This window comes from Euleptes europaea, chromosome 9 (genome assembly GCF_029931775.1).
Source record: "Euleptes europaea isolate rEulEur1 chromosome 9, rEulEur1.hap1, whole genome shotgun sequence".
In the NCBI taxonomy this organism is placed as follows: domain Eukaryota; kingdom Metazoa; phylum Chordata; class Lepidosauria; order Squamata; family Sphaerodactylidae; genus Euleptes; species Euleptes europaea.
In genome coordinates this window covers 49,897,494-49,969,582 of record NC_079320.1, presented here as the reverse complement: position 1 = coordinate 49,969,582, position 72,089 = coordinate 49,897,494, and the positions used below count along the sequence as shown (strand labels likewise).

Genomic DNA, 72,089 nt, shown 5'->3' with positions numbered 1-72,089 from the left:
ACCTATTTTCCTGTTCTTACAGCTATTCATGCTAAAGCTGCTTCTTTCTAGATGAATTTGCAGGCATCTGTCTTGCTTGCTCTTTTTTTCTCTGAAGATAAAAGTTTTTTTTTTTAAAGCTATTAAATTAGGATCCTGCAACCTGCCCTTTCATTCCAGTTACATTTATCATGTCTGTGCTGGGATTTATGAAATCGTCTGGGAGTTGTCACTATATTCATTAGTCCTGTTAATGTGATAGTGTTGCATACAATGTCATTTTCTGAATGGTGAAGAACGCTTCCCACTTGAGAGCTTATATAAGAATAACAGAATAACCGTGTAACTTGTCAAAGTGACCTACTGGGAACTCTTAACATTTCAGAATGCAGATTCTATTTCCTGCTGATACCAACATACTCACAACTTGCATACATGAAAAAAATAAGGCTACTGTCTTTCAAATGTAGTTTTTGAAGTTTTTCTTGAGGCTGCTTCAAATAAGCTCTCTTAGGGTTTAGGGTCATAACCAATTTCCCCAAAGGTATAAAATATGGAAACACCATTTTGTTAGCTGTGCCCCTTAACAATCTATGTAAAAGGACTGGTTATTTTGCAGCATCCAGTCACCCTCCTCTGGCAATCCTTTAATAAGCAAATGTCTGAAGGCATCATTAAACAGTATTGGGAAGACTTAGACCCAATTTAAAGTGAATAGGAGAAAATGAGACACTGGATGTCCCAAGGCAGTGAAGGATGTGTTTCAATTACCCCTGTGAGATGAAAACCCTCATTTAACAGTACAATAACTCCTTTTGTGTTGATTCAGCAATTAAAAAGAAAATTTTAACCATTGAGTATCTTATCTTCATATCACCAGAACATTTATTTGAAAGTAAAGTGCATTAGTAATGAATTGGGGATCTATGACACTGAATAAAAATTAACAATGGAATCATAACAGACCCCAGATGCCAACTATATTCAACTGCACCTCTGTAAAGTAAATAAAATCCTCCTTCCAGTTTCATATTTTTACAGCAAATTAGAACCGTTATCATTGTTTTTAGTAATTAGTAAAGCAAGTTTTAGTAAAGATCAGTAAAGCAAATTTTATGAGAGGGAGTCTGTAGCTTTTCAAGGTAGATAATTATACCTTTAACAACTGCAGTAAGATCTTGTTGGTGATGGGGTAGGTGATTATAATGTGTTGATACTCCCCGCACTCTATTTCATTCCAGTGGGGATGTATATCTCCAAATGACACAACTTGTTCCCCACAGTGCAATACTTTCCCTCAGACATGTGGTTATACAAGAAATATGTGCACATTAGTTCATGTAAAATAAAATATGAATGTTTAAATAGAATTATGGAGAACAAGGCTCAAGCAAGCGCTCAGAGAGGAGAAAAACCCCTAAGAAAAGCATCAAAGCTATTAAGTTTTGTGCTTTGCTCCATTTTGGTTGCTTTCGCATGAAAGTCCTACATGGAAGCAAAACTATTGCTGTGGATGGGTACCACACAGTGCATATACCACACACCTGAATCCTCAAGATACCTCATGACAATAAGACGCTAAATGGCTTTATTCTCAGTTAGGCAATGGGCCCGAACAGTTTCTTAGGCTCTCTGCCTTTCCCCTCTCCAGTACATTCTTTTGTACGCCAAAGTCAGAAAGTATTCTCAAAGCATCCTGGCGTTTACACATGTTTTGCAGCAGCCTTTTGCACTGACAGCTTTGCTAGAACAAGGTTGCCTCTTCAGCATGCACCTGTGTGCATCCAACCATAGACAGACAGACAGACAGACAGACAGGCAGATAGATAGATAGATAGATAGATATCTGTTCTTAAGAAATACAGACACAGCTCACCAGGCTGAAGTGAAAGGAACAAGGCTGTCAGAGTTCAACATGGAAAATTTTTAAGGCCTAGAGAGGCTAGGAAAGCAAGGTGGCCACACAACTAACTAAAAATATTCCCTCCCCGTGCTCTGAGAGAGGGGCACACACCCATTTGCACTCTGCCTGCCTCTGTATCCCGCCTGTCATCGGTGGGGCATGCCCTGGTCTCCATGCTGTGCATTCCAGCATCTGTGGCTTTCAGCAGCCAGCCAGGGCAAACATTAGAGTGCTGCTCCTCCCTGTATTTAGTTGAGGGTCTCCCAGGCTCCTAGCAGGAGCTGTCAGTGCAGCATACCTGCCTTGCTAATCCACCTTAAGTAGGGTTGCCAACTGCCAGGTAGTAGCTGGAGATCTGCGATTACCACTGATCTCCAGCCGACAGAGATCAGTTCAACTGGAGAAAATGGCCGCTTTGGCAATTGGACTTTTTGGCATTGAAGTCCCTCCCTTCCCCAAACCCCACCCTTTTCAGGCTCCGCCCCCCAAATCTCCCGCTGGTGGCGAAGAGGGACCTGGCAACCCTAACCTTAAGCCCCATCAGATGGCAACCAAGCCCAACACTGAACTTTCCTCCCTCTTTCTCACAGGCAGCCTCCCTTACACTTACAAGATAAAATGTCCTAAAATGTTATGAATTCATGCTCCCCTTCCCCCACTTTGTCAATGCAATCAACCCTTTGTTTACTCATTTCCAGATCTCATTTACTCTTTGTGATTATTCTTTTGGCCTTCTGTTTTTTAGTTGATCTGTCAACTTCACTGTTTTACTGTTCTTCACCAGTACAACTAACTGCAATGACTTCAAGGTTTCCTGGATAAAACCAACTGTTTAGACCCTTTTCAGTCTTTTTTTAGGTCTGGTTATGGGACTGAAACAGCTTTGGTCATCCTAGTGAATGACCTATGCTGGCCGATGGCCAGAAGGAGTGAGACCCTGTTGATTCCCCTGCACCTCTCAGTGGCTTTCAATACTATTAATCATTATATCCTTCTGGACTACTTTTCTGAGCTGGGATGGACAGACACCATTTTGCAGTGGTTGCTGCTCAGCCCCTTGGGATATGGCCTTTTGGGTCCTGCAAGTTTCTATCGTCCCCTATGCTCTTTAACACCTACATGAAACCCGCTGGGTGAGATCATCTAGATATTCGGGCTGGGTTGTCAGCCATATGCAGATGACACTCAGCTCGATCTCACGCGTCTGGCTGATCCCAGAGAGGCCGTAGAAACCCTGAAGTGATGCTTTAAGGCAATTCTGGAGTGGATGAGGGCTAATAAACTGAAGCTTAATCCTGAGAAGAGGGAAGTGCTACTGGTGAGCAGAAGGTCTGACATGGGATTTACGATGTCACCTGTCCTGGATAGGGTTGCACTCCCCTAGAAAGATCAGGTATGTAGACCTAGGCCTATTGCTGGATAGGGAGGTGCCAGCTGTATCCAGGAGTGCCTTTTATCAACTTTGACTTGATAGCCAGCTGCAAACTTTCCTGGGCAGAAAAGATCCGGTCGCTGTGGTATATGCCCTGGTTACATCTAGACTACATTACTGCAACGTGCTCTACATGGGCTTGCCTTTGAAAAGGGTGCAGAAACTTCAATTAGCATAGCATGTTTCAGCCAGGATGTTGACTGGAGTGGGTCTCAGGGACCCTATCATGCCAGTCTTCACCCTTCTACACAGACTCCCAATCTGTTTCCAGGCATGATTCAAGGTGCTGGTGTTGACCTTAAATGCCCTATATGGTTTGGGACCAACATACCTGAAGGACCACCTACTCCCTTATGAACATACTTGACCATTACGGTCATCTTCCAAGGCCCTGCTTCAGGTGGCCCCACTTCGTGAGATTAGGCAGGTAACCTGGGAGAGGGAGAGGCTTTTGGGTCATGGCACCAAAGCTCTGGAAGAACTCTCTCCCTAGGCTTTCCTGTCCCCCTTCTTTTGCCATCCTCTGCTAGCTGGTGAAGAATTCTTTGTTTCATCCAGCGTTCCCTTAGTGATCCCTCCTTCCTGCCCAATATTTTAATTGTTGTTGTTATTTTTTTTAGCTTTTAATGTAATTTAGTTTTGTTTTAAAGGTATTTTTTGTTGTTGATTTTAATGATTTTAAAGATGTGATTTGTTTGCCATCTTGGTGGCTCTTAAGAGGACAGAAAGGCACGGTATAAATTTTGTAAAATAAATACTACTACTAATAATAATGGCAAACATAACTATTATTATTCTACACTAGTCAGCAAATCAAAAAAAGAAACAAACCACCCACTCCACTTGCCAGATGTATTGTACTGGGCAGGCTTGAGGCTTGTGCTGCAGTTCTGTTCAAGGTTCTCAAATATCACCATAAGCCAGTTCTGAAAAAATGGCATGAGAACAAGAATATTTTGTACTGCAAATGGTTTTGCAATGGCATTATCCAGATTCTCAAAATAACCTTATGAACAATTAGAGACAAGCAGCTAGAATGGAAGCAACCTTACCTGTCTTACGTCCCCTCTGACAAACACTGTTTTCTGACTGAATTGATCAGTGAAAGATTAAACTTTCATCTGAGATTCCGACACAGAGACTTCAGATTTTGGATATACTGCCTTGTGCTAAAATCTATTGAGACTTCCTACTCTTTTCATAGTCTGATTAGCTATTAAAATAAAATTAGAACATGCTCATATAATTGACTGCAGAGAACTCTTCCAGTCAGCTGGCTAATTTATGCAAATGTTAATGAGGAATGTAATTTCCTTAAGCTATAATCATTATGCTTCTGACGGCCTCCAAGACTGCTGCGTATTGACTGTCAATCAACATAACCTGGACACAGAGTGACCTTTCATTAAGTTGAGAAATTGCTTGCATGTTAGCTCCTGCCATCTCCTCCTAGTTTGCAAGGATATCAGCATTTCTGTAGATGTGATCAGCAGCCATTAAGTCAACAAATGAGCAGACTGGTATTATAATTTCCTTCCCCTCTGTTTCCAAGAGTTCCCTTGGTTCCTCTCTGGGAATAGTTCATTAAAGATAAAGTGGTAACTGCAGTACTGCAAGGCTCTTTAAATGGTAGGGGCATCCATTCTCATAGTTATCAATGGGTAAAGTAAATAGATTGCCTCTGAAAATATTTAAGAAATAGGTGCCCTGAACTTCCGGGCGGAGACAGAGCCAGCCAGACGCGAGTTCTCTCGCGGTTCCCAACTGCTTCTGAGGAGACCCCCCCCCAGGCTTGGGGGGAGCGGGCTAAACAGGAGAGATTATCCATGAAACCCCCCCGGACAATCTCCGGGGCTCCAACTGCCAGCAAAACGCTTGAGCGTCTGGTGAAGAAGGCAGCAGCTGGGGGTGAGTCTACCGAGACTATGGCGGCCATCCGCTCTACTTTTCCTTCCCCCCCCCCACTTCCGCTTTTTAATTAACTTTCTTTAAACAACAAAAAACAAAACTAATGAACTAAACCATCTTAGAATTCATCCTAATAATGAATCAAGTTTGATTACCTGCGGAGGGGTCGCGTTTTGAGCGAAGACACCAGACGGGAGAAGTGAGGAGGGGGGGGAAACTTCCCGCGGCTGATATTAGTTGGAGGTTGGAGGCGGCCGATACTTCTTTTCAACGCGACCGTTCCTGAAACCACTGCAGGTCTCTGCGCGGCTGCCCTGAATCTGTCGGCCCACCCGGGTGCGGGTGGACGGACGGAGCCAGGGCGGGCCGTAGGAGACCGGCCAGAGAGGCGGCGGTGACGACGTGGCGGCGCAGCAGCAGCTCCAGCCGAACTTCCAGACTTCCCTGCCCATCTTCGACCCCCCCCTCAGAACAACTCGTTCCAATTGGATCTAGCTCCGCGCCCCATCACCATCCCTTGTTTTCTTCAATTATCTTTTCACTTCTATATTTTTTAAACTGACTAGAAGCGATCCGGAGGATTAAAAAAAAAAAAAATGGCGTCTGACTGGCAAAATTAACTTTCGTTTCTCTTACTGTGAAATCAAAGAACGCTTTGCTGCCCTCCTGTGGATGCTGAACTAACTACAGCCAACCTTTTTTACCCATCCCCACTTAATACAAGGCAAAGACACTGGTTTTTTTCATCTATTTGACACATATATATTAATTTCTAAAACAATCTATTCTGACGACAACCACACCTGGTTTTATGGGGAGACAATTAATGAACTTTTACTGATATTCCTACAAACAATTTATATACCTTCTTCCCCAGAATATTCTCAAATTCTACTATTGATATGTAATATATGAATTAACATTGTGATTTGATTCTATATATTAATGTGTTAAACCAATGAACTGTTAAACTTAATCATATTAATTATATTAGATTTCTAGATTCTGTGGGGGTGGAAGTGGTCAGAAATCATAATTTTCTAGTGTGTGCAACTTGAACTGATAATTTCCAGGTTTTTTTCTAACTACTATGAGGAAGAGATTTACAAGTTTCGCACACCGACAATCACAGAAGTTGAAAGGTAAACAACAACAAAAATTCTTAGAAGAATTTGCAGTCTCTGAAGAAGAAGAACAAGAGGTTGACGTCGCAAAATTTAAACCCACATCAGAGACTATACAAGATAAAAAAAACAAAAGTGTGGTCATGGCAAAAGAAAATCAAGATTTTTTCCTACGTACACAGGAGATGATACTGGATTTGAAAACTTCTTTACAGAAGTCAATACAAGATTCAGAACAAAAGGTTCTTCAAAGTATTTCCAAGGTCGAAGAGAAACTTGAAATCAACTCCCAAGAAATTGTCAAAATCAAACAGAAGCAAGACGAAATTGAGACATCAGTAACACATCACACCACAGAACTTCTGGAACAATCAAAAATAATTCAAGATCTTTCTACCAAAACTGATGCCCATGAAGTGAAGCTTCGAGATAAGAACATCAAATTTCGCGGGATTCCTGAACATTTCGGGAAAGAAAGTCTAGAATCAGATATCAGGACACTTCTCCACGATAATTACGAATTTGAAGAAGACGACACTCTCCTGGAATTCTGCTACAGAATAAACTCATTCTACGCCACCAAATACAAAAAACCAAGAGATATATTGGTGAGATTTGTCCATAAAAGGACTAGAGACCTGTTGTTAAAGACACAAAGAGACGACCCATTAATCTGGGAGGGGAATTCAATACAGATTTTAACCGATCTTCCGAGAAGTGTCCTAACAAAAAGGAAAGAGTATAACGATCTGAAGCAAGAATTGGACAAGCGACAAATTAGGTTTCGTTGGCTTATTCCATATTCACTAGAGATCTCTTTGCCACAAGGGAAAAGGTTAATTCATAACCAACTCCAAGCAAAAGATTTACTTAAAGAATTAAAAACTCAAGGAGAAACAGATTTAAAAGACTCTGAAGATTCCCCAGGAGAAGGCCCTAGCAAACCTCAACTGACTCAGAAGGGGAAAAAACAACAGCTCGAGAAACGAGAACTTAGAAAAAACAAGAAGACTACTGAAGGTGACAAACTAAGCCAAGCAGCTGCCTTATAGAATTGTAGAATTGAATCTTAATCTTACCATGAATCATTTGCAGATAACATCATTAAATATCAATGGTTTTAACTCCCCTAATAAAAGAAAAAGAGTTTTTCACAGCTTAAAAAAGCAAAAGAAAGATATCATCTGTCTCCAAGAAACCCACATAAAAAAAAATCATGAAAAAATTCTACACATAAATCATCTTGGAACCCTTTACTTGGCATCGTCGAAGGTGAAGAAGAGAGGTCTCGCAACTTATATCAACGAGAAAGATTTGACGGTAAAAACCCATATAGCAGACTCGGACGGACGTTATCAGATTTTAATCCTTTTTGGATCAGATGGAATTTGTTTTACAATAGCACATATTTACGCTCCGAATGCTGCCAAAGAAACTTTCTATGAAACACTGTTCAAGAATCTCACAGAATACCATCAAGGAGAAATTATAATTATAGGAGATTTCAATGCAGTTGTGAATCCCATGATTGATAAGACTCATAGTAGCACATCTGGGAAGTTGCCGAAGAGTGTCTTTAAATTAATGAAAGAATTTGACTTAATTGATATATGGAGAACGAAAAATCCAAAAACAAAAGATTATACTTTCTATTCAAACCGTCATAAATCACACTCAAGAATTGATATGTGTTGGACTTCCAGATCAATGACAACAAATGTGGAAAAGATATCCATAGCACCCAGGATTTTGTCAGATCACAATCCAATCGAATTGACTTTAATAAGAGGCAAAACAGGGATTAGAAGATGGCGGATGAATGATCAATTATTTCGGAACAAGCAAATACTTGAACAATGTAAACATGATTTGAAATAATTTTTTATTTTAAACAAAACAGAAGATATGTCCGATCTGGTCATATGGGATGCCAGTAAAGCTTTTGTAAGAGGGGAAATGATTGCATTGAATTCCAAAACAAAAAAAGAGAGACAGAAGAAACTTAAAGAATTACAAGATCAACTAAGAAAATTGGAAAAGAAAGTCCAGATCAAGTCAGATAAAATCATCTTACAGGACATTAAGATGACTAAGCACCAAATAGAGTTGATAGAAACAGAAGAAATCAGAAAAAAAGTCAAATATGCCAAGCAGAGGTTTTTTGAAAGAGCAAACAAGCCAGGTCGCTTTTTAGCCAATCAACTCCGACAGCAAGAGAAGAAAAGGAAGATAATCGGTGCCAAAGTTGATGGGATAATTTATAATAAACAAGAAGAAATCGAAAAAATATTTTTGAAATACCAAGCAACTCTATATGAAGGATGATTTGCGAGAACAAGGACTCTCAACTTACTTAGTTGACGCACAACTATCCAAACTTTCACCAGATGAACAAGAGATACTCAATCAGAAGATAACAACCCAAGAAATTGTAGATGCTATCAACAATTTAAAATCAGACAAGGCACCTGGACCGGACGGTCTAACACCTCAATACTACAAACTGCTAGAACATCAACTAATTCCGGTTTTACTCTCTCTTTACAATGACGTATTAGAACACGGTAAGATTCCTCTGTCATGGCAAGAAGCACATATTTCACTAATTCCAAAAGAAGCTGCAGACCAATGCCTTCCTCAAGCCTATAGGCCAATATCATTATTGAATATTGACTATAAGATTTTTGTCTCTATAATTACTAAAAGATTTCAAAAACACATCGGAAACTTGGTACACCCAGACCAAACAGGTTTCATTCCTAAAAGACTCATGAGAGATAATGTGAGACTGGTTCTTAGTGCTATAAAATATGCAAAGTCAAAATCATTAAAAACAGCAATGATATTTTTGGATGCAGAAAAAGCTTTTGATAATGTTTCCTGGCACTTTATTAGTAAAACACTACAACAAATGGACTGTGGAGAAACTTTACTTAAAGTTTTCAATACGATATATTCGGTACAAAGAGCTCGTCTTCTGATTAACGGTCAGTTGTCCACAGAAATGAACATCACAAAAGGTACCAGACAAGGCTGTCCTCTTTCTCCATTCTTATTCGACCTATCAATGGAGGTCCTTTCAAACTACATAAGAAATGACCCAAAAATCAAAGGTCTAACAATAGGAAACGAAGAACACAAAATCAAAAGTTATGCAGATGACGTCGTCTTAATTTGTCAAAACCCTGAGCAAACACTCCCATATGTTTACAATCATCTTATTGAATATGCGAAATACTCTGGATATAAACTTAACAAAACAAAGACGAAAATATTGACTTTTAATTTAACAGCAGATGAAGATAAGCTCATTGAAGATATCACAGGTTGCCGAATTGCCAAAGAATCAGTGAAATATCTGGGTGTCAACATATCTTCCCAAAACAATACACTTCTAAGGTCAAACTACCTGAAAACCTGGGGGGAAATAGAAAAAGATCTGAGCTTATGGTCAAAGATGAACATTTCATGGCTAGGAAGGATATCGACGATAAAAATGAACGTTCTTCCTCGACTAAATTTTTTATTTCAATTTTTGCCGATTGACATCCCCGAAAGGACATTAGATAATTGGCAAAAACAAATCAACCGATTTGTCTGGAACGGAAAAAAACCGAGAGTAAGATTTAAAGTCCTTCAAGATGAAAAGAAAAGAGGAGGGCTGGCAATGCCCAATATCAAACTATACTATCATGCAGCCTGCCTATCTTGGACAACCGAATGGATAAAACAACCTAAAAGTCGGCAAGTTATTTTAGAACGGGCGGATTTGGGACAGGGTTTTCATAAAGTTTTGTGGGACCCCAAATCAAAAGTTCCAAAAGATAAAGTACAAGAAGACTGTGATGTTAAAACAGCGTTATTGAAAGTCTGGAAAAGATATAAAAAGAGAATAAGTCCTTCTCCACCATCTATAATGTCACCAACTGAAGCTTATCATGATAATGTAAAATTAAAACCGGGTGTCCACTTTACCTACAATGATATGATAGAGCCTACAGGAGAAATTAAGGATATGACTAAACTTCAAGAAAAATTTCAAAAGTTGAACTGGCTAACTTTTTTACAACTGAGATCCAATTTACAAAAAGACTGCTTTTATCCACAACCATTTCGTGAACTAACCGAATTCGAGCAGTTAATATCTAAAAATGACTCACACATATTAGGAAAAATATATAAACTTCTCTTAAAATACGACACAGAAGAAGAACAAGTGAAAATAAACATGATAAAGTGGATGCAAAATTTCGGAGAAATGATCAATATGGACTCATGGGAAAAACTTTGCTCCTCCGAATTGAAATACACAGTTTCCCAAGAAGTGAAAGAAAATTGGTACAAGACTTTCTACAGATGGTACCTGACTCCCAATATGCTTTCCCAAATGACAACCCAGGGAAAAAAGGTGCATGTTGGAAATGTCAAGAATCAGACGGTTCTTATTTTCATGTTTGGTGGACGTGTCCAAAACTACAACTATACTGGAAAAGAGTTCATCGTGAACTACAATTGATGTTAGATATGAAGTTTACATTCGATCCAAAATTTTATCTACTCAGTATAGTACCGTCAAATTTACCTCAAAAATTGTATGACGTTTTTAAATATGCCACAACAGCTGCCAGAACAATTCTAGCAAGAACATGGAAACAAACCCACACACCTGAAATTGATGATTGGAAAGAAAAACTTCTGGAATATGCAGCAATGGCTAAAATGACTGATGAATTAAATCCCAAATTTAGTGACTCCACTGAGCAATTTCAGGAAAAGTGGGCATCTTTTTATACATATATGAAACGTAATTAACATAAACAATCCATGCTAAGATATTATAATATTTTGTTTACTTTTTATGTTAAATAACTGTCAGACAAGAATAAGAATTTTTAGAATATAAAAGATATAATGATGTAAGAACAACAAACCAAAGACATTTTGTAATTTTATTTTATTCAGAAATCATATTACAATACCGTATTGTTTTTATAATGTTAACATTTACCCCTTTCCCTTTTTCCTTTCCTGTACCCCTCAAAGATAAAAAGAAAGAAAGAAAAGAAATAGGTGCCCTGTTTAAATGGAGCTGTATAGAGTGATGGTAGGGGGAAGCCGTTTATAATCTGGGAAGAACAATTATTTGCAAATGTATATCAGGATGCAAGTTTGCAACTCTACAATCCAGAAAACAATCTATGTAATTATTCCACAAAGGACTATATAAACCTTTCCAACATTATTACTACATTAGCATATTGTGCCTTTGCTCATGTGTGTGTGTTAAGTGCCATCAAGTCGCTTCCGACTCATGGCGACCCTATGAATGAAAGTCGTCCAAAATGTCCTATCTTTGACAGCCTTGGTCAGATCTTGCAAATTGAGGGCTGTGGCTTCCTTTATTGAGTCAGTCCATCTCTTGTTGGGTCTTCCTCTTTTCCTGCTGCCCTCAACTTTTCCTAGCATGACTGCCTTTTCCAGTGACTCTTGTCTTCTCATAATGTGGCCAAAATACAATAGCCTCAGTTTAGTCATTTTAGCTTCTAGGATCAGTTCAGGCTTGATTTGACCTATAACTCACTGATATTTTTTTTTTTTGGCAGTCCACGGTATCCGTAACATTCTCCTCCAACACCACATTTCAAAGGAATCTATTTTCTTCCTATCAGCTTTCTTCACTGTCCAGCTTTCACACCCATACATAGTAATAGGAAATATGATGGCATGAATTAATCTAGTCTTTGGTGGCCAGTGACACATCCTTACACTTCAAAATCTTTTCTAGCTCCTTCATGGCTGCCCTTCCTAGTCTCAATTTCCTTCTGATTTCTTGGCTGCAGTCTCCCTTTTGGTTGATGGTGGAGCCAAGCAATAGAAAGTCTTCAACAATTTCAATTTCCTCATTGTCAACCTTAAAGTTGTGTAATTCTCCTGTAGTCATTACTTTTGTTTTCTTGCGCATAACCTCTCACAAAACCTAGGACTCATAATGCACTGAAAGCTAGCACTCTTGAATAAGCACCAGCGAGATTACCTTCCATTCACTTCTATGGTGCTTGGGGAAGAACATTTTGCTGGAATGTATTTGTGGTGAAGAAATTATTTTGGGGTGAGGAGGAAGATGTTGTACTCTTTCATGGACAGGGAATATACCTTCACATGGTTTAATGTGTCAGCCTAAGATGTAGCTTCCCCTCCCATCCATTCAATTTCTATCTAAAAAGGAGACATTCCTTGTATCCTGTGTTTTAAATGGATGAACACTTTAAAAACTAGAAGACGCTACTGTTACAAAAAATAGTTCACATCTTATTATGAAGTTGCAAAGTGCCTGCAATTATAGCAGGCAGGGTGTATGAGGAGAGAAGGCTTCCCTACTGAATAGACTCCAAAGGAAAGCAGCATATTTTTGTGAGTCCTCTATACAGAGACACACTGCATCCCCAATGGGGGCTGGCTATCCGGTGTCAAGGAAAGAAGGGAGTATTGCAACACTGACCTCAAATGCATAGGGTTGCCAGGTCCCTCTTTGCCACCGGCGGGAGGTTTTTGGGGTGGAGCCTGAGGAGGGCGGGGTTGGGGGAGGGTAGGGACTTCAATGCCATAGAGTCTAATTGCCAAAGCGGCCATTTTCTCCAGTTGATCTCTGTCGGCTGGAGCTCCATTGTAATAGCAGGAGATCTCCAGCTAGTACCTGGAGGTTGGCAACCCTACAGCATTTACTCTTTCTAAAAGAAATTACCTCTGACCATGCCTTTATATGTAGGGATGAAAGTAAGTAGGTATGGCTAGTACAGAGTATCAGTAAGAAAGTGACGGAAATTGTACCTCTTTTCTGCTTTGAGCCCTCCCCCAAGACAGTACCAGTGAGATATTCAAGTTACTTTCACCTCTGTTTCTATGGCAGAAAGGTGTATGAACACCATTAGAGTACACTGTGACCGCCTCCTATAATTTCAGGAGAGGTATGCGCGTACCGTTACAACTTCTCCCTCTTCAGAGGTGATATTCCATGGTAGCGTATGTTAAGTTTAATTTCAAGGACCACAGAATAGTGAGCTCCTGAATGCGAGGGAAAATGTCTGTGTGGTTTTTTTATTTGGTCAGGACACTGAGACCCTTGCAACAAGATTAAAAAGAACAGAATCGTTTCATTCTTCCCAGAATAATCTGAATGTTAAATTGTCAGAAGCACAATGAACAGGTCGCAGACAAATTAACACTTCAGCTCCGTCTGAGGTAAAATAGCTTCACCAGTTACGCTGCCAGAGAACTGCGTATGCAATTTAAAAATTCAGAAACTTTCAAGCATATTTCCCCTCTAAATCATTACTTCACTGCCAATCTCGCACTGTTTTGAACAACTTTGAATCCCATTAGACCACCAACAGGCTTCTACTCTATCCCGTCTGTTCCACCTTTGGATACAGATAATTTTAATATTTTTTGATTGCTCTCTCCCCCCCCCCAAATTAACACATCTGCTTTCATTAAGAGTCAGAGATGCAACTGCACAGTGCCAGCTCTTCCCTCAACGTTATATCAGTTTTCCCCAAAGTGACTGGATGTTGCAAAGGCACTCAAATTAGCTCCGACACACACATATGACTGGCTACTTGGCTGCTAGGGGCTGTTCCAGGTGTTCCACAATCAAACGTGCATAACCATGTGCCAACATCTGCCTGTTCCCATCCAATGCTAGACCATGGCAGAACACCCACTCACTTATCTGCTTGTCATTTGCCTGCTGCTTTTTATTGCTTTAGTGCTATTTTTAATGTACTGTTTTGACTTGCTGCTTCTATTTACTGCTTTCATTGATTTCTATTTTTTTTAATTGTTTTAGCTGTAATAGTTCTATGTTGGGTTATTTTAATAATGTTGTAAGACACCTTAGGCATTGTTTGGTGAAGGCAGACAACAAATACTTTAAATAAATAAACAGAGAAGGCCACATGTCAGGTCTTACCAAGCTGTGTTCCCAGTATGTCTTTTCATAATGGGCTACAGCAGACCCAAGCGCCTGACAATTATCCTGGAATATGCCAGTTGGAGCCATGTACACCTTTATCTCTTATTTCCTTGACTTCCAAAGCACTAGATAGAATTTGATTGGGAGTATTCACTACATTTGATTTTTATCTTTCCAACCGAACAGTTAACAGAAGGAACAAGGCTTTTTGGCTGTAAGAATCTGTTTTTGATCCTGTTGAAGTAAAGCTGATAACTTAAAAGGCTGGAGTTTGAACTGACTCTGTAGGAGATGTCTCCATACAGCGGAACTTACCTTTCATGTTCCGAAGAGGCTAGGGTATTTGGGACTAACAGGTTAAATGCCTGACACCTTTGATTTAGCAGCAGACTGATTTTCGTTAAATGTTATTGGCTGGGGGAGGAATTGGATTTGGCTTTCCTGCTGTTCTCGTCTCTCTGATTGTATACTGAGGTCCAATATAAAAACTTTAATTACTTTCCTCTCTCCCCTGCCCTTTCCTTCTACCTATACTCAAGGGCTAAGAGTTCATTACAAATCCAAACTCACTGATTAATAGATTATATGAGATTGTTGTAGCTTTTAAATTCTCAGCATGACCAAATCTGTGGATATTTAAATTTCTGAGACTTTAAGGGAGGACTCAAGCTAGCAAGATCTCATCAAATCTTAGAAGTTAAGCAGGGTCTACCTTGGTTAGTACTTGGATGGGAGACCACCAAGGAAGTCCAGGGTTGCTATACAGAGGCAGGCAATGGCAAATCACCTCTGAATGTCTCTAGCCTTAAAAACAGAATTTTTTTTTTGTAACCCATAACATTTAACCTTAACTGAGTTCTTTAATTTAGCCTGATATTTCTTTAAGATGAGGCAGTGATTGCAAGCAGCTGCAACCTACTATGGCTATACGTCAGATGCTATTTAATTGTATGAGGTCTGGAGAGTATCACACTGTTGGAACCATGTCAGGTCATTAAGCAATGTATTGAGGTATGTGTGGGACTACGCATCTATGTAATGTAATGTAACAAAAAAATTTTTTTGAATGTAACATTTTCATAACGGGAATTTGTAACCATAAAAGTTAATAGCATTACTATTATTATGGAACACCTTTGTATAGTTAGGAATATAGTCTAAATCCATTTTTTTCATTACAGAGGTTTTACACCCGACTAACACAACATGGGCAGTTTCCCACATAGAAGCAAAACATAAATTTAAAAGGAAGACCAACATACTGATGAAGTATTGAAACGAGCACCAACCTAGGGTGTCGTTTATGGTTGGACTTCACATTGCCGACATTTGTTTCATTTCGTTTTTGTGGTGTTTCCTACCGGGAGACTTCCGGGACCTCCCCGGGAGGCGCGGTTTCCACTCCGACTCAGCAATCTCCTTACCCGGTAACCCTGTTGGGGCGTTCCTCATTTGCTTACTCATTTGCTTTTTCATGCGCCTCGTCTCACAGCCGGCAACGAGTCCATGGTCTCCGGCTGCGGAAAGGCGGTCGCGGTGCGACATTTTGCTTTGAACTTTTCATTTGAACTTTATTTGGACTCTCTTCCAGCATTTACCCACCAGTAACTGAACTTGTAAATGTTTTGTGTGAATTAACACATTGTATCATTTTGTTCATGTTTTTGTATATGTACAGTGTTGCATAAGTACACCAATGTATTGTGAGTATATTCAGTTTGTTTATTAGTTGAGCCCTCGTGCTGATTATTTGGTATAACTAAGTGTTCAATAGCAGCCACTCCTCAAAAGACTTTGTGGTGTAATGGTTAGAATTTCCAATTAGGATCTGGGAGACCCAGGTTTGAATTCCACTCTGCCATGGAAGCTCATTTGATGACCTTGGGCCAGTTACATATTCTCAGCCTAACCTGAAGTGCCTATAAACTTAATTTATATGGGAAAACATATATTCTTTCACATGTATGAACGCTCACAGAATTATAAGGTGCTATGCTCAGGTATGAGAGCATAAGCATCAGGCACATATATATATTCTGCACACATATGTAAAGACTTTGCCCCATGTATAAGGGGCAAGAGAACGAATCTTTGGTTCATATTCACTAGTGTGTGAATATGAGTTAGCAGAAGCTGGCAGGCCATTGCTATCAGGTCTCAGTGAGCTCATCCTGCAGGCCTGGTACAACCAGGCTCCTTAACAAGGCCTTAAACCAAGTGATTGAAGACACCAGGAATGTCAGAAAAGAATGGTAGGTTTCGGTTCTTCATTAGGAATCATATGGCCATCTAAAGTGAACGCCTTAAGACCACTCTCATAGGACATGCAAATGAGAGCATATACGACTCTAATATGTATTGGCTCTAATGTTCTACGCAACTGTAATTATTGCTGTCATATTGCTGTCTATAGAACACTATGTATGCCTTTGTTCTTGGTGGGCAATGCTCTGACGCTGTAAGGACATTTTCCACGCGCGCTGCTCTTTTATTGGCCAATAAAAGAACTGTTGAATCCTGATAACCTCTCCTGAATTACTTTATTGGGCAATTGAGGTAATTGGGGCATTTCAAACTTACCTCACAGGGTTGTTGGGAGGATAAAAAGGAGGAGAGGAGAATGCTACTTTGGATCCCCATTATGGAGAAAGGCAGGAAATATATGAAACAAACAAATACTAAATATAGCTTAAGATGGGGAGCACATAAAAGGTTGGTTGGTTGGTGGTGGGAAGAAGAAAAGGAAGCAGGGTAAGGTGAGGGCATGGAGAAGAGAAAGAGGAAATAGTGTGGGGAAGGGGATATAGAGGGAAATGAGGTCTCCTCTGCTGCAAATCTTTGCAGGTTCCCCAAGTGCAGCCGGGCCTCACCTGGCCCCACCATCTGACACCATGCCACTGGCCCACAGTTTTCCCAGGTAGAGTTTGCCAGGGGGAGAAAAGGAGGGAAAGCTGAAGACAAATGGGCAGATAACAGTAAGTAGGTTGACTGGTAAGGACAGAAAGAGGGAAGCAGAAAGAGGCTATGGGGGTAGGAAAGAGCAAATGGGGTGAGTGTGCATGTGTGTGGGGGTGATGAGATGCCACTCAAAGTACTTATGGGTCCCCCATCTGTACCCTCTTATAGTGGCCCCTGGTAAAGCAATAGGGAGGCACACTTTACTAATCAAGATGCAACCTGAACCGTGCTCATTTGTAAATCTAGAGATGACTTCCCCATCCTGAATAAAGCACTGAAGCAGGAAAATCCCCAACATTATTTATCCTGCCCCCCACAGAATTCCTCACTTGTCCCCAACTCATATGTGTAGATTGTAGATGATACCATTCCCTTCCATTTTCTGGAAGTTGCACAGATTCCCTTTACTCTGTATCCTTTAGGTGAATGCACTGGCACTAAAAAAGGAAATTAATCTGCAAACACATTTGAGCAAAATTGGGAAGTGCGGCCTAGTCATGACCAAAAAGATTTACGATGGCTTTTTACTTCTTTTACTTCCAAGGGTCATGTTTCCAGCTCCTCTACAACAGGGGAAGGCAGCCTATGTTTCTGGGAGCCACTTAATGTTTTTTTTAAGAGCATTGGGAGCTGCCAGTCACAAAATGGTGGCTTGGTAGGTGGAGCCTGTCACAAAATGGCAGCTTGTACAAAAATCACAGCATTTCAGAGGAGGTCTGCAGCGCTCTGTGGTTTTACCAAGGTAAACCAGTGCCCGGAACTCATTATTACAAAATCAAGACAAAGAATCCTGAGTGTGAGTCATTCCACAATGACAGAAAAGCTTTGGCTTTGCTGGTGGTACTTATAGTGCAATCCTAGACACACTTACTAAGGAGTAAGCCTTTGTGAGCTAAACACAGCTTCTGAGTATTCATGCTCAGGATTGTGATACACCAGTTCATAATATGCAGAACACAAAACTACATACCGTAAAGGTGGTAATTTTATTCCTGCACCTTTCAAACAAAAGAAAGTGTTATGTTTACCAGATGGAAAAAGTCACAAGTAATTATGGAATAATTAATGGGCTAAATGCTGTAGTAGAGTTTATAAAAGGGGGGAGACAAGATACAATATGAATTGCCTGCTGAACTGTATAATGAATTAATTTATATGTAGTGTAGACTTAATATAATCTCCTACTGTACAACTACTTATACATAGATTCTATTACATGCCATCTAATAAAGGCATACCTTGGAGATATTGTGGGTTTGGTTCCAGACTGCCGCCATAAAGCGAATGTTGCAATAAAGTGAGTCACATGAATTTTCTGGTTTCCCAGTACATATAAAAGTTATGTTTACTCTATGCTGTAGTCTATTAAGTGTGCAATAGTACTAAAAAAAGATACATACCTTAGTTAAAAATACTTAGTTAATATACTTAGTTATATACTTAGTTAATACTAAGTTTAACTAAGTTAATACTTAGTTAAAACTCTGCTTAAACTGGCACTGTGTGAGAGTAGGCCTTTTTCAACCAAAGTACTGGCTATAGGTCTCTAGTAATTCTGCTTTAGAAGTGAGGTCAAGGTAGTTAGACTTCCCAGTTCAAATTACATATTTGTTCTTTCAACTATCAAACAAAATAGCGTGAAAATAATTCAAAACGCTGATTTAGTGTAGGCTGACATTGGAACAGCTAAAGCATGCAAACCTTTGCTATTTTTAGCCCTTTTCCCACACCAGCCTACAAAGCATTATTACAGCAACTCCATAAGAGAACAGTGCCTGAAGGTTTTTTCCTTCTTCCTGGCTTGTGTAGAATTGATGTGGGACTCGAGGGAACCAATTAATTTATTTTGTCACTCCTATATGCTTAAGCTGATTTACAAGCACAGATGGATCTTTTCATTTAATATTTTTAACATATTGACGAGAGCACCCAGAGGGTGTTGGATGAGAATTCTCTAATTGCCCTTTGTATTTATAATCTAAATATGCTGCTTTAATTTTTTAACATTTCAAACTGCTTTGTTTTGACAATCTCATTTATCTCTGCTTACACTTCCTACATTTTTGTCCATCTTTATTCTTCTTATTGCCTTGCATACATCGCTTTCTTACAAAATTCCAGTATAAGAGTTTTTTTCACAGCACAATACTGGAAAACTACTTGGACAGAACTTCTTTTACACCCCCCTATTTAATTAGAAAATTGCATACTATTAATAATTCCATTGTCAGAAAACAATGGTTGAATATAAATTTGCAGCACGCAATTTTGGCTTCAACAGTCTTTTTGTGAAAGTATAACACTACCCTCAAAAGGTTCATTTTCCAGTTACTGGTCGCCTATAGACATGCACTACAACTTTGAAGCAGATCTCTCAACACTGATTTTCCCCCCTACTGTGACTGGTTGGAAATATTTGTTCACTGGAGTGCTTTGAACTTAGGTTTAAAAAGTTAGCACCTGCTGTGCGTGCATTTTTATAATTAGTAAATTCCAACAGAAAGAACGCTAGAGAGAATGAGTGTTGAAAGCACACAAGTTCTGATAGTCTCCATATCTCCGTGGACAATCTCAGTGGACAATTGTAAAATCTACCCAGCGATATGCCCGGCTTAAAGGCTGTCACTCGGCTGTCACCCTCAGATGGCCAGGGAACCACGCAGTGGCTTCCACTCATGTGGGACCCAGGACTTGCCATCCCAGCAGGTCGGCTGGGGGCATGGTTGGTGCCATTGGCTGACAGGCAGGTCGCCTGATTCTGGATCCATGCCCTATGCTGCACCAATGCTCCAGCAATTTCATTTGATAAAAGCTGTGGCCTGTTCTTCTCCAGTCATGTTGTCTACTTCATGATTATCCTTTTGGCCATTGCTCCCTCCCCTGCCCCATGGAAGACAGCAAGCGTGGTGTAGTGGTTAGGAGCAGTGGTTTGGAGCGGTGGAGTCTGATCTGGAGAACTGGGTTTGATTCCCCACTCCTACACACAAAGCCAGGTGGGTGACCTTGGGCAAGTCATGTTCTCTCAGCCTCACCTACCTCACAGGGTGTCTGTTGTGGGGAGGGAAAGGGAAGGTGATTGTAAGCCGATTTGATTTTGCCTTAAGTGGTAGAGAAAGTCTGCATATAAAAACCAACTCTTCTTCTTCTTCTAGGACCACAAGAAGCTGTTATTGCTCAATTCCCATGTGATCTGAGACTGTGGGGTAGTAAAAGAGGCTTGCGTTTGTTTTCCAGGGGCATCCTAAATCCCCTTGTCATAACACTACCCTCATAAAGCAGCTTACTCTGGCCTGGCTCTTTGCTGTCTGAACTGCTGTTGGACTTCCCATTCTTCCATACCAATAACCTCAACACTTTCTCAAGATGGCCAGAAAGCTCCAGATTAAGATTGACTAGGACCTGTGGCGCAGAGTGGTAAGCTGCAGTAGTGCAGTCAAAGCTCTGCTCACGACCTGAGTTCAGTCCCAACTGAACTCGGTTTCAGGTAGCTGGCTTAAGGTTGATTCAGTCTTCCATCCTTTCGAGGTGGGTAAAATGAGTACCCAGCTTGCTGGGGTAGAGTGAAGATGACTGGGGAAGGCAATAATAAACATAGTCTGCCTAGTAAACATCGTGATGTGATGTCACCTCATGGGTCAGTAATGAACTGGTGCTTGCACAGGGGACTACCTTTATCTTTCAGGACAGCAGTGCACAATAACTGGAAAAGTTTCCATTTTTCTGAACTTGATTATTATAGTTTACCCTAATTGCATAGCACTAGCCTACCGAAGGTAGTTTATTTTTTTTAAAACCCAGCTTGTGTTGTTTTTAATGTCAAATTAAAATTAAAGTATGCATTATAAAAATTGTTAGCATTTCGAAACAGTATTGCACCCTGAAAGACTGTGCAAAAATTAGGCCAGTCCCCCCCACAAAAAAGGATGGTAAGCGGAAGTACAAAAAATTAAAACTTCCTGGGAGCAAGATATTCACACATGCTACTATTACAAGCATGTTTGAGCTGATGTCCCACTATTGAAGCATATGTGTGAAAATTAGTTTTAAATATACTTGTATCAGGTTTGTAATGAGTTGATGGCCATCCAAGAAAATTGATTTAAAATTATTTTCCGTTATTTTCAACCTTTTAAATTATTTTCAGTCTTCCTGACAATGTAGAACAGCGTAAAACCTTCTCAACTTCAACTTGAAACGGATTCATAGTCCTCTGCTCATTTTTTCCCTATACAGCCATATTAAGAAATGTCTTTTTTTAAAAAAAAACTTGAGCAGAAAAGGTGCTTATTTGCTCTGAAATCCAATAATGCCAATTTAAACAGCAATTTCTTCATATGTTCGCTTTCCAGCTTGAAATATGTTTATTCACTATTGCGTTGCTTAGATTTGTTCTCTTCTACCTGCTCCCTTCTCATAAATTTAGAAAAGAAAGCATTAGCTTCTGTGACTAGGCACTTCAACTCCACAATTGAATTGATAAGAATGTTGCTGAAGCCATAAAACCATCCTGTCCTTCCAAGAAGGTTACACACTGGCAGAAAAGCAGGTTTTATTTGCTGCAGATGCTGCCTCCAAATATCAAAAGTAATCTCTCCCTGCAGTTTCTCTCTGTCACCCTTCTTGACACAGCTGCGATTATTTACTTGTCCTTCTCTCTACCAAGAACAGTGGGGAGTCATTTAACAATCTAACCTTTACACAGACTTAGACAAACAGAAAATAAAATCTGGTTTGGGGAAGAGACACAATTTAGGTTACTGGAGAGTAAAGAAGGGCTATTTGGAAGACTAAGTGAGTTGTCTCCCCAGCTTTTCTAGACCAACTTTATGTATCTATATATCTGTTTCCCAAGCATGGTGCCCATCTGTGGATATCTAAATCTGCGTATTGGGGCCACGCAGGAAGAAAACAGATAATTGTGCAAATCTAGAGGACTCCGCAAGTTGCCAAAAAAATAATAATCTGAAAACATATAAAAATACATTGGTGGCTTAGAGCCCCCCGAAAACAAAAGCATTGTATGCACGTGAGCAGACAACGTACCTATCTCCTCTTTTGGCAGTGAGGGGCAGGCTGGGAGACACTGCAGTCTCAGTCACATTGCCCTTGGTAGGTGGGAGAGGCTGGGAACCATGGTGGTCCCGGCCATGTCACCATTGTTGCTTGGGGGAAGCCGGGAGCCACAATGGTCCTGGCAGCATCACTACTCGTGGTGGAGGTACTGCTGGCAGAGGAGGAGGAACTTGACATTGGGTAGAACTTTATGGGCTGCTACTGATGCCGGGCGGCCTTCTACCGCTGCTAGGTCATGAGAAGCTGGCATTCTGCTGAAGCCAGGCAACCTTCTGTAGCTGGCACTGGATGGTCTTTCAGCACTGCCAGGTCAAAGGAGGCTGGCACAGGGCCAGGCGGCAATGGGGCTGGATAGATGGGCACAGGGTTGGTGGGAGAGCAGGCTGGGAAGAGAGGCCATGAGAAATCTTCCACCCCACAGAGGCTGCAGGCCCTGTCAGCAAGGGAAGATTCAGGGTTAGAGAGACTAACATGCAACCAGACTAAATGTGAGATGAATTTAAGACATTTTGTCATCTTTAATGTCATTTAAAAATAGCTGTACCCTTTCCCTGAGACACATTCACTCTCCCTCTCACACACACCTCAGGCATGAGCTGCTCTTGGGAAACCTCCCATCCATGTCTAAAGCAGTGTGGGTGGGGAACTATTTTATACCACCTCACACCATGGAAGTGAGTGGTGCTAAGCTTGGAGCTTGGCCTGGAGCAAAATGCTCAAATGTTAAATCACACTGAGGGAAGGTGGGGAGGGGGTTAGCTCCCTTCACTTGCACCCTTCCTGTTTGCTTAGAAATACACCCCTCACCCTCCTCCTCATTTGAGATTTGAACCAGAGGATTCCCGTGTCAGTTTCGGTGGCTGTGAAAAGGCTTTGGAGACGCCGCAGCAACACCTCAGCTATGCTGCCTCTGGCCGCCGAAAGCTCAGGAATGGGTTGTAGAGGAGAGAAACAGGAGATGAGAGTTAGAGGCTCCACAAGAGATCATCTGACTTGAGTGAATGACTGGTCTCTTCAACGTTATGAACTATTTTGCCTTGCTTTCTGGTTAACAGGGCTGCTATCCAACTGAGGAGATTTCGTTCATTTAGTTCATTCAATATATGGCTTCTGGATCAATTTGTCATTTAATTCTACATGTGAATAAACAACACTTTTTTTTTATAATAATTTTATTGGTTTTTATAATACAAATTTTCCATGATAGTAAACAACAATAAAAGCAATATGAAATTCAAAATCAAAATTCTAACTCTATGTTGTTATAATTTCTTGAATTCATAACAAAAAAAAACAAATTAGAGGAAAATTTATGACTTCCCCATCACCTCTCTCCGCCTCTTAATAAAATATTCATCCCATCGTAATTGGTCTGATCTTAACTGTTATAAATTCATTTAACTTTCATAAAACATTTTCTATTAATCTAAATGATTATAACTCTTACTATTAATTGTATCTTCTAGATCAGATTAATAAGTATTCTTCCATTTCCCCCAGTTTTAATTCATATTCACAGTATTTCATCCAATCCTCCCATTCCCCTAAGAATCGAACTTTGTCTTTTTCATTTAAAATGGCTGTAAGTTTTGCCATTTCCACCAATTCGAACATTTTCCCAATCCAGTCTTTTTTCTCGGGAATTTCTGCCCCCTTCCATTTTGCTGCATAAAGCAGTCTCGCAGCTGTTGTAGCATAAATCAAAAAAGTTCTTTGTATTAGCAAGTCGTCAGGTATCATACTTAATAGCATCATTTCTGGTGTTTTGGGTATATTTTTTTGTACTATTAGTCTCAGTTCATTGTATATCATATCCCAAAAGTCTTTAGCTTTATCACAAGTCCACCACATATGGTGAAAGGAACCAATTTCCTTATTGCATTTCCAACATTTGGGGGATGTCACTTTATATATCTTTGCCATCTTCTTAGGTGTTAAATGCCATCTATACATCATTTTATAAATGTTTTCTCGAATTGATTGCGCATTTATTCCTTTCAAGTCTTTTGACCAAAGTCTTTCCCATTTGTTTAAAGGAATATCATGTCCAATATTTTGAGCCCAATCAATCATAGTTGGTTTAATTGTCTCCTGCTCACAATATAATGTTAAGAGTAGATTGTACATTTTAGAGATCAATTTCAGATTGTTTTCTAGTAACATCTTGTGGAAAAGGGACTTTTCTTTAGAAAATCCATTTTTCATATCTTGTACAAAAACTGATTTAATCTGACAATATTGCAACCATTGTAAATCCTCTTTGAGAAATTGAAATTCCTTTAATGAACATTTTTTCCCCTCCCAATTAATTAATTCCTGGTAGATTATGAATTTGTCCGGTCTAAGTGGTCGAAGTGTTAACATTTCTTGCGGTGAAATCCACATCGGAGTTGTTGGTTCCAAAATATGTTTGTATTTCATCCAGATGCGCAGTAGAGAGGACCTGATTATATGATTCCTAAATGATGCTTGTATCTTAATTTTATCATACCATAAATAGCCATGCCATTCACTAATATTATTAAAGCCTTCAAGCTCCAGTAAACGTGTATTTGATAAGGTTATCCAGTCTTTTAGCCATGTTAAGGCTACCGCTTCAGCGTAAAGTTGAAAGTTTGGTAGTGCTAAGCCTCCTCTAACTTTAAGGTCCACCAGATATCTATAAGCAATCCTCGGTTTTTTCCCTTGCCAGATGAAATTTAAAATGTCTTTCCTCCAAGTATCAAAGTATTTAACATGTGATATTATAGGCAAGTTTTGGAATAAGAAGAGCATCCTTGGTAACACATTCATTTGAATTGTTGAAATACGTCCCAATAGTGACAACTTTTTATTTGACCAAATAATCATATCAGTTTTTATTTTACCCCATAATTTAAGATAGTTGTTGGTTAACAATTCTTTGTTCTTCGCTGAGATCCAGATTCCCAAGTATTTAACTTTATTGGCCTTCTCCCAACCTGTAAACGTACTGAATTCCTGTTGTTCTATTTCTGATAAATTTTTGAATATTGTCTTTGTTTTTTCTTGATTGACTTTAAATCCCGATATTTCCCCAAAGTCGTCCAGAGTCTCTTGTAGTAACTTCATTGATTGTGTTGGGTTTTCCAGAATTAACAGGAGGTCATCCGCGAATGCTCTCAATTTAAATTCATGTTTTTTAATTTTTAGACCACGAATGTCCTCCATACTCCTTAGTTTACAACATAGTGTTTCCAACACCAACAAAAATAATAACGGAGACAAAGGACAGCCTTGTCTAGTTCCTTTCTTAATTTGACAATTTTCCGACATTGATTCATTCACCAAAATTTTCGCATGTTGGGATGTATAAATGGCTGATATACCTTTCAAAAAACGGTCTCCAAAATTTAATTGTGAATAAACAACACTTTTGATGGGAAAAGCATATTCTTTATTTTTAGATGATGCCCACGCATACTCCATCCCTGGTGACTGTAAGGTCGAGCATTTGCTATATGCTATACAGGCCCTCGTGGCGTTGTGGGGCCTCCCACAACACTATTCAAGCCATTTTTTTTTAGATTGCACACATGTGCTGCTGTAATATACCCATATATATTAATACAGTATATTAATATTACAGAGAAATATACAGAGTATATTTCTGTAAAGCAAAGCCTTGAGGATTGGACAGGAGTGGACTGGGAAGCTGCAACAGCCCTGAAAATATCACCCCCTCCCATGTCTCCTGATGCAGGAGGGCTTGCCAGGGACATGCCCAGGGGCAACTACTGGGAACTCACTACTCACACAATTGGGCCTAGCCCATCAGTGGCCTCTGCTCAACTGGGCACAGCCTGGCCAAACCTTTCCCAGGTAGAGGTTTTCAAGGGTAAGGAAGGAGGGAAAGCTGAAGACACAGGAACAGATAAAGTTGGATTAGTTGTTAGGTGGGAAGGATAAACCGAAGCAAGAAATGGGGAGAGGCTTTGGGAACTGCCGGGGAAGGGAAAGAAGAAATAGTGAGGGAGGGGGGAAAGAGATGCCCTCTGCAAGTTCTTCCATGTAAATATCTAATAGTAAATGGGTTGGCCCCTGTGTGAATGATATAAATAGCAAAAGTGGAATACTCATTGACGATGCAGAGATTTCTATCTTCTAGCTAGATGCTTAAGGCATACAGAAAAATATATGAACTGAAAATGCTCCAGAGGGAATAAAATGTTAATAGGAGCTGAGCATCAACTAAATGAAAAAGAGGAGGGGAAGAGAAGCCAGCCTGCTCTGAAAAGTAGAGAATCTATGTGGCAGAGAAGATCATTGTCCCCTTCTCCTGCAATTCCTTTTGGGCTCTAGCTTGTAATTATTATAAAAAATGTAACTTTTGAAATTCGCAATACTAATCATGAATAATTTTGAAATAAAAGATGTACAGTTTTAAAGCCAAGGATTTTTGGAATTAATATTCTGAATTAAGTTTTATGGAAACTGAAATATAATTTAATGGGTAATGTACAGGAAGCCCTGACCTGGATGGCCCAGGCTAGCCTGATCTTGTCAGATCTCAGAAGCTAAGCAGGGTCAGTCCTGGTTAGTATTTGGATGGGAGACCACCAAGGAAGTCCAGGTTTGCTATAGAGAGGAAGGCACTGGCAAACCACCTCTGTTAATCTCTTGCCTTGAAAACCCCATAAAGGGGTCACCATAAGTTGGCTGCGACTTGACGACACTTTACACACACAGAATGTACAGGAAAGGTGACAAAACAGGAGCAATCACACAAACAAGACTGAACACTTTCAGCACTTCCATTAAATTACACATTGCAAATATAGCTTATCTTTCTAAATATATTTTGTCCAATGGTTTAGTCATATTTGTACAAAGTACAAACAATGAGAACAGGTCTGATTAAAATAAGTTACCTACTATTTAAATAAATAATTAAACATGGTAAATATTTACATAAGAAATCAATTGAGCGAAAAGAAACTTAGAAGTGATAAAATTATTAATATCAGCGGAGGAAATTAGAGACTGAAATAGCTCAAGGATAAACAAGCAACTGCTGTATATTTGCCCATCAGATGAATAACTGTTACCAGTATTATTTCTTAATTTAACTTTTCAAAACATGGCTTATTTGCATAAAGTAATCAATACTACACAGCAACAGATCTGATCAATCATAAATTAGTCAAGAAGAAGATATTGCTTCAAGATGCCCTTTGTTTTTCCTGAACTATGAAACGTTCGGGATCAGCAATATGCTACGATTACATGTGTGTAATGAATCCCTCATCTCTTATAAAATAAAAAGCACCCTTTGGAGGCTTGAATTTTGAGTAGAGGGTCAGAGGAGGAGAGATAAAGGAGAGAGCAGGAAGACGGTAACCTTTTCTCTGTTGATTATTCTCTATGCAAAACCCCTCCTGGTTGCTCTCAGGTTCTGGGATGACAGCGCAAAGGCTGTAAAAAAAGAGTGTTGGAGATGATGGGCCCTTTATTCCCATCTCTGGCATAAGCCTACATACAGCTCAGGAAAGATTGCAGCTTCCCTCCCTCTAATGGCAGTTTTTTCAAGGTATGAACCTCTTCCCAACCACAAGCCCTACTTGGCAATGGCCTTGTTCACTTTAATAAAACATGGGGTGGGTGCCACACCAGGAGAATGGTACTCAGAAGAGCTACATGTGGCATCTCAAAGTGCCACATAGGACCCCCCCAAACCACTGAGTATCACTGCCCTATACATTTCTGCAGCACCAGCTTCTCTCCTTAGACCAGGCACATACTTATTCCTCCATATTACCAGTTGCTCTACAGAAAAATTCACAACAGTACAATTCCAGGCCAGAGAAGAGCTATCCTTCAGAGGGAGAACATCTGCTTTATATGCACAAAGCCGCAGATTAATCTCAGGCATCTTCGGTTAGAAAGGTCAGGTAGACTCTAGTTCAGAAGCACTTTAGAGACCAAGTTTTTCAGGTATAAGCTTTCGAGAGTCAAAGCTCCCTTCAGACATGGGTAGGAATGGAGATCTGAGCCCTTTTATCCCAATCAGAAGGTGAGAGGGGTGTTGTAAAGGATGCAAATGTACAATGCATATTGTAATCAGTTTGACTAGAGCAGAGGGGAAATGCTTGGGGGCAGAAAATTAGCAGGTAGTAGATGATGTGAAAGATCTTTTTCTGAGACCCTGGAGAGCCACTGCCAAAGAATAGACAATATTGAGCATGAGAGGTCAGTGATCTTATTCAAAGGCAGTAGGGTTGCCAACCTCCAGGTACTGTGGGAACAACAGCACGAGGCTCATATATTTACAATGTTAAATACACATTATGAAAAATAATACAAGGAGTAGAAATTGTCAATCCAATTATATATTTTTAACCAAAAAAAATCCCAAAGGAAAATAGTAGAAACTTAATTGTAGGACATGTTACTCCACATGCCTGAAATAATCACACAAGGTAACTTCAAACACAGCCACGTAGGGCTTAAAGCAACTGCAAAATAGCCACGCAGGGCTTAAGGTTGCCAACTTCCAGGTACTAGCTGGAACTATTCCAGCTGGTACTATCTCCTGCTATTCCAACTGATCTCCAGCCAATAGAGATCAGTTCATCTGGAGGAAATGGCTGCTTTGGCAATTGGACTCTAGGGCATTGAAGTCCCTCCCCTCTCTAAACCCCGCCCTCCTCAGGCTCCGCCCCCAAACCTCCAGCTGGTGGTGAAGATGGACCTGGCAACCCTAAAAGGCAGCTTCCTGTGATGTAGGTATCAGGAGGCAGGAGTTCATACTAGCCTCCAGTGCCGGATTTACGTATAAGCTAAACAAGCTATAGTTTAGGGCCCCAATCTCTTGGGGGCCCCAAAAAAATTTAAAGGGAAAAAAACTGGATGTACATTTCCAAAATATAAGATAAAAAACAAATAAAATAAAAGCTACATACAGCAAAAGTGTTTTGTGTTGTGTAGGCTCCTATGATGTAAGTAACGGGCCCCGCCTGCTAGCGGGGGCCCCATTACCTTCAATAGCTTAGGGCCTCATCAAACCTAAATCCGGCCCTGCTAGCCTCATATGACAGATCTCCTTTTTAAAAAAAAATTTTTTTCTTTCCTCACCAACCACCACTATCACTCCTGAAACATGCTGATGGCCCCTCTGCTAGAGATTAATTGTAGGACATGTTACTCCACATGCCTGAAATAATCACACAAGGTAACTTCAAACACAGCCACGTAGGGCTTAAAGCAACTCTGGTAGAGATTAACTTTTTAGAAGCACTAAAAGAAGCCCGGGCTAGCCTGATCTCGTCAGATCTCAGAAGCTAAGCAGGGTCAGCCCTGGTTAGTATTTGGATGGGAGACCACCAAGGAAGTCCAGGGTTGCTGTGCAGAGGAAGGCACTGGCAAACCACCTGTTAGTCTCTTGCCATGAAAACCCCAAAAGGGGTCGCCGTAAGTCAGCTGCGACTTGACGGCACTTTACACACACAAAAGAAGCCTGGGTGTATTTGCACTTTGCCACTGTGACAGTACCCCAGAGATCTCCCGGTAATAATCGGCTTCCAGACTGCCAGGGGAGGAATGTCTGCCTAGCAACAAGCCTGCTCTGTGCACTGGGCTAACATGTGAACGAGAAACCGTGATAGGAGAAACTGGGTGCAACTATCCTGAGTCGCCTTTCTGTCTGCAATATAATCAGAGATGCATGACTTGTGGGTGTAGCGTCATAACTTGAATTTGGATAAATATCTCTTCCCCCAGTATAACCGGGACTCAGAGATTTCCGCCCATTCGGGCCTCTGAGTCAGCAGCTGCAAATAAACTGTTTTCTTGATAACGATCTTGGGCCTCCCTCTCCCCCGCGCACCCCCTGTGTTCCTGCAACACCACCGACGGTCACGTGGCCAGCAGGAACATTACTGCCGCTGCTGATAATTCCCGCCGCCAGCACCCAGGGGCGTGGCGCAGAGCCGGCGAATGAAGGGCCGTCTCCTCCCCCCGACAGGAGAACCCAGCGCCGATTGGCCAGAGCGGCCGCCTGGTCTGCGCACGCGCGCTCGGCTCCCTCTGCGCTCGGCAGAGCCGGAAGTAGCGGCGCGCGTGGCTGTCGCGGTCGCTGCCCACGTGGTCGAGGGCTGCCGTTTAACGGCCAGCCGGGCTTGGCGGGGATGGAAGTAACGGAGACGTTGAGCGGCCGCGTGGCGGAGGAGCGCCTTTCGCTCCCCGCGGAAGACCCCTCGGGGCTGGGCGGGACGGCCTTCGAGGGGCTGCCCGAGGCTGGGGAAGCGGGGCTCTCCTTCCTCGCCCCCGAGGGAGGAGAGGGCCTGCCTGGCCCGGCCCCCTGCTCTGAGGAGGGGCCGCCGCCGCCCCTCCATCTCGGGCCCCCCATCTCTTGCCCGGCCTTGACCGCAGGCCCTGGAGAGGGGGCGGTGGGGGATCAGTCGATCTCCCCGGAGGGGCAAGGAGAGCGGGCGGCCCAGAGCCCCCTTTTCGCCCCGGACAAGGAAGAGTTGATGGACGAAGGCGGCGTCTCTCCCGCGGGATCCGAGAGGTGGGTGACCGCCTCCCTGCTTAACGCTTCCTGGGAGGGCAGGGACCATTTCTCATCTCCTGTGAGTCGCTCGAGAACCCGCAACTCAAGTTGGTGCTTGTTAGCAGCAACGGTGAAAACTTTGCCCCAAAGTTTGATTTGCTTGTGGCCGTTGGCGGAGGTCATCAGGGTCACAGGTGACCCTCTGGACCACTGAAAAGGGATCCTTATCGCAATTGGAGGGAGGCCTGCCACAAGTAGTTGCTGGTTCCATCTTCCACAGATCTACTAAAAGTTTTTTGCCACTGCCTGACTCTGCATAGCTATCCTTGGAGATCTCCTCTCCAAATACTAGCTGACTGGCCCAAAGTCCCACAGCAACCTCCCATGGCACGAGTGGGGATTTGAACCTGGGTTTCCCAGGTCCTAGTCCAACACCTTAATCACTACACCACACTAGCTGTCTGGCCTATGCATAGCAGCAATCTTTTGCTGAGAGTTAAATAAGTCACAAAGTTAGGTGTGTATGCTGTTGGGATAGAAAAAAGCAAAAGGTTGTCTAGAGCACCACTGGATATCTCATTCAGCCATTCTTCTGGAATCATGATCTCAGCAATTTTGATATGTACCTAGCAGGTACTTGTTCTAGAGGTAGTTCCTACCACTGAACTTCCTTTATAATGTATGGAAGCTGTCAAATTACCAAGGGCTGCTTTAATAACATGTAGTGGTATGTGAGCCAACCCTCTTCTGTTTTGTATATTACTGTTTAGAAGAAGAGTTGGTTTTTGTTCTCCACTTTTCTCTACCTTTAAGGAGTCTCACAGTGTCTTAGAATCACCTTCCCTAGCATAATCTGGGTTTGTCCCTCTTTGCAAAAAATGACATGAAACTTTACTATATCAGCACTTGCCTAGGTATGTTTACTTTTTACACAGACACCTGGATTGTATGATTCAAGAGTTAATATCTAACGCCCTGGAGAAGGAAGAGTTGATGGACAAAGGCGGCGTCTCTCCCGCGGAATCCAATTCTGGATCCGAGAGGTGGGTGACTGCCTCCCTGCTTAACGCTTCCTGGGAGGGCAGGGACCATTTTTCATCTCCTGTGAGTCGCTCGAGAACCCGCAACTCAAGTTGGTGCTTGTTAGCAGCAACGGTGAAAACTTTGCCCCAAAGTTTTATTTGCTTGTGGCCGTTGGTGGAGGTCATCAGGGTCACAGGTGACCCTCTGGACCACTGAAAGGAGTCTCACAGTATCTTAAAATCACCTTCCCTAGCATAATCTGGGTTTGTCCCTCCTTGCAAAAAATGATATGAAACTTTACTATATCAGCACTTGCCTAGATATGTTTACTTTTTACACAGACACCTGGATTGTATGATTCAAGAGTTAATATCTAACATACTGCAGATTAGTTTGTTCAATGTACAATTTTGCTTTTTGTGCATCTTTTATTTTAGGACAAACAGTCCTAAGACTGCCCTGGGAGGTGTTCCTTTTAATTGCTGTTGTAAGAAGGGATTATTATCTGGGGTCCACAAAATGCACTTGCCTCTCATGAGTACATGTTTTATTCTAGTGAAAACGCCTGTGCTTCTTCAGAGCCTATAAGCTTGCTATAATGGGCGGGGAGGGAGACAAATGCTGCATTTCTTTTCTCCCTCACCCCCATTCCTGCTGGGAGGAGGCAGGGAAAGAACATCTATTAAGTTAAGCATTTATTTCTGTCAAAACGCTACTTCTTTCTCTTGAAGGGCATGGTTAGCACTAAGCACCAACTTTTGATGGTCTACTAAGGCCAGCCAAAATGTGTAGACCCAAGCCACATACTTTTTCCATGAGAGGAACCATCGTTTCTGTTTGATGCATTAAATTAGAATGTAAGATGAAAAATTGGTAACGTTTCCCTTTTTAATGCAGTGGTACAGATAGCCCCTCTTCTGTTTCCTCTACTTCGTCCTGTTCTCCAGTGCTATCTGGGGAAGATGACCAGCATTATAAGAATGATGAAAACTCTCACAGCATTGGAAAAAAAGATGAAGTATCTGAAGTAAGTATGCCTGAGACCTTTGCATCATTACCATAGAGCCAAATTAAGCATTAGCTTCTCAAGTTGGCATTTACTGAGATATTTGGGATATGTGGGAAGAGGAGCAGTTACAGGGAAGTGGAAGGTATACAATTTTCCCTATAGGTACTTATCTCCTGAGCTGTTTTTCTCTCTGCTATAATCTTACTTTCAGTTTGAGTTCAGCTGGGAAAAAAGGATAATTTAAAATTATGTTGCAGAGGGATGTTTGAAGGGGAGAATCATCAGGTACACTTATAAATAACATAGAAAACATGTAAACCAAATGAGTTTTGGCTGTTAGGCCTTCCTCAGTGGTTTAAATATGTATACTACACACCATGCAGTAGTTTTATTAAAATTACAACATGCCTAACCCAAGCACTGAACGTCATAAAAAGGAAGAGGGAAAAGAAAAATAATGGATTTATATTAATTATTGTGTATTTTAAAAGCAAACTATAATTCTGAAGATTATTAATTACACGTATTAAAATTACTTACACCAACCAGATGTACATTTTATACGTGGGCTAGGTATCTTCTTTGTTGTAATTAAAACCATCGGAGGTAACTTTCCAGATGATTAATGTTAGTGGTCCAAATTTCTCTATAAGCCAGGTCAGGATAAACCATTGTCCATTGGTGTGTATAGCCATATACAGGAAACCATAATAATTATACATTGTACATACAGAGGAAGCCAAGTATACAGATGTAAACAACTGAGGAAGGCTTCATGGCCGAAATGCATCTGCTTTGGTTTACATTTATTCTGTTATTTATAATTGTACCTGTCATAGGGAAGATGATTATAAGGGTATGACATCCCCTTATGTACAAGTGCAATTTTACCATAAATGTTTTTTACAGTAGATGAAGGTACATATATGCATGTGACAAAATATTGATGTACGATGCACAGTTTGTAATTATAATTTGATTAAAGTTTTTGGACTGCCTTTTTTTTTTTACAAATGACATGTATATTTCCATGTATAATATGCCCCCCTTTTTTCAACCTTATTGGTTACCTTGTCTGTTCTGGGTTGAAATTTTTCTCCCCTTGTTTGTTTATTTAACAGTTTGTTTATGTAAATATGTGTGTAACAATTGCTTAAAGACATGTGGGTGTGCATGCATGTGCATGCCACTTGAGAAAGGAATGGTTAGAAACTTGACCAACTGCAGATGACATTTAACTATTTTCTGCTCCAACCTCTTTGTTTTCCTTCATGTAATTTCACATACACAGCCTTCCCAAATGACCCCTTCTGAAACATCAGAGGTGATAAATTGTTTAAAAAGGCTAATTAAAACATCACAAGTGGGGTGGCGATTAATACATTTCCTCTGAATCAAGTTCCTTCACCAGCAAATTGTCTCAGTGCTGCATTAGTACATCCCAAATGACATGTTATGCACATTCAGTGGTAACAAAGCAGAGGCAAAGAGAAAATTAGACTTACATTCCAGATGTAATGAGGGTACGCCAAGTATGCCTTTTCTTTCCCTCCTCTATGAGGTCCCAGGTTGAAGGGAAGCAAACAAACCACTACTTGCCGTGGACTAGTTTGGAGTTATCCCTCTCTTACCTTGCTCTTTCTAGGTTAGGCACAGTGTGTCCACCCACAGGCTTTACACTTGGCTAATACTGGGAGTGATGTGAGCAAGTACGAGCACACTAGATTTAGGTTCTTATACAAGCAATGATAAATATTTGGAATGAGTAGCAGTGCTTCACTATGAAAATAAATGTTGCATTTTGTCTAGCAGAAGTCACTTCCTGTTGAAGAGTGGAAAATTGTCCTACCAGAATCTGTTGAACTGATGCCTTTTGGAAAAGTTTCCAGCATCGTTGAAAACTTAGGTAAGCAAAGGGTGTATGTGTTACTAGTTTTCTCATGATTGTCTCATTTGCAGTTGTTTGTCTGGAAATTAGTTACTGAATTTTGGGATGAGAGTAATACAGTGTTGATAAGGCTGTGGACACCAGGGGTGTAGCAGGTTTTACTGCAATGAAGTCAGTAAAACCTCTGCTATAATAGACTCACACTTGGCTTCTCTCAGAAGTCCTAAAGCACTCCATGCCAGTCTATCCTAACCTTTTTTGTCTCTTCTGTCACATATCCTCAATCCAGTCTCCCATACAGTCATCCAAACACACTGTCTCATGCCACTGCCGCTCAAAAATTTGTTTAGTTTCTTCTGCTTTGTTTTTCAACTTCCGTGCGAATTATATTACAACAAAGTCTAACTCTTAGCAAACTCATACTTGTTGTCCATTTCATTTCTATGTACATGTTCACTTAAAATGACTCTTGGCAACAGCTTCCAAGCAATTTACAGTTCATAATTTAAAACATTTAATTAAAAAATGTCCCTCGGTGTGCAGGCTCTTTCTAGCAAAGCCTCTTCACTAAAATACCATCAGCACTCTCTTCCCTGAAGATTCTTTGCTTTTTTTTTTCAGTTGCAGTGTTGGGAGCATACCTGCTAGATGGAAAGGTCATGTGGAGGTTACATGGACTACTAAACTGAGATAAACTGAAATGTTGAGAGATGTTTGAGAGTTTAATAGATAAAGCGTTGTGGGATATATGCTGTAAAAAAGGAATGGGACTACATTTAGGTACATCACATACCGGCTTTGATGAAGCGAACGGTTCCTGTAGTTTTCTGTGGTTCTGGTGTAAAAGACAAGTGTTTGAATTGCATACTTAGGAACTAATTAATATTTGCAAAAAATTGTGGTTTTCCATTGGCAGAGGCAGATCAGAAATAATGTTTCAGATGGTGAATATTAAGCAAATTGGCAGTTGATTCCAGGTGACACTTGTATGGTAACTGTGGATGTTTGATAGTAACAGTGCTGACCCTTGTTTCCCTGAAGCAGCTGACTTATGGTGACCCCATAGAGGTTTCATGGGAAGAGACGTTTAGAGGTGGTTTGCCATTGCCTGCCTTTCTGCAGCGACCCTGGTATTCATTGGTGGTCTCCCAGCCAAATACTAACCAGAGCCAACCCTGCTTGGCTTTTGAGATCTGATGAGGCTAGGCTAGCTTTTCTATCTAAATCAGCAAAATATTATATTATCCTTTATTGTTACATAGATAGCTGAAGGAGAGCAGTTACATGAGTCCATTGAAGTTTCTTTCTCCCAAAAGTAAGCAGGTCAAAGGCAAGGAGCCCATTCTGAGAAGAAACTCTTGATCAGTTCAGCTTTCCCTATTTATAGGATTTTAACATCATGTCCTGACAGTAACTGTCCCACTTGATAAGGATTCTTGGCTATTGGTTCTTGTGGGTTATCCGGGCTGTGTAACCGTGGTCTTGGTATTTTCTTTCCTGACGTTTCGCCAGCAGCTGTGGCAGGCATCTTCAGAGGAGTAACACTGAAGGACAGTGTCTCTCAGTGTCAAGTGTGTAGGAAGAGTAATATATAGTCAGAAAGGGGTTGGGTTTCAGCTCAAACCCTACCCCTTTCTGACTATATATTGCTCTTCCTACACACTTGACACTGAGAGACACTGTCCTTCAGTGTTACTCCTCTGAAGATGCCTGCCACAGCTGCTGGCAAAACGTCAGGAAAGAAAATACCAAGACCACGGTTACACAGCCCGGATAACCCACAAGAACCAATGAACTCTGACCGTGAAAACCTTCAACAATATGCTTGGCTAACTCATTCTCTTATAACTTTAAGCACCATACAACACTATATTTGAAATGTCTTCTTAAAGCTTATTAAAAACTTGCTAATTTTTATCATAACACTATTGAAAATAGTGATTACAGGATTTTCATATATATGGCTTTCTTTTGGCCTTCAATTAACACACCCATCTTTGAACCACTTATGGGAAGCTGGACATTCCTGCTATTCTATTGATATGGTTTCTAATCTAAGCAAGGCCATATAATGTTACTACTTTGTTGCGTCTTCTCTCCAATGCTATTCTATTTTAGGTCTCTAAACTCCCTTTTTGGCATCCTTCACTTAGGCCAGGCTAGCTATGTTTTTTTGTACAGAGTCATTTTTATGATTTCTTTGTTCAGGTCCAGAACTGTTCCCTTGTATTTTGGCCATGTCTATGACAGTCTCCACAACCAAACACCATGCTGCATAAGCAGAAAGAAACTATTGGGTTCCAGCCGTTGCCTATAATGTACTCACAGTGTTTGGGAATTTCAGGGACTTTTAGAACATGAAACATTAATCAAAGTTTGTATCTGCAAAGTGCAAGTTACTTCATTAAGTTACATGATCTGACTGCTATGTAATCTTGATTAAAAGTAGGAAAATATGCAAGTAGAGGCATAATGTGGATATAGATAAATGAAAGGTCTTATCAGATGCATGTGAACCAGGGTAAATTAAATAACTAAATTTACCCTTTTCTTTTGAGATACAATTCTGTTCAACCGTCTTATGTCCAGTTAAAACGATACAGTACATGTTAGCCCTGCTCAGTTAGTTTTGTGTATTTTTAAGTTGATGGTATAAAATATAGATTCTGCTATAAAGCGAAAGATGGAGACTTGAATATGAATGCTGAAAGTAAAGAATGAGTTAATGTCAGCATGAGCAGGTAGCAAAAAGTATGCTCCCTGGAAACTCAACATATAACAGAAAATTGAGCAAACTGGTCCTATGTTCTGCTATATAGCTGCAGGCTTTTTTGGGGGAAGATTTCCTACATGGAATAGGTGGCAGTGGGGGGAATCATCACTAGACCCTTGGTGCCCATTGTCCGTGTAGTCTTGCGCTTGTGAAAAGCTGTAGGAAAAGGGTTTCCCATTATGTTTACCTCAGGTTATGTCACTGTAATAGGGGTGGAACCAGACTGATCCTGCTGCCCTCTGAGTTTTGTAAAGGAGCATGGGACTTGGAATACCCAACCTGAGACAGTATAATACCAGGAGACACCTCAGTGTTAGAAAAGCATGTTCCTCCTTATCAATGACTATTGATTCTTTATTGTATATTTAGAGTATACATTTTTATTATTGGTACTTAAAAATCATGTAACTTGTGTTTTTTCTTTAGAGGTTGACGATTTGTACATCTTGTTACATATTTGTCAGGTGCTTGACTGAAGTCTTTGTCAGAACACTACACGATAGGTAGACAAGACAGGCATGTTAGGCATCATTCATTATTTTGGTCCTCTTACAATAATGAAGTTTTATAATGGAGATATAGCAGTTTCCTTGATGGTATTGATCTGAGGTGCTGCAATTATACTACCACAGTGAGATGTCAGTGGAGAGTGGTGGTGCTCTGACAAGCATCTTATGACTTTATTTTTGTTGAAGTTTAATCCAATTGATAGAAATATTGGAGCTTTCTAAGTTAAGAACATAAGAAAGGCCTTGCTGAATCAGACCAAGGCCCATCAAGTCCAGCAGTTTGTTCACACAGTGGCCAACCAGGTGCCTCTAGGAAGCCACAAACAAGACAACTGCAGCAGCACCATCCTGCCTGTGTTCCACAGCACCTAATATAATAGGCATGCTCCTCTGATACTAGAGAGAATAGGTATGCAGCATGAATAGTATCCATTCTAACTAATAGCCATGAATATCCCTTTCCTCCATGAATATGTCCACTCCCCTCTTAAAGCCCTCCAAGCTGGCAGCCATCACCACATCCTGGGGCAGAGAGTTCCACAATTTAACTATGCGTTGTGTGAAAAAATACTTCCTTTTATCTGTCTTGAATCTCTCACCCTCCAGCTCCAGCAGATGACCCCGCATTCTAGTATTAAGGGCGAGATAGAAAAACCTCTCCCTGTCCACTCTCTCCAAACCATGCGTAATTTTTATAGACCTATCATAGACTCTATCATGTCTCCCCTGAGATGCCTTCTTTCTAAGCTAAACAGCCTTAAGCGTCTTCCCCATAGGACAGTTGCTCTAGTCCCCTAATCATTTTGGTTGCTCTTTTCTGCACCTTCTCAAGCTCTGTAATATCCTTTTTGAGGTGTGGTGACCAGAACTGTACACAGTATTCCAAGTGTGGGGTCACCATAGATTTGTACAAGGTATGATATCAGCAGTTTTATTCTCTATTCCTCATCTAATTATGGCCAGCATGGAATTTGCCTTTTTTACAGCAGCCACACACTGGGTTGACATCTTCATTGAGCTATCCACTACCACCCCAAGATCCCTTTCTTGGTCTGTCGCTGCCAGCACAGATCCCATCAGCGTATATGAAGTTGGGATTTTTTTGCCCCAATATGCATCACTTTACACTTACTCACATTGAATCTCATTTGCCATTTTAATGCCCATTCTTCCAGTATGTAGAGATCTTTCTGGAGCTCTTCACAGTCTGAAGTTGTAGCAGTAAGCAACGATAAAGCAAATGTGGAAAGTGTGACTGGTTTAGAGTGCAGTCCTGTGCAGAGTTATTCCAGTCTAAACCCATTACATTCAAAGGTCAAGTGCCTGCATAAGATTGCAGTGTAAGTCTCTGAAACTTTTGATCATAGGGTGCACTTTCTAACTACTGCTATGGCGTCAGAAGATGTACTGGAATAAACAATAATGATATTTTATATAAAGCTGTGTAATTGTAGAATTCTTTGTCTTGGGTATAATTTTTAAAAAAATTGGGGGAAGGGTGCTGTACTGTAGTTCCACAGTATGATCAGCCCAGCTGGAAGTAAAGAAAAACAACTTAATATAGAGCTATTTACAATTTTGTAAGTAGGAATACTGGAATTTAAGCATTTCATCCTTGAAAATAAGCACTAATATGCTACATTTATTACTGTAGTTATACATTTATATTGTAGCTTAAAGCGGTCCTTCAAATAATGGTCTCTATTAAGTGAGTGTTAAACGAGTTCTTTTTGAAGGTATTTGTAAAAAAAAATTCAGCTTTATCATTCTTTTTAGTTATAGTTGAGTCGTTGAAGGGGCTCCCTCCAGTGAATGAGGACAGTGTATTTTTCAAACAAGATCGTTATTCGATAGGAAAGGTGAGAATTATTTTTATTTAAGTTTTAATGGCCCATCTTTCTCCTAATATTCTTATGTGTATGTGTTATCGTTTATCAAAAACCTTCTGCCATTCTCGATAGGTTTTTAAAAAGAACAAGCTAACCAAAGAGGTGCAAATGCTAATAGCATTAAAAGTTTTATCCTGATGTATTACATAGCTTCTTCTAGAAGATACTGCCTGTGTGTAACTTGTGAAAGTGACATGCCATGCTGTATTGGAGGGAAGAGTGCTTTTCCTCAAATGTAGAACAAAAGCTTATTTGTTAGGCACCTCAGGTCTAAGATGCCGGTATTGCTAGTCTGTATTCTGTGCCTGCTCAGCAGGGAAAAGAAGTAAATTCTGAGTCCTCATGCTGAGGTGCGGAGAGTATGGCAGTTTCACTGGAGTCTGTGGCAGCCCACCAATCGCGGCACATCACGCTGTTGACACTTAGGAGATTAGAGATGTGGAGTGGAGAATTTTCCAGTGCTTTATTGTTGTTTAGAAATTGAACGTTTTCTACATGTTTGTTGTCTGGTAGAATTTTATAATAGGCAAGATTGGCAGTTTTGCTATTTTAATGGTTTTTTAGGTGACTGTCCCTAGGAATTGTGTGAGAGAGTATATTTATGTCTTATTTGTAAACCAGTGGTGAGGGAAGCGAACCATAAATTTACGTTGTACAAAAGAAAAAATTGAGTTATGAAGTTACCCGATGGATGATTGTGTGTGTAAAGTGCCTTTAAGTTGCAGCCGACTTATAGCGACCCCTTTTGGGGTTTTCATGGCAAGAGACTAACAGAGGTGGTTTGCCAGTGCCTTCCTCTGGTATTCCTTGGTGGTCTCCCATCCAAATACTAACTAGGGCTGACCCTGCTTAGCTTCTGAGATCTGATGAGATCAGGCTAGCCTGGGCCATCCAGGTCAGAGCGATAAATGATTAGGGATGTGCAAAAAAACCAAAAAAAGGTTTTTTTCCAGATTCGGGTATATTAGACCTGAAAAAATATTGGTATTCCTGAATCCCAATAGCAACATGGTGTTAGAATTTGGATTTTTTTGGTGGGGTCCCTTATTACTTATGGGGAACTTTCCCGGTGGTGGAGGAGGGTTGCTTTTGAAGGTACAGACACCAGAATTGCAGTGGGGCTGCTGGTGTCTGTCCTTTAACCCCCAAATTTCAAGTAGATTGTACCGAGGAGTCCAATTGTATGGGCTCCTGAACAGGGTGCCCCTAGCTATCCATTATTTCCTGTGAAGGAGAAAAAAACCCTCAAAACTGCTTCCAGGCAAAAGTGATGATCAAACCATGCCTCCTGTGGAAGAACCAACACAACAAGCCCAACAGAACCATTGCAGAACCCAGTAATCCCAGTAGAACCACAAGCCAATGGGCCAAGCCAGATAGAACCAAAATCAAACCAGTGAATCTCTGCAGTGGTAACCCAAGGTGTTCTGGGGGGGGGGGGACTTTTTGCATGCCCAGAAGAACAAATGACAATGCAAAGATGGCTAGCAGAACCCCAGTGCCACTTTGATGGTGCAATCCCAACAGAACCAATGTCAAGCCAGAGAATCTCTGCAGTGGTAACTCGAGGGGGATTTTGAAAGCCCAGAAGAATGGCAATGTAGAATGCCTAGCAGAACCCAGTGGCCTTTTGGTAGTGCAGGGTCAACAGAAGTAATGTCAAACCAGAGAATCTCTGGAGTGGAAAGTGAAGGGGTGCACTTTTGCAAGCCCGGCTAAACCAGTGACAACGTACGGAATGCCGAGGAGAACCAGTACCAGTCTGTCAGTGCAAGCTCAACAGTACTAATGTGCATCCAGAGAATCACTGACAGCAGAACATGTCCAAGCAAGAAGGAGGAGATTTTGCAAGTTCAGAAAAAGGAATGGCAATGTACAGAATGCCGAGGAGACCCAGTGCCAATCTGACAGTGCAAGCTCAACAGGAAGATGAATGTGCATCCAAACAGAGAAGAAGGAATCCAAGCACTGAGTGAACAACAGTGTAACAGCAAAGGAAACACAAAGTAACACTTGCAAAGAAAAAAACACACACTCCTGAAACTGACAAGAAAACCTGAAAATGACAGAAATAGCCCTTTAACCCCCCACCCACCCACACACAATAAATAAGGCAAATCAAGAAAAAATAAAGGGGGAAAAGTGCCAAATATTTTCAGGATTTTTCAGGACCATTTTTTCAGTTTTCTGAAAAATCCCAGAAATATTTGGGAGAGCCAAAAATACTGATTGGCTTTGGTCCTGATTTAAAAGGTTAGAGGATTATGAAGTAACGCAAGTGATAAGGTGTCCTCATGTCTTCCGTGGACAAGAGCGGTTTTGAAAGAACGACCACATCCACAGCACCCTGTGAGTGGGACAACTATCCTGATCAAACTGTCTTCTAAGTACCTGTAGTGGTACAGGTTAGAACAGGGCAGTCGGTATTCCAACAACAGATCAGTTAGAAGCACGTCTGTAGCTATTACATGTGTTTCAGGCTCAACAGGTGGCTGGCATTACATTGTGAATTAGGTCCATCTCATTCATTGTATGCTATCTAAATTTGAACAGGAGTTTGTTTTCTAAAAAATTCGTTATTTCAATGCTAGATGTTGAATTTGAGTAATTGGTTGTCAAACAGACAATACCACTTGCCTTTGTATTTGAAATTTGTTGTACTGTCAGCTGTGCTCTCCGACTTTTCAAAGGGTGTTTGGCAAGTATGTAGGTCTGCTTTTTTTGGGGAAATAAAATAGTATTTGGAGATGTAGAAAGAAGGGCCAAACTACAAGCGACAGCAGATATGGGCCCGCCCCATAGCCACCAACACTATTTTAGAAGCAGTTGTAATTAAAAAAAAAATTGCTTCAAGGCCCATATCTGGATCAGGTGCATGCCACAACAGCCCCAAGAGCTATTGTTCTCCCTCCCATGTACCTTTTCAAGTGCCAAAACAGGGCTGTTTCTGCATCTGAATGGGAGCATTGGGGGCAAGGAGAGACAGGAGCTCCTGGGGCTGCTATGTGCCTGATCCAGATTGGGGCCTTGCAGGAATTGTTAAAGAACTACATCTGTTTCTAAAATGGCACCCTCATTTGTCGTTTGGCTCTTAGTGCTGTTTGTACCAGTGAACGCAGGCGCCTCAGCTGAGGCATGACTAAGCTCTCGGTGAGCATGGAGTTCAAATCACAAGGGTCCTTAGCAGCCTGGGGCCAGATACGTGGTGCTGGTGCTCAGATTACGCTACTCTTTCCCCTGGGAAACTGCACCATACGAGACATATAGCTATGCAGCGTTTCATTTTATTCATTTATTAAAACAGTTATCCTCGGCCTTTCCTCATCTCTTGTCAACTGTTTGGGAACAGGAACACAGATGAGCACCTGCACTTCCTATCTTGCATAATGAATGCACGCAGTGGAGCATACAACAGTGAGGAACATTCAGATGAAGACCATCCAGATTGATCATGAATATGCCCGTAGCGTTGTATGAAAGCAATTTACTTTCAGTGCAATCCTAAGGAGAGTTACTCCAGTCTAAGTCCATTCATTTCAGTGGTCTTAGACTGGAGTAACGCTCCTTAGGATTGTATTGTTAGGCTACTGATCATTGTACAACAAATGTAGATCTACTTTTATTGCTTCAGTAATGAGACTGTAATTCTTTTCTATACAAGTAACCATCCTGGGAACATTGTGTGTTGTATCTGTCAACCTGTATGGAAAACAGACTAATTGTATTACGTGGAATACAGTAGGCGAGTTGTCTTTTTAAGAGAAATTGCGTAATAAATATTGAAACTCTAACTTTGTCTTGCAGGTGTTTGAGGTGTTTGGCCCTGTGTCGCATCCTTTTTATGCGCTACAGTTCAGCAGCCCTGAGCACATTGAAGCAAAGGATATTAAAGTACACGACGATGTGTATTTTGCTCCATCAATTGAAAGCTTCACTCAGTATATATTTCCAGAAAAAATAAAACGGTACGTCTTGATTCTTCAAATGTTCGTTATGCTTCTCTGAAAAGACTTAGAACTCTTGTTACTTCAGTGGCTGTTCTTTGCTATTAGTTTGAACATGGATGCTGTGCCCATGCATGGAAAATTCACACAGAGCCTATTAAACCCTTCGTTGTCCTCTTTTCCTACTGCATGCACTTTCTAGTCTGTTAATGAGATGTGTGACTCAGGCCCTTAACTTTCTGTGTATGAGGCCAGATATGAATGTGGGTAGCAGAATATGTCATTTCAGGGAATGGGAAGTTTATGTGTGCATCCATTATTCGTATGCATTCTTTTCTACCTCAAGTAACTTGCGTTGATGGACTTCTGGATTGCGATAGAGAAGGAAAATGTCCTCTGATCCATTTTAATGGCAAGTAGTTTGGCCTTAGCTTGTATTAATTTGCCTGAGTAGGGAAGAGTAGAGCTCTGTTAAGCCCTATAGGAATCCTCTGCTCGCAGTCTTTGGGACCCTGCTTACACTGGATCGTATCCTTGAAAATGTCAATTTAAATTTGACATGACTAAAGTATATTTAATATTGGCTCATGATGGATGTTTGACAGTTTCCAGGATGTAGACACATGTTTAGGTCTGTTAGGGTGAAGGTTCAGTGTTTGCTTAAGAGAAATAGATTTTTAAAAAAAATAATACATAGAACGGAAGGATCAGATTGAATTTTATTTCCCTGCAGCAGCTGTTGTGTTCTTTAAATTGAACATGCAGCACCATGCTTCACTTTGCTCAATGTAGTCTCTTCAAAATATCATGGTTTAGCAAGCATATTTATGTTTCACACTTCTAGAAAGCTTTATACATAGAAAAAAAAGCTGTCTGATGCCCTATATTGAGTTTTTTGGGGGCGGTCTGTTCTGCTCTGCCTGTATAGGCTTAAGCATGGATCTTTGGAAATAAGCATTGACATATTTTTAGAAGTAACTAAATTTCTTGTTCAACAGGTCTGCCTGTTCTTTACTTTTTCATGTGGACTATTTTTACCTGTACAAAAGCATTAAAAAAAGTTTCAGGCATGATGATTTGACATAGAAGCACTCTTACATAATTATACTTACTATATAGTATTTGAAGTGCTTCATTTATTACGACAGTTCTGTAAGGCTGGGCAGTGTTACTATCCCAAAATGGCAGCTATGAGGCTTAAGCAGAGGGAACAATGGCTTGCTTAAGGCCTCCTTGTGCATTTGGATTGAAATGACTTCTAGTTCATGTTCTTAGCCCCTGTGCTCCACATGGATCTTTTCTCAAAAACGAGAGAGTCTCTCATAATCCTGTAGAAATTGGCATCATGGTTTCTCCCCAACTATAGGAGAATCCCAGTATAGGACTTTGATAAACACATGTGGGCTTATCAGTAAGAACCACTTGCATTATTGAAATGTGTCTTGATAGATGTCTCTTTGTTATGTATGTTCTTTGCCAATTGCAGTTTTGCAAACATGGGGAAGTAGCACTTTTTTGTCACAGTATGCACTTGAGTAGTATGCAGTCCATGGGTTGTAATACCATTGTAGGAGATTGTCTTATGTAACTGTGTGTTGCATTGCCCTGACTGCATCTGTTTTGTGGATTGTGGTCAGCCTTTCCTGAGACTATTGAGCAATAGCGATTCATAGAGATTTCTAATGCCTGATGCGGCTGTGCTATAATGTCTGCATTTGTATAATCTGCTAGGGATAAAGGATCTGATGCATCATGGAAGAATGATGAAGAGCCCCCACCTGAGGCAAGTACATAATTTGATTTCCCACTTGAATGTCTGATTCCAATTTAAGAAGCATAAAATCTATAGGTTTGAACCAACCCACTCCTCTGCTGGTAAGAAAGGAAGGTGGGGTTCCATCTGACCACCAAAAAAGGCTATGCTCAGGATCATGGGGCCTGCATATTAAAAACTGTAGTAAGCAGGGGTATTGGGTGAAATTGAGTGAAGATGTTGGCTGGATCCAGCCCATTAAGATATGCACAATTAAGCCCACAGATATGCACAATTAGGTTGAGTCTAGTGGTTAAAACTCATAGGAGGAATTCATAGAGTGGATCTTTCCTCACGATCCCCAAGCAGCTTGCTGTTTGCTTCAAAAATCCTCCTAGAGAGTTGGGAAACCCTTGCAAACAAAATGTATTGCAGCAAAAAAGGGCTGCAGTGATGATGGGGAATGGGTAAAATCACCTCCTCTGGCATCTTGTACCAGTGGAGGCAGTTTTACATGATTGCCAAGTACCAGGTGCATTATTAGTATTTCTTGTTGATTGCCAATAAAATAATTCATTTGGAATCATTTTTTGGGTGGGGGTGTTCAATTTCTAAAGTGCACTTTTTTACTTAATTATTTTGATCTAGGCTTTAGATTTTAGTGATGATGAAAAAGAGAAAGCGGCAAGACAACAGAAGAAATCTCAAAACCTAAGAAGAAAGATGTTTAGATCACAAGATGAATCTAGTAAGTACATGCTATTAGGGAAGTTTACTACTGAACCCTTAAAATTGGAGTATAAGGTGAAAGCTCTAAATCAGTATAATTGATTGCAAATTTTAGCAGTTAAGGCTGCTTTTATATGGTGACAATATTGTTTGCGTCCGAAATGGTGGAGCAAGAAAATCCCTTGCTTGTCGCTATTTAATATTCACAAGAAATTGTTGAATTGTACTGTGCTAAAGGCACCTAAATTCTGGATATAACAATAGAATAGAGAAGTGAGGGCATGAAAGGGAGCACAAAGAATAAAGATGAGGAAGTGGCATGTGACTAGGAAAAGGCAGCGATTAAAATGAATTTTATGTGATGTCCATAAATTGGGAACCACTTTCTGCTCTTAAGCCTAATCCCAGCAAGATGGAAGAGCTACAATTGAGCGGGATTTAAGGTGTCACCCATTCTGGATGGGGTTGCACTCCCCTGGAAGGAGCAGGTCTATAGTCAGGGAGTGCTTTTGGACCCAGGCGTACTGTTGCATGAGCGGGTGGCAGCTGTGGCCAGGAGTGCCTTTTACCAGCTTTGACTGGCCAGCTGTGGCATTTGGAGGACAGAAAAGGTATGTTCACATCTAGATTAGATTACTGCAATGGGCTCTACATGAGACTGCCCTTGAGAAGTTTTGGGCAACTTCAGTTGGTATAGAATGCTTCAGCCAAGATGTTGACTGGAGTGGTTCGTAGGAATCGTATCGCTCCGGTCTTGGCTCATCTACACTGGCTCCAAATTTGGATCCGGGCGCAACTGATGGTGCTGGTCTTGATCTTCAAAGCTTTCTTTGGTTTAGGACCAACATACCTGTAGGACTGCCTCCTCCCTTATGAAGCTGCCTGACCACTACAGCCTTATTTGGAGACTCTGGTTTGGGTGTCCCTGCCTTCTGAGGTTAGGTGGCTGGCAACCTAAGGGTGAGGGTTTTCTGGCACCAAAGCTCTGGAACTCTGTCCTCATTTGTCCCCTTCTGTTGCCATCTTCTGCCAGCAGGTGAAAACATTTGGTTTTGTTTGGCATTCCCTCAATGATCCCTCCTTCACGTCCAATGTTTTAATTGCTGTTTTTATGTCTGTACATATTTTAACTTTTTTAAAATTGGTTTTGATTTATGTGTTTTGGGGAGGTTTATTTTATTGGTTTTAAAGTGTAATTTTATCATGTATGTTTTAAATTGTTAGCGACTTTGCTGGCCCTTGTAAGGGCAGAAAGGCAGGATATAAATGTCGTAAATAATAATGTGAACTTTGGTTCTTGTAGGTTATCCGGGCTGTGTAACCGTGGTCTTGGTATTTTCTTTCCTGACGTTTCGCCAGCAGCTGTGGCAGGCATTTTCAGAGGAGTAACACTGAAGGACAGTGTCTCTAAGTGTCAAGTGTGTAGGAAACGTCAGGAAAGAAAATACCAAGACCACGGCTACACAGCCCGGATAACCTACAAGAACCAATGAACTCTGACCGTGAAAGCCTTCGACAATATAATAATGTGAACAGTGGTGACTTTTGCTTTATTGAAGCCAAGTGTGACCTTAATCACAGTTGCATGCCACATGCTGGTTGGATAGATAAAGGCCATTGCTGAATCAAGTGAGAATGTGGAGATTGGCTTTCCGGAATATTTGACTGTGGTCAAATATGGTAGCAGTACACTTGGACTACTCATAGGTGTCTCCCCTCATGCCTTTTCTGGACCAGACATGGTCATAAGTGATTTGCCATCATCGCCATACAATTCTTCTGTCCCCTCATAGGGCTTCACTGATGTCCATGGGGTTGCCCTGTCAGATTATTTGTTCCCTCTGTCTCTAGGGCTACAAGCTGCAAATGTTGAGGAGGAACCTATGGGGAAGTTTGAGAGTTAATTAAGCTTCACACATTGTACTTTTGAGATAATGGCCACTATGGTCAGTGAGTTGACTGATTAGGGATGAGTGGAAGGATTCTGATTTAAAACACAGTAGGTAGCAGTAAATGAGGATTTATTGGAGATAGAACACTTTTTCCACACAGGTGCGAACCATCAAACATCCTAGTAATTGAATGTCTTTCCTTTGGTAGATGAGAATGGAATTCATTATCAGCCCAGGAGACATTATCCTTCAAATTATTCAAGTGGATCTCGTAGGGGAGAATTTAATCCCTCCTTTTCAAGGGGCAGATTTCCTCATTCACCAGTTCCTCCGCATTCCTACAGACAGCAAGTAAAACCTCCACAGCATTACGGTTCTCACTACACAGAACTTCAGAAGCCTTCCGCTCTCTTTCAGCATCAGAGGAAGGGAAGTCCTCGAAGGCAGCAGTATTCTTTTCCTCCCCCATCATTTGGAACAGTTAGTAATGAGGCGAATCCCTTTCCGCTTCCACCTCCAACTTGGGGATGGCCTCATGACTGTGCTCAGAATACGTATGACCCGCTGTTGTCATTGCTCTCGCTGCCGCCACCACCGCCGCCTCCACTGCCACCTCCATCAGCTGCTCCTCCTAACAATACTTAATCCCCGTTAATTCTCTGCTCTGACTTGGAAATTCAAGACTTTCTCTGCACTGTGTTGCATTTGCTTGTTAAATATCTTGAGAGGTTCAACTAAGTATGAAAATGCAAACTTAAATACAAAGCATTTTGTAGGAAATCAAAGGCCTCCAAATAGGGTTGATGATAGCAGTCATCAACTGAATAAGGGTTGATGATAGCAGTATGCTTAATAATGACTTAGATTGGATAAAGTAGCTAATTGAAATATTTTAGCTTCAAACATGATGGCCTTTCTATCTTATACCTGTTTAAACCATGTTATTGGAAATTTTATTTTTGTAATAATCTGTACATTTTTTTATATTGCAACAAATGTGTATAATACAATGGTTAGGGATGTTGGGATTTTTTTTTTTTGCATTGTTGGATAAACATAAGAATAAATAAATGCTGAAATCCTGAATGTATTGTCATGTCAAGATTGTCCTTTGTAAATTATAATTAGCTTATAAAAATAGTGAGTGTATCTCAGCCAAAACAAACCTTTTTTAAAGATCCATTTGCGTTCAATGGGAATCTGCTTTTTGTACTTTTAAAGTGATGGGACTGAAGAGTCCTTAATTAGGCACTAGTGCATGAAGCATAATGGCAAAATTAGCCTTAGATATATATTTTTTTACGGTACTGGAGAGCTTTTGTTGACCCTTTTGAACTTCTTATTTGAAGATTGACGTTCTTGAAAATTTTCAAAAAATGAGAACTTCAAAGATGACAGACTTCAAAGAGGAATGCGATCTGCATCTTATTCAAAATTAGCATCTTATAAATAACATTGAAGCTGCAGAATGAGAAATATAACTTGAATTTATTGTCGAAGGCTTTCACGGTCAGAGTTCATTGGTTCTTGTAGGTTATCCGGGCTGTGTAACCGTGGTCTTGGAATTTTCTTTCCTGACGTTTCGCCAGCAACTGTGGCAGGCATCTTCAGAGTAGTAACACTGAAGGACAGTGTCTCTCAGTGTCAAGGGTGTAGAAAGAGTAATATATAGTCAGAAAGGGGTTGGGTTTGAGCTGAGTATTGTCCTGCAAAAGTATTGTCCTGTAAGTATCAAGATAATGTGCTAATGAGGGTATGGTATGTTAATATGGAACCATTGTATCCTGAAGTGATCTGTTAATGTGTGTAATCCAAAACTAATCTGTATGGCTATTGTTGAATGTTGTCTTTGTCTGGAGGTGTTTCAGGGCAGGAAGCCAAGCCTTATTCATTCTTAAACTCTCCTCTTTTCTGTTAAAGTTGTGCTGATGTTTGTGAATTTCAATGGCTTCTCTGTGCAATCTGACAAAATAGTTGGTAGAATTGTCCAGTCTTTCAGTGTCTTGGAATAAGACCCTGTGTCCTGTTTGTGTCAGTCCATGTTCAGCCACTGCTGATTTCTCAGGTTGGCCAAGTCTGCAGTATCTTTCATGTTCTTTTATCCTTGTTTGTATGCTGCGTTTTGTGGTCCCGATGTAAACTTCTCCACAGCTGCAAGGTATACGATATACTCCTGCAGAGGTGAGGGGGTCTCTTTTGTCTTTTGCTGATCGTAGCATTTGTTGTATTTTCTTGGTGGGTTTAAACACTGTTTGTAGGTTATGTTTTTTCAAAAGTTTCTCCATCCTATCAGTGACTCCTTTAATAAATGGCAAGAATACCTTTCCTATGGGAGACTGTTTTTCTTGAGATCGCTACTTACACAAAAACTCCAACCACCACCCCCGACAGAAAAGAGGAATAATCAAAACATTAATGGACCGTGCAAGACGGATCTGTGAACCACAGTTTCTCAAGGAAGAAACTAACCATCTAAATCACGCACTGCTAGCAAACGGCTACTCCAAGAATGAAATCAGAAGGGCCATTGAACCAAACAAAAATCAGAAAACTCAAGAAAAACAGTCTCCCATAGGAAAGGTATTCTTGCCATTTATTAAAGGAGTCACTGATAGGATGGAGAAACTTTTGAAAAAACATAACCTACAAACAGTGTTTAAACCCACCAAGAAAATACAACAAATGCTACGATCAGCAAAAGACAAAAGAGACCCCCTCACCTCTGCAGGAGTATATCGTATACCTTGCAGCTGTGGAGAAGTTTACATCGGGACCACAAAACGCAGCATACAAACAAGGATAAAAGAACATGAAAGATACTGCAGACTTGGCCAACCTGAGAAATCAGCAGTGGCTGAACATGGACTGACACAAACAGGACACAGGGTCTTATTCCAAGACACTGAAAGACTGGACAATTCTACCAACTATTTTGTCAGATTGCACAGAGAAGCCATTGAAATTCACAAACATCAGCACAACTTTAACAGAAAAGAGGAGAGTTTAAGAATGAATAAGGCTTGGCTTCCTGCCCTGAAACACCTCCAGACAAAGACAACATTCAACAATAGCCATACAGATTAGTTTTGGATTACACACATTAACAGATCACTTCAGGATACAATGGTTCCATATTAACATACCATACCCTCATTAGCACATTATCTTGATACTTACAGGACAATACTTTTGCAGGACAATACTCAGCTCAAACCCAACCCCTTTCTGACTATATATTACTCTTTCTACACCCTTGACACTGAGAGACACTGTCCTTCAGTGTTACTACTCTGAAGATGCCTGCCACAGTTGCTGGCGAAACGTCAGGAAAGAAAATTCCAAGACCACGGTTACACAGCCCGGATAACCTACAAGAACCAATAACTTGAATTTATTTCTGAATATAATAGGAAGCTGTGGCTTATGTAAGAAAATATGCATGTGAAATCTAAAATTGGAGCACATATTGCTTTTAAGTTGTGTCCAAGAGTTAACTAAAATGTAGAAGAATTTCTGCATCTTATTTGTTAAAAAAGCACATGAACACATGAAGCTGCCTTCTACTGAATCAGACCCTTAGTCCATCAAAGTCAATATTGTCTACTCAGACCAGCAGCGGCTCTCCAGGGTCTCAGGCAGAGGTCTTTCACCTACTTGCCTAATCCTTTTAACTGGAGATGCTGGGGGATTGAACATGGGACCTTCTGCATGCCAAGCAGATGCTCTACCACTGAGCCACCGCCCCTCTTGGACACAGATTATCTTGTTCTCCTTTCTTCCGTTTTATCCTCAGAACAACCCCATGATATAGGTTAGGCCAACAGTGTGTGTGACTGGTCTAAGATCACCCAACAAGCTTTTGCGCTATAATATGTATTTGAACATGGGTGTCTCAGACCCTAGTCCAGTGGGGAAACAGCCACTCTATTAGTTTCTTCTGTGAACACTTTCACTGGATCCAGCTCACCCGTTTCTGACTCAAATAATTTATTGCATGTGATCCAGAAACGGCTACTGCTCCCTTTCACTTTCAGGGGACTCTTCACAACACTGAGAGGGTGCATACCCAACTTGTGGCATCTTTGTTCTACATTAAACACTCTTCCAAATACTGCCGGTGACAGGGGTCAGTAGAAAGGTGTATATGAAGTCTGAGAAAATATATCCCCTGTGCCTCCTAGGAGATGTAATGGGAATACCTTTTGGAATGTGCACTGCAGCAAGTAGGAAATTGGCAAAAATATCTTACACATACACACCTGCCTTACTCTTACATGAGTGGAACTTGGTCTACCAACTCAAGCTCTGCTTGGGTAAGAGTGGGGAATGTTTGCTTTTTGCTGTTCTCCATGCCATATGGCATTTTGTTAGAGGGTTGCTGGATTCTCGGTGGCTTTAAAAGAGGTGGTTGGGGGAAGGCGACTATTTTGTGAGTCAGCCAACTGTTTTGAGGAGCTTGGATCTAACCATGTGGGCCCAGCCTAGAAAGCTGCTCAGCATGTTCTCAGGTCAATATAGATTCCAATACAGTAATACATCATTGCATGGAGTCAAGAAATTTACTCACTCTAGAGCTATGCTTAGTCACCCATGCAAATGGCTATTCCATTCATTTCAACTGAGGTAGCAATTTACATACAAATGGATATGTCCTACTGAAATGAATGGGGAGAGATAGACATAGAATCATAGAGTTGGAAGGGATCACCAGGGTAATCTAGTCCAACCCCCTGCACAATGCAGGAAATTAACAATTACCTCCCCCCACATCCCCAGTGACCCCAACCCTCCCCCCACCATGCAGGATCCCGCAATCAAAGCACTCCAGACAGATGGCCATCCAGCCTCTGCTTAAAGACCTCCAAAGACGGGACTCCACCGCCCTCCACCTTCGAACAGCCCTCACCATCAGAAAGTTCTTCCTAATGTTTAGGTGGAATCGCTTTTCTATTAGTTTAAATCCATTACTCTGTGTCCTAGTCTCTGGAGCAACAGAGAATAAACTAGTTCCCTCATCAATGTCCTTCAGTGTTACTACTCTGAAGATGCCTGCCACAGTTGCTGGCGAAACGTCAGGAAAGAAAATTCCAAGACCACGGTTACACAGCCCGGATAACCTACAAGAACATGACATCCCTTCAAATATTTAAACATGGCTATCATGTCTCCCCTCAACCTTCTCTTCTCCAAACTAAACAAACCCAACTCCCTAAGTGTCTCCTCATAGGGTGTGGATTCCAGACCCATTCTAGGACTTCACAGGAAGTTTCCAGACATCTTTGTTTTCATATCATGCCTCATGAAAGTGCTTTTTACTCATGAATTCTGGGAAGTTACTCTCCTTTAAAATAAGGATAGGTAAGAGTCTCATAATTCTATAGTTCCCTCCACTGTGGTATGATGGTTAGATTGTCAGACTAAGACCTAGGTTTGGATCCCACTTTGCTATGGAAGTTTGCTGGGTGGGCCTGGCACATACACTCAGTCAGATGTGCCTCACTGGAGAGCAAGGCAAGTTATAAATGAAGTCAATAAAGAATCTCTTGAGGATCAGGAAATGAGCAAATGTGTGCAGCGGGATGGGAGTTACTGCAGTGATGAGCGGGATTGGTAAAGTTGCCTCTTCCCATTTGAAGCTTGCATCAAATCCGTTGTTACCTTATTGTTACCATCAAATGCATTGTTACCTTCCCATTTGAAGCTTGCTTCAAATGCATTGTTACCTTATTGTCTCTTCATTATTGGAACATCCTCTCCTGTGTCTCATTTGCAAGGCTCTCCCAATCCAGAAAGGTGTTATAGGACAAACAGCAGGATGTTTGGAAGGTGGGGAAAAATCTCTTCCACTGGATCCAACCCAGTTATTTATACTATGCTGTCATTTTAGTTCCACCATAAGTTACTTATCAATGCAATACAATTACATTCTTCAATCTGAACATTTACATATATACCTGGAACCCACTTGGGTAGGAAAAATTCAAACTTTAATTGTTTTCAAGTGTTTGGAGGTGTATGTGGAAAGTTACTGAAGCAAGTAACAAATATATATATATATCTCATTTTCTACATTCCAATAATGCTTACTGTAAATAGTTATTTGTTTCTCTGGCCACAGAGCTCATATGCCAATGCACCAGTGGAAATTACAACAACAATGGACTTCTAGTTAAGACCCCCCCAAAAAACACTTGACTTACAGAAGGCATAAATGAGCTTGCCTGAATTAGTGGCTTTCAGAAGACTTGGAATGTGCACAACTTGTCATTTGTTGCTATTGTGCTGGATAGAAAACCCTACTGCCATAAATATCCCAATCTCCATTCTTTTATGAACAGGACTTGCTGTGAAAACTAATGATTCTTTTCTATTGTGTTGCGTACTAAACGATTCAGCTTATTGTTTGAGCATTAAATTAAGGTAAAACAAATTCACTTTTTGACTTTCTCGAGGGAAAATTGAACTTTCTTGGTAGCTTACATTGAAATTAACTTAATGAGAGTACCAAAGAGGAATGGTAAGCTAAGAGTTCTTAAAATGTACCTTGAAAAATTCTGCTGAACGGCTTTCATTTACTTTTCACAGTTATTACCTCAGGGCCAACTTTAGAACCAGGGTGGTTCTTTTTTGTGCTTCAATGTTTGGGATCAAACAAGTGATGAGTAGGAACAAAGATCCTTTAGCAAATATAGTGTTTTTTTGAGTGTGTGTGTGTTGGTTTTTGATAACTGGTTCTATCTCCCCTCAATGGAAGGTCTGTGAATGCAGTCTCCTTTACCCAAATTGCTAGTTAATCAAATGTGTAAGATGATCTGTGTTTATTTAGAATAGTTAGATTCGAGTCCAGAAGCACCATGGAGACTAACAAGATTTTCAGGGTATAAGCTTTTGAGAGTCAAAGCTCCCTTCCTAAAGGCACCTGGTTGGTCACTGTGTGAACAGACTGCTGGACTTGACGGACCTTGGTCTGATCCAGCATGGCCTTTCTTATGTTCTTATGTACTTAGAACCCTGTAGGACAGGGGTGGGGAACCTTTTTCCCCCCAAGGGCCATTTGGATATTTATAACATCATTCGTGGGCCATACGAAATTATCAACTTAAAAATTAGCTGACCAAGCCCCAAGCAGGCAGCTGCCCCAGCTGACCCCCTCTCACGCGGGCAAGCAAGCAGGCATCCAACCGGTGGAGCACTCACCCACCTGGTGGCACAGGATGGTCTGTTGCACCAGCAGAGTGTAGCCGTCCAGCCACACACCGGAGTTGCTTCTGCTCCGCATGGTCGGGGCCAGATTCTACAGCCGGCACCTTCTACCTCCGCCTGCAGGGGTGAAATGAGGCCACACTGGCTAAGAACTCACCCCCACACACACATTCTGGCCTTGCTCCCTTTAACCCCTCCATTGTCACCACTTCCACCCCCAGTCCTCTTGTAGTACACAGGGAATATGTTTCTCCACAGCCTGGGTGGGAAAGGGTTAACACAGTTTCTTGGGTGGTCCTAGCAGCTCGATAGCTAATGACTCTTCTGCAAGGGGGGAAAAAGGTTCCTTTTCTCAGCAAAACAAACTCACATTCGCCTTGAATAGAGGCTATTCCTGTCCGCGGGAAGGGGCGGATCGCCAGTCTTAGATCCTTCTGAGTTAGAAATCGGCCAGGACCCACGAAGGGCCAGACCAAATGATTTTGCGGGCCTTAATTGGCCCCTGGGCCTTACATTCCCCACCCCTGCTGTAGGAGCAGAAATGTATTTATAATTTAGAGTTTATACCTCATGTCTTATCCAGGTTGTTGCTGCTCCAGAAACTGTTAGTGATCTAAAAGCCTTTAAGATCACGGGCTCATCCTGTGATGGGCCCAGGATTACCCCAGGTGGTAGTGTGGAAATACATCAGATTTGGTGCCATGTTTTCCATTTTTTGTGTGTACTTCTGACTTGCAAAAGATATTGTCAACTACCAATGTCTATATTAGCACTCAAACAAATTGGAGGGCCATGAGGAATTGGAGGTGGATGGGAAGAAAAACAATTAGGGAATTCTCCCATATTACAATAGCACAACTCTTAGAGGAAGGCACAGATTACAGCAACTGAACTGAGGCTAAGCATTCATCATTCTGGTCAGTCCTTGCATAGAAGACTTCCTTATTTCTCATGATCCACTGGGAACTCCATAATGGAAGAAAGGCAGACTATAAATGGAATTAGTGAATAAATTTGGGGCCTAGATGAATAGATATAGCACACATGCCTTGACTGATAAGGTCTGAGTTGAGCAACCACATGGCCTACTCTTGCATTTAATCAGTGCAGCATTTTTTAAAAACTGTGCTTTGTGGAAGAATTTTTGGTAGTGAGCAATTTGTTGTGGGTGGAGCATACATGTTGTATACTAAAAAACACAAGATTAATTCCCACACAAAATCCTATGCTGGTTGGTATTTCTTGTGGCATCTTTTCCTCTGCTTCCACTTCAGTGTCACAAAAGAGATGCAGCCATAACTGCCAATAGGACAATTCCTGAATGAGATCAAAATGGATCTGATGGTCCTCAGCCTTGAGATTATTACAGGTAATTGTAGGCAAACTAAAAGATACAATTTTTCCCTAAACTTTATAGATATAACACAAGTATATCATCTAAACATGGTGTGCATAACAGAAGATTTGTTAACCTAACTTTGTTGTCTAACAGTCTATACAAATGCCTGAATGTTAAAAGGAATCCATTTCTGATTAGCATGTCAAACTGTCAGCGACAATCAAGAGATGATAAACTGACGGATCTTGGTATTTATTGCTGCTGAGTTTAACAAATTGATTGCGTGTTTACAGTGCATCTTTGGTGTAGCGTCATTCTACCAGAATACATTACTAGATTTTAATTACGTTAGAATCGTGATTATAAAAGTATGCAGGTAAACTTGCAAAGTAATTTTGGTATCTTTTAGGGGTTTTTTTCACCACATGATTAAGAACCCACTTGGCAAGTTGTTTCTTGTTTTTACCCCAAACTACTAATGATGCTGTAGATGTTTATATGAAAATACTTTCAACATGCAGAGAATATTCCAAACATTTGTAGTCAAGTCGGGTATTCTTATCAATGAAGAAAATGTGATTATATTCAGAACCCATAATTACTATATGGTATTTGGTTGCTTCTGCCTTCTAAGCTGAACGTATCAGCAATTTAAATGAGAGCAACACTGAGCAGCTATTCTAATGACGAATAATAATTCCCATGCATTTTGCAAAAACTACTCAGTGACTAACTTTTCTGAAAATGCCCTCTTTCTTAATAAGTCAGTAATGCTATTAACATAGACTGTCATTGTAGTGTTCATGCTGAAGAATAAGAAATGCAGAAAAAGTGTGTGATTGGAAGATGAGCAAACAATAAAATAGAGCATGAATCCTGAACGAGCAGCTGAATCCAACTATTCTGCATAATCTTTAAAAGCAGTAGAAACTGTGGCAGACAAAATAGCACTTTAGGTCATTGGCTGTTGGATCAGCCGACTATACGGCACAATAGTGAGGAGCAAAGTCCTTCCATCTTCAGTCCTACAGGCCTGCCACGGAAAGATATTCTAGCTTAAAACCACTAGGGGGCATTTTAACCTCCATTGGAGCTGTTGCAACTGTTCCTATCTAAACGGACACAAGGTCCAATGGTACAGCAGCACCCCCTCCCGCAGTTCCTTTTTTGCCACTGACAGAGTAGGTCATCCTTCAGTTTTCTCATCAATTTGCCTCAGAAAATTTTCAACAGTTTTTTGTGGGAATCATTTCTGATCACTGGTCCAGTATTTCTCAGTTTTGTTGGAAGATTGGTCATAGAGCGGATAGGGTTACCAACCTCCAGGTACTAGCGGGAGATCTGCTATTACAACTGATCTCCAGCCAATAGAGATCAGTTCACCTGGAGAAAATGGTCACTTTGGCAATTGGACTCTTTGGCATTGAAGTCCCTCCCCTCCCCAAATCCCGCCCTCCTAAGGCTCCATCCCAAAAACCTCCCGCCGGTGGCAAAGAGGGACCTGGCAACCCTATAGATCAAGTCTGTTGTCATCATTCAGAAGGGAGTTTGTTTTCATCAAAAATTGCCCCCCCCCCTTCAAAGGCAGGTGGTTAATATTCCACCGATGGTGCAAAAAAGCCTTTTTAAGAAGTGCACCCAGTGTGGGGCAAAGATGACACAGACAAGGATGACCATAGTCTCCATTGTGTCTGGCTGAAGGCCATAATGTTGCAGGGTGTAAAGCTTGTCAGAATACAATTGAGATATTTTTCTATCCCCGTGGTGCAGAGTGTTAAGTTGCAGTACTGAAGTCAAAAGCTCTGCTCATGACCTGAGTTCGATCCCAACAAGTTGGTTTCAGGGAGCCGGCTCAAGGTTGACTCAGCCTTCCATCCTTCCGAGGTCGGTGAAATGAGTACCCAGCTTGCTGGGGGTAAAGGGAAGATGACTGGGGAAGGCACTGGCAAACCACCCCGTAAACAAAGTCTGCCTCGTAAAGGTTGGGATGTGATGTCACCCCATGGGTCAGGAATGACCCGGTGCTTGCACAGGGGACCTTTACCTTTTAGCCATTACCAGCTGTATGTTTAAACAATCTGAACCAGTTCTATAGAGAGGTTTAATGCGGTAATCTATACAAATATGATACAAATCAAGAAAATAAATGTTAAGTTGAAGGGGAGAGATGGTTTTCATCAAAACTTTGTTGGCAGGTCCACAGAAGAGTGAGGCTGTTATTTTGAACCAGGTTCATGATGTTATCACATGATGCTTGGATCACATAGCATGAATAAATTTTATGTTTATATTGATTTTTTTTTACCTCAGAGCAAAGGAAGTGAGCAGGGGGAGGGTTCAGAGGACATTTCTCCCTCCCCCAGTGCTAAATTTTGGGCTAAACATGCCAAGATGCATAACGCAGCTCTAGCCAGGTAGGTTAAATGTGGGGAGATTTAGTGTCCCGTAAAGTGGTAGGTCTGAGGGCCAGAGGTGTGAGGCATGGTCAGGAGTGGTCCAAGCTGAATGCTGGGTTGTCTTCAGGTTCCAAGCAGCAATACCAAAAGCATAATCCAAATGAGGGGGTCTGGTCTGGGGTCATAGTCACACAATCCTAGAAACAGCCAGTGTTCACATTCAGCGCGGAGTGATAGCAACAAGTTGTTCCCACAATGAGTCAGCCACAGTGGCCTGCTTAAATAGCCTGGAAGTGGATCAGCTGCTAACTCAGCATTCTCTGCCTGCTGAGGCTTGTTAGCCTCATTATAGTCATCTGGTAGTGTCCTTTGCTGAGCTTGTAGTCTGGCACTTCTTCTCCAGTCATGCAGCTGCACCCTGAGTCCTTTGCACCTCTGCTCCAGTGGCACTGGAGGGCTTTCTGGCAGCACAGGTATGTCCCCTGCATTGGGGGGGGGGTGCCGGTGTGGATACAGGGAGGCCCCTTCTGCCTGTGGTTGTTCAGCCTGCTGCAGCTGCTCTGTTCCATTGCTTTCCTCTGCTTCAAGGTCTTCATCTGAGGAAGCCTCAGCAGGCTGACTCATGACACTTAGGCTATAAAAAGAAGTGCATCAACTTAGTAAAAGCATTTATGTCCCTTGCTTCCATCCTAGAGTAAATCCCCATCAATCAGTGCCTAATTGACACACACCTTTAGTTTTATTCTAATTTGGGCCTTTCAAGGCTTGGAACTTGGGATTTATAATTGTGTGAGTGGTGAGAGCCAGCCAAGGCCTGCCCAAACAGCCTGGCAGAAAATGATAGAGCCATTGCCATGGCAGCGCGGCAGCATGAGGAGTAGCAGCCTTGTTTCCCAGGCAATCAGTGTGTGCTCCCATGGCTGCAAAACCTAGGAGTCTTGCTGAGTGGGAGAATGGAGTCAGCACAGCTTTTGGAGCCCCACACAGACATCTGTGGAGGCATGCTGAGAAGGAATCTCCTGAAGGGAAATGATATAAGGGAGAAAGTGATTGAGAAAACCTTCCTTCCTTCCAGCTGAAGTTTGTACTGCCATCTCACTGGACTGCCAAACCCAAACAATCCACAAGTGTGCACAGGTTGATCTAGGCATTAAAATTTCCCTGTCAGCAAAAATAGCTTCAGTTTTTGTGTACAATTTTTTTTCGCCCCCTCCATAACCAAGCACGATGAATATTCACCTAGGAAGCTAAGCTCCTTTCACACTTGATTTAATGAACCTGGAAGGCTAATGGCAGAAGAAATTGTGGTTGTTTGTCACTGTTATTACACTATCTGTGCAGCAATATTATCGTCAGTGGATTACTATGTTTACTATGACTGGTATAATTTAGGAAGATGCTGGCAATTATGTGAAGAAAGGGCCTTCAAGTGCAGCTCTCCTAGACTCATGTATAGGAGGAGGATTCGATATGTCTCCTCCCCAACTCTGATAGAACACTGTTTTAGAATTGCATATAACTAGGGTTGCCAACTTCCAGGTACTGGTTGGAGAAAAAAACCCTATGCCGTAGTTTAGTGAAAACTGGAAGAAATGGCACGTGAGCTCACAATTTAAATGCTGGAATTAGCCAATATATAGTAATAAACATGAGAGGAAAAAAATTTAAACATAAGGAGTTGTTTTTATATAGACACAAACTGTATAACCATGCACTGTTTGTTGTACAACTGTTAATTCCACAGTCATAGTAGGTACATATATAACAGGAAAGTAATGATGCTGACAGACTTACATAATCAGTCTATAGAGTAACCAAATTCACGTTTATAAACCAGCATATATCCCCCAAGGGGAACAAAAATATATAAAGCAATAAAGAAGATAGGACCCCTCAAAAGTAAATTCCTAGGCAATGCCTGCAAAATAAAAAAGGTCCAATAAATGAAGATCAGAAGTGTCCAGAACAGAAAGAACAAAAGGACGTGTAGCCGGTCATCACACGTTTTGGTGACTTCATGTGTATGACGGAACTTCTAAAGCGGCTCGTATTTCAAATTGACTAATGTTGGCCGATATTTGTTTCTGTAATAAACATTTTTGTATAGTAAACATTTTTTGTATATATCTTGTTAAATTACTTCCTAAAGGTATCAATTTTGGCTAAGATGTGAAGCTCCACTTACCCAATGGAAGAAGAGTTAGTATGCTTGCCAGAGCGCAGGAATAATTTTTTGGCGAATTGCCCGTCTCCGTGGCAAAAAGTAAGGCAGATTGCCTCTTCCGGGTGTTGTGTGATAGAGAGTTGGGAGAGCTGATTTTAACTATATCTCCGTGTCAGAGTGGCGACAGCTGGAGAAAAGAATAAATGACTTAAGGTTGTGGTGGCCAAGGTGGGATGGGAGAGCAGCCTCCTAGCCCATCACAGCTCACCTGGTCCCCTCACTAGTTCCTTTGGCCCATCATGCGAAGAGAAGTGGGGGGAGAAGTGATGGTAGGATCCTCACGAGCGCCCCATCCCTTCCTTGTGCTTGGTGTGCAGTGCTGGCCAGTGATGCGAGGGTAAAGGCAGTTGCCCAGCATGTTCAGGTATCCAGTGTGGGGCAGGCTGGTGCTGGTGAGGGAGCGGGTGGCTGCAGCACCCACTGTTGCTCCCTCCGTCCCTGGTGCTTGATGCTGGCCAACTGTGAGAGAACGTGGCTGCCCAGCCCAGCCTGCCTATATGGCCACCCACCTGCCTTGCTGAGGCTTCTCCAGCCTCTGTCCCTTGCTGTCGCCTCTCAAGTTTCTACTGCAGATTCAGCAGAGAGGGCAGCAACTGCAGCCAGGGCAGTCTCATGGTGGCTGACTCCTACCATAGTCCTCCCCAGTCCTGGGCCTGCTCTGGTTGCCCCATAGCTCAGGCTCCCAGTGGTGACGGTGAGCAAAGTTATTGTCTTGTTTTTGCTATTGCTTTCTGATGTGGCTATTCAACTGAAATTCTTCATACATTGTCACTGAATTAGCCAGGTAAAAAATAGGGCTGGGACCTTCGACATGGAGTTGCATTTCTGGAGTTTTATCAGCTAAACGCAGTCTTCCTCTAGGGGAATGTGTGGAATGGAAGGGCACAACCCCAGATGCCGATCTATGATGAGTGGCTGTAATTCAGGTTGATTAAATGGATGACTCAACCCAAGAAAAACCCTTTAATGCTGATTTAATTGTCAGCTATGGTTACCATATTCACAATATCTATAGTAACGCTCATTATTTTGGTTACGTCTCTAAAAACGGATTTTCCCGGCTGTGTGTATCTAGCAAGAGACTGACAGTAGCACTTTGGCTCCCTGTGTTCAATAAGTTACACTTCTGCAAATTTAGAATGCTAGTCCCAAAAGATGAAGTCTGGCGCCTGTTGTATTTCCTGTCATTCTATATCTGCCTGTATTGTGCACAATAATTATGTTTAGAGATTTGGTCTGAACTATGATGTTAAGGTTATGGCTGTGGATGGATCAATTTATCATCTTTTTAGGGGTTTTTTGTTTGTTTGTTATGGATGCTGTTGGGTATTCTTTTTGTGAGCTGCCTATAGCCTTTCTTAGGAAATGTATGTATATGTGTGTGTATGTATGATATCTCTTACTAGCCTAAGCTCATACTGAGCTTTAGCTTTCCTAACACTCTCCCTACAAGCACTAGTAATTTGTTTATATTACTCTTTGGTTATAAGGCCCTCCTTCCACTTCCTAAATGAGTCTTTTTTTCTGTTGCCCCAGAGAGTCGGACCAGAACCAACGGGTTGAAATTAAATCAAAAGAGTTTCTGTCTAGACATTATGAAGAATTTTCTAACAGTTAGAGCAGTTCCTCAGTGGAACAGGCTTCCTCGGGAGGTGGTGAGCTCTTCTTCCCTGGAGGTTTTTAAGAAGAGGCTAGATGGCCATCTGTCACCAATGCTGATTCTGTGACCTTAGGCAGATGATGAGAGGGAGGGTATCTTGGCCATCTTCTGGTCACTGGGGGTGTGGGGGGGAGGTAGTTGTGAATTTCTTGCATTGTGCAGGGGGTTGGACTAGATGACCCTGGTGGTCCCTTCCAACTCCATGATTCTATGATTCTATATCGAACAAGTTGGAATGAAGACATCCCAATACAACCAGTGATTTTCCTGTCAAGGAATACTGATAATTGCCGAGGCTTGAGAAGTTCCCAGTGCTTTGGGGAAGGGAGAAGAAGACCATATAGAGCTCTAGTGTGGTGCAGTGGTTAGTGTTGGCCTAGGATCAAGGAGACCCAGGTTCAAATCCCCATTTGCTGTTTACTGGGTAACCTTGGGCCTGTCATTCTCTCTCACTCTAACCTACCTCACAGTTATTAGGATAAAATGGAGGAGGGGAGAACCAGGTATGCCACCCTGAATTCTTTGGAGAAAGGGTAGGATAAAAATGCACTAAATGAATGGATATATACCATCTGAGTTTAGTATTTCTTTTCACATGGTTTCTAGCAGCTGCTCCACTGTTTGTCACCGGACCCATGGACCTTCTGCAACATTTCTCTCAGTGACAAAGAATACTGTGGTGTTCCTTGGCTATTCTTAATTTTAAAAACTAGTGAGGCAGAAAATTACTTGTTGACTTTGACCTTCTCCCAATCTATTGAGACACTTTATCCTCAATACAAAAAAAAAACCTCCTAGAAAAATACTGTGTTGACTGTGTTGTATTTTCACTCCTCTTTGCAAAACCCTCACACAACTTGCATAAAACCCCATGGATTTCTTTACCAGCCACTTGCTGATAACACCCAGCTTTCTCTTCCTACTCCTGAAGTTTCTTCCTTAAGGCAGTCTCGTGTCCCTCATTGTCTGATATTTCTGCTTGGATATCTCAGGGCCATCTCATATTCAGTAGGTACAATGGCGGGCTTCTTATTTTTCCTCCTAAGCCTTCCTCTCCTTGTACCCTTTTTATCAACGGACATTATAACAAAATAGCCCATGGAATAGGCATGAATTTTTGGCTATGACTCTTCTTTCTTTTGGTCTTTATTGCCCAAGTTTAGGCTGCTGTGAAGACATCTTGCTTCTGCCTTTTCAACATAGAGAACAATAATGCTTCCTTTCCCCTTCTCTCAGCAAAAATGCCAGTTCACCTCTGCCCCTTTAATTCTGCCCAAAACTGCTACCAAAATCGTTCTCCTGGGTTGGTGTTTGAATCATGTGATACTCTCCTAAAGCCTTTACATTGTTTCCTGCCCTTTTCTGGATCCATCACAATCTACCTGCCCTTACCTCCAGAGCCCTCCATGGCATTTCTTCCCAGCCACCGCTCCATCCTTGCCTATGACACTTGCTCTTTGAGCTCAGCCATCCAAAGGTCTCCTGCTCTCTAAAATGCCTCTATATCCTTTCTGTCTAGCTACCCTTTATGCCTGGAACTGCCTTCCAAAAAGTATCTATGAAATGTCATTTCTTTCTAATTACCTTCCAATCCTTACTCAAAACCCCTGTTTTCCATGAATTCTTATGGAACAACCCTTTAAAGTCCCTCCCTTAATAAAAGTAGGCTTAAGCCTCCTGTGTAGTTTAAACAAACACACACTGTTACCTTGTTTATCCCTATCTCTATCCTCTCAAAATTTAGATTTTAAACTTCTTGGGGGCCTTTGTTTTTGGACTATAAAGTGCATAGGGTTGCCAACTGCCAGGTAGTAGCAGGAGATCTGCTAATTCAACTGATCTCAAGCCGATAGAGATCAGATCACCTGGAGAAAAATGGCCACTTTGGCAATTGAACTCTATGGGATTGAAGCCCCTCCCCTCCCCAAACCCCGCCCTCCTCAGGCTCCGCCCCAAAAATCTCCCGCCGGTGGCTAAGAGGGACCTGGCAACCCTAAAATGCAACACATATTGGTGATGGAAAAAATGAAAAAGAAAAGAACTCAAGCTTTAGTTGTATTGCAGTCATGACCCAAGAGCACAGAGAGGTCCATATAATTCAGATCAAACTCTATAACAACATACATTCTCTAGGGAAATAAGACATTTCAGAATGTTTTAGCCACAGGTCCTTGCTCATTCTTTTGGGGCATAGGTCATTGTGCTCCTCCGTGAACTTTAGATGCATCAAACCTTTTCACAGATTGCTGTACCTCATCTTTAGAAAGAACCAGTGAGACATAAGGTTTTAATCTTTCCAATAATTGCCGACAGACTCACTTGAACCTCTCATTAGCCTCATGAACAAATCCAAAATTGAGGTTGCTCTCTGGGGATAACTGTTTTGTGTAAAGTAAGCTCTAGACGTGCTACTTTTCACTTACACACTCAGTATTCCAAGGAGATCAATAAAAGAAGCTATGTTTGTAGTATATAATGAGGTCTCCAATGCTCTGTATTCAACAGCATATTCTTAATTCTTTGTTCCATTTTTTTTTAGTATAACCTCTACATCCTTTCCCCCTTCCTTTCATTCATCTATCTAGCTTCTCGAAAAAAGAAATTGTATGAAAGTGGTTGGATACAGGCCCTGTTTTCATATTTTATTGTTGTTGTGCACAAATGGGCTAAAAGAAAATGTGCCTGATTGTCTGTCTTCCTCTCAGCAGTATACCATTTCACAAAATTCACTTCAGCAACCACTATGCTCCATATATCTATGTCATTGCTTTAAGCTTTGTAACCCCACGTCTCTATTCTTTGAGGAGAAAAGCTGCCTTTGTCCTTTAAAATAAAGTTCATTTTTATAAGATTAGCCATGTTAGGCTTTACTGAAAACAGTTCTAGCTCTGACTTAAATGAATTTGAATGTGGAAACTTTGAGCGCATTTTATGATTCAGAGTCAAAACTTCAAACTGCAGAGTAATAATCAACTTTCAGATTTTTTGGGCTTCACAACTTAGAACAAGAAAGGTGTTTTCAGCTTCCTTGAAAAGCACAGTGAATGCATTTGTAGCATGGGGATTAGGTATCAAGCTGGGCAAGCACACACCTAAATTGAAAGCTGGAGGAAAGGGGGGAATTTCTCCACAACACTCGGATACTACACAGACTGACCACACCAACCCAGTTTGGAAAGTTTGCTTTGGAGCTCTTCATGGTTTGTTTAGGTGTTCTTCATTGGCTACCACCATGATTAACAAGTTAGGGATCTGCAGGGAATTGTGGGGAAAAGAACAATTCACCCCACCCTACACTACACAATACCTGTTCAGCTCTGGTGCTGTATGAATAGCTTTCTGCTCACCTGGTCCTGAATGGCAGAAGTTTAGTGCTGGAGCACAATTGGCTTGGCTGCTGAGGCTTAGGGCTAAGTGAGCCTTGGTAGTACAAAGCTTTCCAGAATATTTTTGTATCTCGTCCTCTCTTTGCTATATAAGACAGGAGTGAGTGGAAATTGGTGCACACCCTCCAGTCCTAATTTCACCACCACATTCCAGAACACTGTAAATTGTGTCAATGTCGCTGTACTTCCTGTTATTCTATATCAGCCAGTAGCGTACGTAGTCATTTTGGAAGCCGTGGATTTTTGGTCTAAACGATGATGTTAATATTATGTTGGTGGATAAATCAATTTATCATCTGGTTTCTGGGAACCTTGTGTGCAGCGATTACATAGAAAGAGAGGAAACACTTCCCCTTCTATCCTACCACTTGCCCACCTGGGTCAATGTAGCGTTGAAGTGGTTGGAGAGCTTAGAAGTTTATAGTATCTGAGTTTGGAAGTGCAGGCTGGGAATTTGCTTTGAGAAACCCTTTATAACCCCTCCAGGATATTAAAAGCTCAAGCAGGACTTGAGACTCTCTGCTCTTCCCACTTTGACTGGTGCACAAAACCCCTCAATATTGTATGGACCATGGCTCATATTCAGTCATAAGGGCATTCGAGAGGTTTCTTTTTTACTTTAAAAAAAATGTACAGCTACTTTTCTGTGCAGTTGGGAAGTTACCCAGCAGCATCATTCCCATTTTTGTTTGCCCCATTTACTTAGGAGCCTTTGCTGAGACTTTCTCAAAAGATTTTGAAATAACAAGTGTAGTACCATATTTTCACAATCTGCATGCTTGTTGATGTTCTCATAGGTAGCAAGTTCCCTTATCAAAAGCGGAGTTGATTTGTCTCAGCATGTCTTGTTCTTCTCTGTGTTTAACAATTCCAGCTTTAATCATGCTGACAAGTCTGTCCACTTGTTCTCTTTTTAAAAAAATGTTGGCGCATTGACTACCTGTCAATATTCTTCTAAGGACGATGATTTTAATGATTAATTACATGTTTTAAGAGAACAGTAATTGTACATTTAAGAACCTGGGAGAATGACTCCTGGGCTTTGTTAATTTGTAATTTGTCAGCTCTTTAAAAACTCTTTAAAAACGTCATAATTTCTCACTTCTATATGACATAGTTTCTGCTATGGGGTTGAATCCACCCATTTCCCTCCCATGCAGTCTCATCCAATTCTCTCCCTTACTGCAATTTGCATCCCACAGGTTTTTGTCAATGCAGATCCTATAATCCTTTTCATAACATTTGTGGAGGTCAAAGGGGACCACTGACTCCCTTTTTCAGCAGCGGAAAAACTTGTTGGATTCAACCCATGGTATTTCTACCTAATTTTATCCTTCCTCAAGGAGATCAGGGATGTGTATATCCTTGCCCCCATTTTATCCTTGCAACAACTCTGTGAGGTAGAGTTGAATGAAATGACTGGCCCAAGGGCACCCACTAAGCTTCGTGGGTCAGTGGAAATTTGGACCAGTATCTCCACAGTCTTAGTCAAACATTCCACATTATCTCTTTGACATATTACATAAGTTGTTTAATGTTTAAAAATTAACACTAATAATTTATTCACACTTTGTGAAGACATTGGTTTCGTTTTGTTTTCCATATATATGAAGTTATGATAATCAGTCTGATTTTAATACTCTGCAAAACTGCCCTACTTTCTAGAGACTTTTTTAATGATAGAAAGTTACATGAGCAAAGTGTTAACATCTGCTTCTGTTGCTACAGTGTGCCCACTATGTCAAGATTATTACTAGGGCTTACTTTGAAAGTCATTCTAACATTTCTTACTATGCCGCTATAGTGTTCTTGCCCAATCATAGCACCAAGGTTCAAGAGGAGAGTTTGATCTAGGAGGATCCTAGAATCGTTGACTTGAATAATTATGAAGCATTCCCTATGGGATCTTCCACTATGGGCTGACTATACCAAAAATGTAGGCAAAACGAGATCGTTTCATAGAAACCATAGTTTCAATTAATACATCTGACACACAGGCTAATATAGATAAGATATATATTGTACACACACAAAAGAACAATTAAATAAAGCCATGCAGGAAGCTCCGGAGTCTAATAATAATAAATAAAGAGAAGCTCCAAACTGTGGGAAATATATTTGTGTTCTGGAACAGAAAGGGATTTTAATAGAAACAAACAGAGCGGTAAAAAAACATGAAAAATGGATTTTACAGCTAATGGCACTAAAGGATGCTGAGATCAAAAGCCATAAAGACTAGCATACCAAGTCCGAATAAATCTCTCCTGCAGCTTCTGTGGTTCAGCAGCAGGATGACTCTTCTGAACACTGGATAAATATTCTATGAAGTTGGTAGGCCCTCAGCCTGAATTTAATCCCAGCCACGATCACGATCTCCAATATTTGGCACAGGGCCTTCCTTAGTGGAACTTGGACAGTGAAGAGTAACTGCCTAAAAGATTCATTTCATTTATATCTTTATAAAGATATAAAATGGGTTTCTTTACAACAGCTCCAGAGGTAGGGCTGTCAACCTCCAGGTAGTAGCTGGAGATCTCCTGCTATTACAACTGATCTCCTGCCAATAGAGATCAGTTCACCTGGAGAAAATGGCCGCTTTGGCAACTGGATTCTGTGGTATCGAAGTCCCTCCCCTCCCCAAACCCCGCCCTCCTCAGGCTCTGCCCCAAAATTTCCCGCCAATGGCAAAGAGGGACCTGACAAAGGTTGAAGACAACTCTAAATGCAATTGTGTGGACAACACCTTGCATTCTTTGATATTGGTAGAAGTGATTGGTAGCAGTGATTTCCATGGTATGGAAACCAAGTAAGGATTTATAGCTGTATAGATTGGTGCTCTATAAGCAGTGTTGCTTTTAGCACATTTCAGCTTTCAGAGGTTTTATTGTTAGCTCAGGTACAGCAAAAGCGTGCAGATGATAGTCACAATGTTAAAATCAGAATTAAGGACAGTGGCACAGGTAATCTTACAACAGGTAAGAATGTAATGGTGCTCTGTAAAGTAGAATTAGGGTCACGTTGAATCCAACACTTTGCACACCAATTATTTTAAATGTTTTTTAAAAATTGAGTGCAATGCCCACTTCAGGTAATCTGCAGTCGTCCAGGTATTTGTGAAATGAGAAATGAAGCTGGAGAAGGGGGAAAATAACATGCAGTTGACTCTATTACTGCAGCTATTTATCACACCATGGTTCATTTTGGCAGTCTGTCATTGTGTGATATTGAATTTAAATGGACTTGTAAATGGTTTCAAATCCAATCGTTTTGAAGCGTACATTTTGCTTAGGCAACATAAGCCTTCCCCCCTCCCAGTGCTATGTCTACTGAAATTCCTTGTTACAAGAAAAAGGAGAAAAGAAATGGTTTAGTATTTTGCAGGGGTTCTGAAGTATGCTTCCTGGTCAACACATCTCGCAACTGCTGAATGGTACATTTTGCACCCTTTAAAATTACATACAAAGCAGGTGTTGAGAAGTGACTGTTGGCAAGTATGATTTTAATTGTTTGGTTCCTATTTTATATAGAGCATTGACTGCAGATAAAGTACGATCCTTTTTCAGAGCAGTTTCGGCTCAGCAAGATATCTCTGCCTCCTACATGGATAAACCAATATAGTTTGTAAAAGCTGGGTTGTTTCAATTGTTGCCAGGCTACCAGATTGAACCTCGGCACACAGCATTTCCTATTTTATTGCATTTCACCCCAGAAATGAGATTTGGTACATTTATCATTCATAAGTCCTGAAAAAAATTGAACTGAAATCCCTCCCCCCTAATCACTGACCTACCTTTAGCATTGTCAACTTTTAATCTGGCCAATGACTGGCAATATCAGTCATTCACTGTTAGTCAGATTACCAGGGTCTCACAATGACTGTGATATAACCATGGGATTTAGTTATTTTAGTAATTAATTATGCAGTTAGAAATAGGGTTGCCAGCTCCTGGTTGGAAAATACCTGGAGATTTTTGGGGGTGGAGCCTGAGGAAGGTGGGGTTTGGGGAGAAGAGGACTTCAATGCCATAGAGTCCAATTGCCAAAGTGGCCATTTTCTCCAGGTGAACGGATTCCTATCAGCTGGACATCAGTTGTAATAGCAGAGATGTTCTTATGAGATATCCAGCTAGTACCTGGAGGTTGTGCTGTCAAAACAAACACCTATGCTGAAATAGAAATAGCTAGAGGAAACAGCAGCACAAGGCTCTCAATTCAAAATACCATAAGCTGTGGAAAATTGAATAATAAAATCTAACTGCCCAAGATAAGTATATTGCAAGCATACACCAAGTAAGACTCAAAATTCAAAAAACAAACAAAAATATATTCCAATTGTTGGCACAACCTGGAGGTTGGCAACCCTAGTTAGAAACCAGGTCACTAAAATAGTCAATATAGTCACATAGATCTTGCTTGCTCTGTCCTTTCATACTTTTAGAGTGCCCATGACAAAATAATGTTTCGATAAAATTCTCAATCCTTATTGTTTTTTTTTTAAATGATTACCTACATTTTTTAACAAAAAAGAATGAAATAAGAAAATTAATAAAGAACATAGGTGGAATAAACTCCCAAATATCTACAAAGGCTGAAAGGGGGAAAAGGCACATTCTTACAGCCTGACTGCTTAATTCAAATAAACTGTCTTGGAGAATGGAACCTGCATGTTAGAATACTGAATTTTCAAAAGCCTTTCCTTTTAATACCTCTAGGATTTCCTCTTCCCATATGACCGTATCAACCAATAAAGATCCAACCAACAAGCATTTATGGTCATAACAAAGACTGATATATAACACCAGCTGTCTATAGGGGGCAGGGGGGTTGTCTAAGAATAGCAGGGCAAGAAGAGGTTTTAAGTGGCAGTGACAACCCATTGAAATTCTCTTTAGGAAAATGAATGTCTTGAAATTTCTTACAAAAAAAGTTTTAATTCGCTTTTAATTAAAAATTTTTGCCACCTTCATGAGAAATTGGTAATTTAGGTTTTTTTTTGTGTGTGATTGTTGGAAATAGTATTGCTAGTTTTACTGTTTTACTTTTGTTCTTCCTATTTGAACTATTACTATTTTATTATTACTATGGAAACTGCTTTTATTATGCTTTTTTGTAAATTGGCAGATACCAATTTCTATAGTGCCTTTCCTAAACAAAAAGTATGGGTGAAATAGTGATTGTCTCACACCGCAAAGGTTACCTGTGATCTTGATACATGTACTCCAATCTTTTTGAAAAAATGTTCCTGTTATATATTATCATATGATCCAAAGCTAAAGTTGCCAACCCCTTGAAACAAACAATTAAACCAGGAACAAATATTTCCAAGTCAATGACATTTTAGCAGATGAGCATCAGAGTGATCAAAAATGAAGCTATGACATTTACAATTGCCCTTTGACTAGCACTAAGATAGAACAAGGCAAAATATTAGCTGGTAAGCAAAATCCTTTATCTGGGCCATGCTAAAATTGGAATCGTATTCTCATCATTATTAAAGAAGAAGAAGAAGAGTTGGTTTTTATATGCCAACTTTCTCTACCACTTAAGGGAGACTCAAACTGGCTTACAATCACCTTCCCTCCCCCTCCCCACAACAGACACCCTGTAAGGTAGG

General features: G+C 41.0%; 1 protein-coding gene across 1 annotated transcript; it reads left to right on the top strand.

Moving 5' to 3' along the window:
* Positions 1 to 30,493: 30,493 nt before the first annotated feature.
* Positions 30,494 to 48,912, top strand: NAF1 (nuclear assembly factor 1 ribonucleoprotein). The gene is made up of 9 exons (XM_056855055.1): positions 30,494 to 30,876; positions 31,794 to 31,901; positions 32,779 to 32,908; positions 34,703 to 34,796; positions 39,837 to 39,919; positions 43,754 to 43,914; positions 45,625 to 45,676; positions 46,295 to 46,394; positions 48,476 to 48,912. Exons 1-9 carry the CDS (start codon positions 30,494 to 30,496, stop codon positions 48,910 to 48,912), a joined length of 1,548 nt encoding a protein of 515 aa, XP_056711033.1.
* The last annotated feature ends 23,177 nt before the right edge of the window (positions 48,913 to 72,089 follow it).

Bases quoted from the DNA above. Each gene is read 5' to 3' on its own strand.
- NAF1 (XM_056855055.1), top strand. From the start codon at position 30,494: ATGGAAGTAACGGAGACGTTGAGCGGCCGCGTGGCGGAGGAGCGCCTT. The intron at 30,877-31,793 runs GTGGGTGACCGC...CTTTTTACACAG, and splicing joins TCTCCCGCGGGATCCGAGAG to ACACCTGGATTGTATGATTC. The intron at 43,915-45,624 runs GTACGTCTTGAT...ATAATCTGCTAG, and splicing joins TTTCCAGAAAAAATAAAACG to GGATAAAGGATCTGATGCAT.